At 38.7% G+C, this 72,089-nt stretch overlaps 1 protein-coding gene across 3 annotated transcripts; it reads right to left on the bottom strand.

Annotated features, from left to right (window-relative positions):
* Nucleotides 1-5,479: 5,479 nt before the first annotated feature.
* znf618 (zinc finger protein 618) lies at nucleotides 5,480-52,292 on the bottom strand. Of its 3 annotated transcripts, XM_079870677.1 has the most exons (14): nucleotides 51,890-52,292; nucleotides 49,129-49,207; nucleotides 36,822-37,095; nucleotides 35,276-35,353; nucleotides 34,708-34,755; nucleotides 34,453-34,542; nucleotides 30,181-30,252; nucleotides 25,351-25,440; nucleotides 21,577-21,669; nucleotides 18,157-18,201; nucleotides 17,782-17,859; nucleotides 16,837-16,872; nucleotides 16,279-16,404; nucleotides 5,480-10,857 (listed from the first exon to the last, which is right to left on the bottom strand). In XM_079870677.1, the coding sequence occupies exons 3-14, from the start codon at nucleotides 37,060-37,062 to the stop codon at nucleotides 9,326-9,328; spliced, it is 2,529 nt and encodes an 842-aa protein (XP_079726803.1). In that variant the 5' UTR covers nucleotides 37,063-37,095; nucleotides 49,129-49,207; nucleotides 51,890-52,292; the 3' UTR covers nucleotides 5,480-9,325. The 3 variants fall into 3 exon arrangements, with proteins under 3 accessions (XP_079726803.1, XP_079726804.1, XP_079726805.1); XM_079870678.1 differs by lacking the exon at nucleotides 16,837-16,872; XM_079870679.1 differs by lacking the exons at nucleotides 16,837-16,872; nucleotides 17,782-17,859 and having other exon boundaries at nucleotides 51,890-52,276.
* Nucleotides 52,293-72,089: the final 19,797 nt, after the last annotated feature.

A 72,089-nucleotide genomic window follows, 5' to 3' on the forward strand; every position in this document is an offset into this window, starting at 1 on the left:
TTTTAAACAGATTGGCATGCCGCCTCCTCCAGTGAGCTCAGGACAATCTCTTTACAATACGAGCTTTGCATGTGCCGGGCTACACGAACACAGGAGCAGATATTCTGTCCCGGTACGGACCGCCCCCAGGAGCTCTTCACGTCGGCAGAGAGTACCCACTGCCCAATGTTCTTTTCAAAGAAAAAGGACCATTGGCCAATAGGTAGCCCCATTTGCGCCTCTAAATCCATCACATCTGGAAAATAACAGACCAATATCCCTGCTTCCATTCATTGCTAAAACACTTGAACAAGTTGTTTTCAACCAAATCTCTGCCTTTCTTACACAGAACAACCTCTTGGACAACAACCAGTCTGATTTCAAAAGCGGACACTCAACTGATACTGCCCTGCTCTCGGTTATTGAAGCTCTGAGACCGGCAAGAGCAGCTTCCAAATCCTCAGTTCTCATCCTGCTGGATCTGTCTGCTGCGTTTGACACAGTCGACCTCCAGATCCTCCTGTCAATCCTAAAGACGAAGAACCAATCCAATGGTTCAATTCTTACCTCTCATGTAGGTCCTTTAGGGTGTTGTGGAGAGGTGAGGTGTCTAAGTCACAACATCTAGCTAGTGGGGTGCCTCAGGGCTCAGTGCTTGGACCACTTCTCTTCTCCATCTACTTTATATGTCATCACTAGGATCTGTCATTCAGAAACATGTTTTTTCATATCACTGTTATGCTGATGACACACAACTCTACCTCTCATTCAAACCAGAGGATCCGACGGCTCGTATCTCAGCCTGCCTGACAGACATTTCTTGCTGGATTAAGGACCACCACCTTCAACTCAACCTTGTGAAGAAAGAGCTGCTTGTGGTCCCGGCCAACCCAACACTAGGTTCATCATCCATAACTCCATCAAGCTCAGCCAGGGACCTTGTTGGACCAGGGAGTTGTGATTGATGATCAATTGACTGTTCGCAAAGACCCGCCCCCTTTAGTTGCTGTTGCTATGTCCAACAAGCCACGCCTCTCTCACGCCACACATGTTCTCACGCAGTGAAATATACATCGCTGAGCAGAGAGGACACTGACAACACGCTGACAGACAAGACAGACCAGCTTACTTTTGATATGAAACAGATCATATCAGATTTTGTCAGACAAAAATGGAGGATCCGATGGATTATGATTGGTCAGATCGGTCAGATAGCCTGTCAATCAAACTCCCTGCGAAGGGTCAATTGAACTTCACAGACCAAATTGCTAGATCCTGCAGATTTGCCTTATACAACATTAGGAGGATCAGGCCCTTCCTATCAGAGCAGGCTACACAACTCCTTGTCCAAGCGATTGTTCCATCCAGACTGAACTATTATAATGCTTTCTTGGCAGGCTTTCCAGCATCACTGTAAAAACTCTGCAACTGCTCCAGATACTGCATCAAGAGTGGTCTTTAACGACACGTCACACATCTCCTCACAAAATTGCACTGGTTGCCAATTGCCGCTCGCATCAAATTCAAGTCACTGATGCTTGCCTATAGAACAACCACTGGCTCTGCTCCCTTTTACCTAAAATCATTACTCCAGACTTTCGTTCCATCTAGAAGCTTGTGTTCTGCAAGTGAACGTCGCCTTGTGGTGCCATCTCAAAGAGACACAAAATCTCTTTCTCGGACCTTCACCTTGACTGTTCCCTGCTGGTGGAATGACCCGCCTAAGTCAACCCGAGCTGCTGAGACTGTAGCCATTTTCAAGAAACGGCTGAAGACGCATCTTTTTCGGCAACACTTGATCCAATAATACTAACATTTTTCTTTTCTTTTCTCTTCTATTCTTTTTTTTTTTTTTTAATGATGTATACTGCTTTAGACTAAACTGGGAAGGGTCACAGCACTTGCATATTGTTGTCCTATTGTTAGCTGAATTGCTTCTATCCTCATTTGGAAGTCGCTTTGGATAAAAGTGTCTGCTAAATGATTAAATGTAAATGTCTATTCCTTCCCTCCGGTAGCACTGCTCCCCTCTGGTGTCAGTCAAATCAGGAAGCACAGATGCTCGGTCTTACTCAGCCTTGGCACCACTCTGGCAGAACCAGCTGTAGTTCCCGGGAATGGTCCAGCTGCTGTCTGCAGCACCATGGCCAATCCCTCTGAGAAGGGACCTCCTTTCCCAAGCGAAAGGGTCAATCTGGCATCCCCAACCCGAGTTCTGGAGCCTCCACCTATGGCCTCTCGACGGTAGCCTCCAAGTCATGAACACGATCTCTACACAATGAGGCTAGGGCACCTTCTACCAGGCACCTCTATAGACATAACATGTAGACCGGGCTCCACCCTCAGTGGGTTTTCTAAAATAGCCATACCTTCAGACGGTCACCCTTTCTGGACATTCTAAGTCCTTGACTCTAGTAGCCTGCATGGGGCCCTCCACACTTTCATGGTTCAGTCTGACTAGATAGCCATTTCTGTACGACTTAAATAGGCAGTCGGCTCTGCCTATTCTGGCAGGCAAAAAAAACATTTGTCTCTGAAATTCACAGACGTGAACCAATCAGGCTTCATTATTCTAAGAAAACGGAACGTAGAGATAATCTCTGACACAATGCTTGTTCCCGTCATTTCAGGGAACCGAGGATACGCTAGTAACCAGAGTTTTTATTTGAGTCACATGCTGTGGTGGATTTTTAATAAATAAAATAGTAAACTGTATATCAAACTAATATGAACTCTAACACCTTACCTTACTTCCCTTTTTAGGCCTAACATGATAACACTTTGAAACACAATGTACTAAAACTTTCTGTCCTGTGTTTTTGAATGTTGTATGTTGTGTTGCCATACCCCTTTTACTTTGGTTGTGTGAGTGTAAAAATAACAAAGATGGGAAATGAAACTAGACAGATGACTAGGTTTGAATCTTGTGATTAACAATGAAGTAATCATTTTTACCTAGTAACAGAGGGGTTTGTCTATGAAAACCAATCAAATTGTGGGGAAATTATGTAATGCAACATGACATTTTTACCATACCTCCTTATTCTATAAAAACTGTTGTATTTGTGTTAGCTGGTGGGATTCTCAATGGAATTTGTCTGAGATCCTCCGGCCTTGCTTCTTCTTGAGAGAGATTCCCTGAGAACTGCTTGTGAGATCCTCCGGCCGTGATTTAAGCATGGATGGAGGACATTTGCTGTTTGTCGATCATTGCATGCTGCGCAGCAATAAAGCTAGTTAGGGAAGCAAGTTAGTTAGTTAGGTAGATATATATTAATACATTAATACACTATATAGTAAACGTCGATTGGAGACGTTAGGGAACGTCGATTGGAGACAACCCAGGTAGACTATATAGGGAACGACGATTGGAGACGACCCAGATAGTTAGGTTTAGGGAAAAATCTACGACAATGCTTCTTGGACATGAGCAGGTCTCACAAACACACATGGTGGTACTTTCATTTGAAGGTACAAAATGTGTTATCGACGAACGTTTATTCCTCAGTTCATCATAACAGCTGTTTTGATAACAACGTAAAATAAGGCGTGGTTAATAATAGTTAATCGAAATATTTGTTTTAAACACCCCCACTTTTAATATTAAAATCAATTTCAGAAAGAAAAAAAAAAACACTGAACCTAACAAGTTTGTTGCAGGTGTCCATTCTTGCTCTTTTTATTGTTTAAAATTATTGTTAATATATTGTAATTTTTATTTTTGGCTTTAATTTATTATTTAATTTAGTTTATTATTGAGCTTATGCAGAATCCTCTGATCCAGGATGACAAGAAAAAAATTATACACACATATAAAGTAAACAGCGGTTTAACAGCGCTCGTCAATGTCAAAATTATTGAGATGGCCAATCAAGTCATAGAAGGATAAAAGTGTCTGAACTGTTCACAGAAAGCAGCATGAATTCTAGCACAACGCTTCAGTTGAAAGAATCTGAGGTAAGATGTAAATAGTCTAACATTTAATACTGGACGACTGTTTTTTTTTGTTTTTTGTTTTTTTACGATAGGAATGCATATCCAAACTTGCAGTGTGCATCACTAGAAGCTGTGCATGACATATTGGCAAGAATCTTGTGAAACGACCCCTTTGTCATCTGCTCTCTCTCATTAAAAATGAATTGAGAACACAGGATGGGTGAGGATGCTCACGTAAATTACCTTAAAATGTAAAAAAAAAAAAATGTTAGTAGCAATTACTTGGTAGATTCTTGGGTAATTGGCACATAACATGGACATGAACCTTCATTGATCAACATAAAGTTTTTGGTTTAAAATTTATAATAGGTCAATTTTATGCACTTCCAAATAAGTGAGACTATAAAAATAAAAAAAATAAAAAAGATTGTATGCACTTCCGCGTTCGTCAATATGTCAGGTCAGAAGTCACTCTTCCGCCGGAACTCGACTCGTGTATGTCTGTTACTGGAAACCAGTGATTATAGTTTATAAAGATATAAATATGGATACTTTTCTTACAAAATCACTCCCATTATAGAGCTTGGAAGAGCCAGGATATGTTTTTAATATATCTCCGATTGCGTGAAGTGAGTGAAAGAAGAAAGTCATATGTTGGCTTGAGGGTGAGTAAATTATGGGATAATTTTCATTTTTGGGTGAAATAATGAAATATAAAGAGTGACCATCTAAAACAAAGACTAAACTTTTTTTTTTTTTTTGGCTTGTTTGAGAATATTTTATTCACACAGCACATACTACAGGAGTAGATAGATTCTGAGAACAGCGCAGTGTACTACTGACAGTTGATAAGGAGAGAAAACTCTATCAGTCATGTTTAGAAAAATAGTGTTGTTAAAAAAGTATAAATTAGACCTACAGCTGAAACAACTCAATACACCAAATCAGAAAAATGCCTGTCAAAGACAAATGTAGGCTGGACTACAATGAAAAAAAAAAAAAAACCTTCTCAGACAAACAATGAGTGATACTAATAAATGTTGTACATCCATAAATAGTTGTGATTTAAACAGTGTTTTATACTTTCAGAGATTAGTATTTGTCAACACAAACTTGACTGCTGCTCAAGAGCATTTTAACAGTTTTTATGTTTCCCCAGAAATGCACACATTCGTCCAGAAAAAAAAAAAAAAAAAAAAAAAAAACCTTCATGAAGTCTGACATATTCATAGACTGAGTTTATCAAAATAGTTGAAATGTTTGATTAGAAAACAGAGGTAAGATGTTTGGAGACTCTTTGCAAAGACAGATTTCTGAGACACTTCTGCCCTCTTGTGGTGACAGAGAAAGACGACAATATTCAAAAGCAGCTGTTTATATTTCTGGGCCAGGTTTATCAAAATAGTTTTTACATATGAACATTTCTGCACATGCTAGCCAGTATCATCATCTGTATTTTGGGTTATGTGAGATACCAAGTCTGATCAACATGCGTCCCTGCTCGGTTTTGTATGAACTAAATTCTTAAAGTCACCATGAAATTCTTTTTTTTTTTTATGGAATATTGCAGTGTTTTATATAAATTATCCACGCATGTCATCATTTTTTTTAATTCATGTGTCTCGCAACCATCGTAACTTCCCCTCCCTCTGGCAGTGACATTTCTTCTCTGACAACGTGTTTACTGGCGCGAGGGCGGGGCAACATGTCACTCACATGAGATCCACCAATAGCAAACCACAAACCATCCAATCAATTCCCCATTGACAAAATCAAGCCCTGGCCTTTTTTTTTTAAACCCCGTTCCACTCGTATAGTCACAGTAGGGAAGAAACGACTATTGCAAATTCTGTTTCATGCTAACTTTAAGCAATTCAGGCCCTACGGCTGCGTTCACACAATGGCTACGAACACATTTGAGCTAAATACGGTTGTTATTCCTTTGTTGAGTGCTTTGTGTTGGAGCCAGACTGCCAGACTCCTACTTTGAAAAATAATGAACAATGCTTAAAGTCTGACATCAGTCAACCTAGATCAATTATCTTGGTCTTATTAAAAAGATATTTCAAAGATGGCGGAGACAGACGAGCATAGCAAAACATTAAGTTTATAGCCTAATGCAATATACAAAGATTCCTTGATTTTTTGTTTCCACTTGTCGTTTTAAAGTTAACCCTAGCATTTTGTGCTGCAGTCTTCAACCTTGCTCCTGGAGACCCACTGCTCTGCAACGTTTATTGCTGTGTTTAACTCCACTTTTGGACATACACTCATGAACTTCCCTATGCACTTCCAATGCCGCCATTTTGAAGTGCGTTCAGCTTCGTCAAGTGGACGAGGGAAGTTTATTTGGACCCTTGACCCCTTGATTTTCAAAGAGGTAGTGAGTCTACTCATGTACACTTCAGGCAGATCCATATTCCATAGACCACAATGCATCACGATTGCAAGGTAAAATGACTTGCATCCGAGTGAACAAGATGGGCGGAAGTGAGTGAGGCAAGGGCATAAAAAAAGTGGACTTAAACACTGCCTATATCCAACCTGCTTCCGCTTGTGATATTCAGTGATCCTGAAGAGCTTGATTAGCTGGTTCAGGTGTGTTTGATTAGGGTTGAAGTGAAACTGCAGGACAGTGGATCCCCAGAACAGGGTTGAAGACCTCTGATTTAGTGTTAATGACTTTTTTGGCATGTGAACATATATTCATTTTGGGTCATGGCACCATCTTGTGGTGTAATGTGTCCTGTGATTCACATTGAGGTCAGAAGCAAGAAATTTCAGTTGTCACCTCTGACTTCATCTGAAACCTGGTAATAATCCACTCTACAACTGACTTGACTTCTGAAAAATCTCAGGTTTTGACAACAGCATTACCATTAAATCCAAATGGTATGCACAAAAAAAGAAACCAACAACTTGTTGTCAATGACGCAATTAAAAGCGTAACAGTCTCTACAAGAAAATAACAGGTAAAGAGGTACATGTTTTGACTCATTTGCACATTTTGACAAGTCTCTCTCTCTCTCTCTCTCTACGGCAAAATAAACCTCAAAAAGAGCATGCCATTTAAAACCAGCAGCTTCACGAGTATTAAGAAAACACCAAGCGCCTTTGTCAATGGTGGTTTAGTTAAAATTGCACAATATTATGTCTCTTTGGTCACTAATCTTTGGTCAAACATAGTGGACACCAAATAGTTTAAACTCTTGTTATACATGTTTCTTGTTCACAATCACGAGACCAAAACGAGTGTTTGCTCTGGTTATCTCAGTCAATTCCAAAATGTTGGGGTGCGTACCATCGAGTGTTTGGGATTAACAACCGTATTTGGTGTGACTTTTCAAATTGTTTTGTACCAACAACAGCAGAGAATAATGACAGGCAACCGAAGTCAGTCCCCATTTAGGCATGCAAATATCTTCAAGATTCAGTATTTACTTGAAACGATTCATATATGTGGTCAAAAACTCTTCAGTTCTGTTTTTCCCCCTTGTAGACTTTAGTCCCTCTCTGTCCCACCACACAATACCATTATGCATAACCTGAGAGGTCAACGGGTCCAAGCGCACACCTCATGCTAAACCCATTTCAGTGTGATTGACTGCTGTTTTGTTCACATAACTGAACTCTTAATTTGGTTGTGACTCCTGCAAAGCTGAGTTAATCCCTTTTGTAACAGAATACGGTTCTCACTCTTTTATAACTGATCATTGAATGAACGGAACCAGATTTAGCACTCAAAACAGGACTGACAACTGTATTCTGCTGTTGTGTGAACGTAGACTATACGTCTGTAGATCTCTGCCACTTTATTAAAGATAAAAAACTCTTATATTGTCTGCATGCATATCTGTATAATCACAAAGATGTTCAAGGCATTAACAAGACAAACTATATAATACTAAACCACACCTTTCCTTGGAAAAACTACTGCAAAATACTCTTGAAGATCGTTTATTTTATCATGGAAGTGAAAATTGTTACTTCTGTTCGTTGACTAGAACAATTTTGAAATAAACAGTTGTTCAAAGGCAGTGGAAATTTATGAGGGCGAAACAGTTATGAGGAAGCATGAGTTTTATGAGATAACTCTACAAATTTGTTTGGAAACGGCAATTATTCACAATGACAAACTACTTTTAAACCATACTTTGGTCCTAATCTAGGCAAAGTTTTCTCTAGTTAATGTTATCTCTAATCTAATTACCTGCTGAAGATAAATGAGGAAAATAATAAGAGAAATCCAGTGCATAAATAATGAAATATTTGTTTAGCTTTATCCTCTTAAAATGCATTCAAACAATAATGCAATCAGCTGCTTCTGTTCAGCGAGGTTCGTACTGAGACAGTGAGAGACAGACAGTTTCTGCATTTCATAGCCCTATTCCCACTTTTTCAGAAAAAAAGATGAAAAAAAAAAAAAAAAAGATAATCAGATCAACTGGACCAGAACTTTACACAACATCAGATCATTCCCATACACTTCCATAACCCAATATTATTGGAAATCCAATCTTGGGGTTTAAGTGGCCGTTTCAGGTATTGCAGATTGTATTGTAGAAGGAAATGATCCCAGTGAGCTGTAATGGGGAAAAAGGTTGCTACAAAGGTGCAAGGCATCGAAGTCAGCTTGAGAGTATAACTTCTGCTACGGAACATTTATTGCAACGTTATTGTGAGAACTGACAAAGAATTAAAATAAATAATTGCAAAACAGTTTACTTATGTGTGACCCAAGTATAAATTTGAGTTCTGCTTGGCTAAAACTCCTGAGTCTGAACAAGAGCTTAACACACTCAAACCGGTTAACTGAGATTATTGAATCAGGGCCTGGCTAAGACAAGACTTACACCTCTACAGCTTGACCTGCCCACTAATAAACCGCTAAAGAGAGGTATTGTTTAGCTGTCACAGCAAAGAGTGTTTGTGGTTTTCATAAAGGCGTTGTTGCAAAAAAAATGGCTTTTTCTAAGTACCCCGTTTTTTCCTTCTCTAGATGGAAAGTTGAAAGTAATTTCAATAATCCATTAACTGAATTTCAGATGGGTTCACAGAAAGAAAAGAAGGATGGATGAACCACATACTGTTAAAAACATCACAATTTTAAGTGGTAGTTCAACTGAAACATCGAAAACACAAGTTCACATCCGTGTCCACGGGCAGACTGTATTTTCATCGAGTTGCTCTGTTGTCCTTGCCAAAGTCAAGCTATGGACTGAAGGGGTGTTTGAGAATTAATTGTCAATGTACCTTTCCTTTGTAAATCTCTATCATGTGCCACATTGATAGACACTTACGGTAAATCAGGATTTTCGGAAGGGGTAAAGAGAGGTGACGGTACATCTGCTTCAAAAAGTCTCCATTTCAAACAGTCTATGGTGCCATTAGCTGAAAGCCCTGAGCCGTCTCAAGCAAAATTACTCTTGAGGAAGACCAGCTTGTTCATCTCCTCCGCAGAGACCTGCTGCTTTTTCTTCATAGCTAAGGTCTGCTCGCATATGCTCACACACTCCCCATGCACAGCTACAGCCGGTACAGCCAACAACCACAGCGCTAACCGCGACAGCCTGGGGTATCTGTCCATGACCGAACTCCAGTACTGCAGCAGGTCACCTGTGCCACTGAACAGTGGCTCGCCGAGGTACTGGAACAACTCTTTTCGTACCTGTGGCTCTTCAGCATCACACGATGGCCTCTCTAATCCACAGTCCAGACGGCCACGCTTGGGTGCTGACAGCCCTTCGCCATCCCGCTCGTCCACAGAAGTACCTGCAGAACCACCGCTTCCCGCTTCCCTCATATTAGCAGCCATGTCACACACCCTTGTGATAATATCCTCGTGCTGATACGCGGGGACTGGCCGCAGCTTCAGCTGCGGATCCAGGATCATTGCGACTTGATGGATACGTTCCACTTTGAAGTTCTCCTTCAGGGCTTCTAGGAAGTAGTGGCAAAGCTTACTGCCAGCACCCACTTCACCAGCTTTAGAGGTGAAAAGTTTTTCAAGACGGAGGTAGACGGGAAGGACGTGTTGGATTGTGGGGCAGCGTTCCACACTCAGCTCCTGCGCTGCCTGTCTTAGTGGCGCAAGCAAACATGCAAGCGTGCCAAGAAGGTGCTTATTCAGGCCTTGTAATAGTGGCACTGTGCTCTTCGAACGGCCGTACGCTTCGCAAGTGGCCTCGAAGTTCTCGTGAACCTTGAGCAAAGCCTCCGCGACTGAATCCCAACAGGGCGGAGCAGTAGACTCTTCCCCAGCTTTCCCTTCATTACTGAAGCTGGTCGTTGCAGCAATGTCACGACACGTAGCCAAAAGCTCACCTAGTTCATGGAGCCCTCGTGCTTGCAGGCTGCGACGACCGAGAACAGCCTGAACCGTGGCAGTTAGAGAGCAACCTGCGCAACGAAGGCCAACTCCGGTGCGACCGCAAAAGGCCAGAGAAGACAAGCGTGGCTCTGTCACGTAGACCGTGCGGATTTCTGACATGACAAACTCCGACAGAACATTCTGGACCCAGTGGTGTATCTGCTCAGGACTCTCCCTTAAAGAGGCCTCCTTGAGTCCCAGCACATAGCGTCGGAGTCGCACACCCTCTACTTGATACGCTGTTAGCAAATAGCAGGAGTCTGGTCCTATAGTCTGAGAATGGCAGGTCACTGCAATGCCCAAGGAAGAGTTGGAACCCAGGGCGCAGGTGACTTTCACTTTGACCTGATTGTACATACGGGGGAGCTGTTTTAATGCCAGCGAGCTCATATCTCCCAGGGCTTCACGAATGGAGTAGGCCCCGTTACGTGAACCTGTGTCCACCAGGGTCTGCGCAAGTTTTAGGAAGTCTTTGCTGCTGAGTACGCCAAGAAGGCCAAGGTCTACGCACATTACTCTCAGTAGACGTTCAGCCACTTGTTGTCTCTCCTTTTCTGGGAGTAATCTGTTCTCTGCAAAAGCAGAACAAGACAATTTAAGTGACGTTACAAAACATCCATACATAACAGCAACAGTTGCAATCCATCATATGAAAACAAAAGTACAGTAAAATATTGCTGGGGCATATACAAGAGTAACACAAGATACCTAGGAAGGATATATACCATAAAACTTCAAATAATAGCCGAGTCCCAAATAGACGCCTGTCTCTAATACACGCCTGGTGTGGCTACAGGTTTGGATAAATAAAAGCCGGTCTCAAATAGAGGCCTGGTCTGTTTTTTTAGATTCGGGTTGTATTTAATCTTCTAAACCTGTCAGATCGTCTGTTTAAGCCAGTTCTATGGAGCAGATTGCGCACGCAAGAGAGCCCTGTGCATCTGAGCGGGAGCTGTTAGCGCAAGCAAGGCAGGCAGAGTTAGCGGAGGCCGGAGAGGGAGAAGTGGAGGAGAGCGACGAGGAGGAGGAATTCGCCAATGAACTTGTAGTTGAGGATCACGGTGATGATGATAGTGATGAATAGGGTCCTTTTGTATCACATGATTGCAGTTGTTTTACAGGGTAGCCTTCATTCTTTCTTGTTGATGTGTTTTGGGCAACTAGTTCATAGGCTCGATGGATATTACCAGTAACTGGTATCGTTTTTTTATGCTGCCAATAATCTAAAGGGGGTCGCACACCGTAAGAGAAGTGCAGCGCCGCGTCACATCTATGACAACTCGAGGTATCGCACACCAGACACGCACTTTGTCAGTTTATGGCCAGCAATATTGTTATGTTTAAGGATATTATGGAATTAATATCATGTCTGTACTATGTTATGATTGTACAGTACAATTAAATACAATAGTTGCTTAGTCTGCAGTCTGAATTCACTTTACCTCAGAGCGTCCGTTAACAATGAATTGAGAATATCACCTGAAAATCCGATAACATCAGCAATTTTCATTCAAGCAGCTGATTTCTGTAAATGAGTGTAAAACTGAATGTATATTGCAGCACAGGGTGAAGTCAGTATACATTGACGACGATTTGAGACCAAGTACACTCATAGAGAATAATGTGTTCGAATTTTAAAGACGTGGCGCTGCGCTTCTCTTCTGGTGTGCGACCCCCTTTAGACATTCGGAAATATAGTAGGCTAATTCTTACATTAACTGATCTGTTAAACACAAACACAGATTTGGTAACCTCCTACTGTCATGCTTTCTGTCTATCAGCCTATGCTATTTGGATCTTTATCTCTAGGCCTACACTCAACAACATCCCTACACTAAATTAAAGGCCTGTCTCATATAGACGCCTGTCTCAAATACAAGCCGGTGCAGTTCGGCGATTTGGGAAAATAAAAGCCTGGGCTATTATTTGAAGTTTTGCGGTACGGCATTTTTGCATTTTAAAAATCTGTAGATAAATCTTGAAAAGTGCGTGTTGTGGATTAATCTGAGTCACCTCAGATTTTTAAATAAACGTAGAAAATCAATAAGGACACCTACAGTAAAGTTGCAGTAAGCAATTTCTGAGAAACGCTGTTGATATTTGATACAAACCCAAACAAACACACCCCTCCCTTCATTGCTCCGCCCCCCAAATGCAAAAAACACATAATGCAAGATTGGATGTCTCTTTATAATAGCTGAAGCAAAAAATTAAAGTATATAGTACTAGTACAAGTTTATACAAGCAAGAGTTCAGTATTAGACGCCAGCAGCTCCAGACAAACAATAGCTATGTTTCCATCCCCCTTTTTTATGCGCATTTTGAAGTATCGGATCAGAAACGAGTGATGGAAACGGCAAATTTCGGGGGGAAAAATCCCTTTATTCGCAAAAAAGTTTTTACGCTCGCTTGAGGTGGTTTTTGACTTGTGCGAAAAAGAGTTCATGTGAATAATGGGAGATGGAAATGCATTATAAATTATAAATGCAATATAAATTATAAAATGCTGAATAAATTCTGACGTAGCGCACATTAAACCCACGTGACTAATAGGTTGTTTCCTCATGATGGGAATTCTGGCTCATTTTAGGGAACCAGATCATTTGACCAGTAATAAGAGGGGGGGGGGGGGGGGGGCGTATAGGTTTGTAAAACTATCAAACACTCTTACACGTGTACTGAACATTTTATTTATATTGAACTATTCTAAATAAAACCATTCCAAGCAAATCACACTTAAAACAGAAAACATTCAGACCTATAAGGTTGTACGTTACAAATTCTACATTCTGCCTTTATGTTGTCTATTAAAATGCATCCAAATGCTACTTCATTTGCGTTTGTTACTCATCTTGTTTTCTCACCCAATATTAAGGATGATCTTTTCACCAAACTGCTCGACCACACGCACTCCATGCAGTGACTTTAGTGCAGGGAACGACAACTGGCGGCCCGCGGGCCAAGACTGGCCCGCCAGCAATATTTTCTGGCCCGCCGGATTATTTTGGAAGTTCTAAATGCTGCACAAAACTCTTCCACTACTTGAGAAAAGCCGTAGTCGCGCGGCGATTTCACCGCCGCATACTGTGTGAAACGCCCATAGGGAATCATGCGGCGCGGGATTACATTTTAAAGTATAACTGTGCGTTCACACCGGACGCGAATAGCGCGTCAAATTCGCGCCTGCCGCGTCTAGTTATAGGCTACGCTTGACCACTTTGTGTCCATTCGCGCGTTAAAAGACGGTAGCGGTCAGAACTCTGGTGTAGGCTACTTTGGACGGAGCGGGCGGTCTGACTGACAATAGCCCACTCCCGACATCTTTTGACAGCGTATCCGCACTTAATTCTGACCACCTGTACACCTATAGCTCTGAGGAGCTGTTTGGTACTGAAACCACTGTCAGTCAACAACATTCTTTTTTTGCAAGGATGTTTGAAATAGTTCGGCAGAAAATAACCTACTTCATTTGTCAGTAGGGCAATATGATTTTCGTTTATGTTGCTTAGAAATTTGAGTGATAGGCTTTGTCCTATTTAATTTATGTTAGGCTATTTATATTTCATAATTTTTTTCTGTGGTATTTTTTTTTTCTCTGCTGACAGTACAATGTTAAAATAGCCTAATATTTATATTGACACGAACACAATTTTTGTATAGCATTTATTATAGGCTACTTAATCTCATTCTTTCCGTTAGAGACATTTGAATGTGAGATTCTGGAAACGAGATCTAAATTTTGCAGAGCGGGTGAACACCGAGTGTATTTTAAGCTGAATAGAACCTTGTGGGAGCGGGACGGAAAAAAACAGTCCCGCACAGACCTCCTTAAACCTTAGGTGTGTATGTGTGTGTCCCGAATAAATAATAAATAAATAAAAAGGAATAAAGTTCAAAAGTCGGACTAGCCTAAGCGAATGAGGTATGATTGCTATTCACACCTTTATTAAAATGGCTGTAATCTGTTACCACAATAGTACTTGATCTGTTTAAAATCATTTCCTTGATATATGCCTAAGGTGTTAAATAAAAAATTAAATTAAAATTAAAATTTGTCTAATCCAGTAATTAATTTTTTCTATTTTTGATCTGAGCACAATCAGAAAATCAGAAAACCCATTGTTATTCGTTTTTTCATTTTAGTTCAGGAAATAAATAAATGGAAAAACAAGTCGTTTTTCATCTTTTAATTTTTGTTTTAATTTGAAAAAACGATTGAACGAATGATCCACGGACGGTGACGGACCCATCATATTTCGCGATTATAGGCCTATATAAGAGTATTTAATTTGTATCCATAGGCCTACTCTATGTAGCTGGCCCGCCATCTACTGGCTAAAAAAAATATTGGCCCGTGGCCAAAGTTACTTGCCGACCCCTGCTTTAGTGTGTGTTATGTTAATCTGTAGCCAACTGTATTGTGCGTGAGACGAATCGAGAGCCCGGGGAAATGTCATCACACGTGATGGCTCGCACATAGACATCAAAATAACATTCATCTAGTGACTACTTGACATATGGCTGAGCAGTGTATGAAAGGATAATCATATTATTCAGACTCTCACGTTCACTTAAAGGAGCCGGCTCATAGAGTGGAACGACACATCACTACTGTTTCCGCTGATGGGGTTTAATTTACTGTTGGTTACTAGGTTACCAATACCATCATCATCCGCTTGAACAACTTGATGGAAACAGCCTAATTCGCATTTGTTTTTTTGCGAACTTTGAAAAGATTCACTTCACGTTTGGATGGAAACCCAGCTAATGACATTTAAAACGGTCCTGTTACTATAGCTAACATTACAACAACAGCATATCTTGGTTCGGTACTCATGTACAGAGCAGATATAACGCAACCTCAGCATCTTTTTACAGGCCTTCCTGCTTAGGTCGCTCAAGCGTTGGAAAGCTTTTCTAATACATTAACGCGGTTCCTAAAGCTCTTGCCTGTTCATAAACCTTCTTTTCCAGTGATATTGATCTGACCTTTACTCTTTTGAAATGTCTCTCAACCATCTCTCTTTCTACAGTCTTTCTTCAAATCTCCCGCTTGCTCACTCTCTCTCCTCCCCCATCATGAGTGGACACACCCCCTGCCGCTGATTGGCTCACTCTCTCTCCTCCCCAATCATGCGTGGACACGCCCCCTGCCGCTGATTGGCTCACTCTCTCTCCTCCCCAATCATGCGTGGACACGCCCCCTACTGCTGATTGGCTCACTCTCTCTCCTCCCCATCATGAGTGGACACATCCCCTACTGCTGATTGGCTCACTCTCTCTCCTCCCCAATCATGCGTGGACACGCCCCCTACTGCTGATTGGCTCACTCTCTCTCCTCCCCATCATGAGTGGACATCCCCTACTGCCGATTGGCTCACTCACTCTCCTCCTCCCCAATCATGAGTGGACACGCCCCCCACTGCTGATTGGCTCACTCTCTCTCCTCCCCATCATGAGTGGACATCCCCTACTGCCGATTGGCTCACTCACTCTCCTCCTCCCCAATCATGAGTGGACACGCCCCCCACTGCTGATTGGCTCACTCTCTCTCCTCCCCATCATGAGTGGACATGCCCGTCTGCTAATTGGCTCACACTCTCTCCTCCCCCATCATGAGTGGACACACCCCCCACTGCTGATTGGCTCACTCTCTCTCCTCCCCCATCATGAGTGGACACGCCCCCCACTGCTGATTGGCTCACTCTCTCTCCTCCCCCATCATGAGTGGACATGCCCCCTACTGCTGATTGGCTCACTCTCTCTCCTCCCCCATCATGAGTGGATACGCCTCCTACTCCTGATTGGCTACAAGTGTGTTTTGGTGCTTGGTCCGATCCACTTTCCAAAGCGTTTCTCAGAAATTGCTTACTGCACCTTTAATTTACTTTAGAAAATTGTTTTTTTTTAACATCAACACTTTTTACTGAAACATTTTCCTGAATTAAATGAGGGTGAATGGATTCTGGTAGTGGTGGTAAGAAATAACTCACGAAAAGTCGGTGGTACGTGGTTCCTCTGTTGTGCCTGCTGAGGAGATTTCCACATCTGCTCCTGTGTGGCCACAGGCGCTTGGGAAGGCTTCGGAGAATCATCTTTAACATGGTTCTCATTATCAGCTAAAAGGGGAATAAAAGGAATAAAGACAACACGTTATGTACTCATTCTTGGAAAAAGTGAAGGTATTCAATGAAAAACAACAAGAGAAATACACTGGGGTGAAAACAACTTAGAAATCAGAAATTAGAATGATTAATTGATCAAAGTCCACAAAGAATAGAGTTGATTTTGACAGAAAATCTGCAAAATTGACCTGAGCATTATAAAATTAACCAACAGATTTCATAGATATATAGATTTTCCATAGATTTTTGTTTGAAACCAATTAATTTGAAAGAAACTCAATGTGCAAATAACCATCTTAAGCCCGCTAAATATTTTCGTGGTAAACCACATTTTCTTTCTTTTCACTGCAGAAATTTCCATGACTTTTCCTGGCCTGGAAACACAATTTTCACCTAGAAATGAAAATGTTGTCATCATTTACTCACCCTCATGCCGTTCCAAACTTATTCTTTTCTTTTCTTCTGTTGAACACAAAAGAAGATATTTTGAAAATTGTTTCAGCTGTTTTTGTCCATGTTATAACTCAATTTGACTGAACGTTCATCTCCCAAATCAAAATAAAGGTAGTGTGAAATTGATCCACATAGTCTTCTGAAGTGACAATCACTTTTTTAACAGATGTTTAAACAGAAATGTAAGCTTTTATTCACTCACGAATCAAATCCTTGATCAATGCATGCATACAATCAAATATGGTGACAAAAAGGTGACAAAAAACCTTGTGTGCTGTGTGATGTGCGAGAACCAGGTTTGGCATTAGCTGAGATTTGAGGTTGCCATATTTGTCTGTGTATTGTGTGTCAAACTTGTGATGATCAGTGTTTTGATTTATAAATAAAGGCATACATGTCTGTTTGGCTTGAAAGCTTGAACATTTTAGGGGTCCATTGACTTTCATAATAACAAAAACAGCTGAAACATTCTTTAATATATGATAATATATCCTCTGTGTTCCGCTGAAGAAAACATCATAGAAGTTTGGTATGACACAACAGTGTGTAAATGATGAATTTTATTTGGGTTGAAATATTTTGTGATGACAGTGTTAAACAAAATGGTAATGTCGGGAGTGTGAGCTTGAACAAATTAATGACGAGAAATAAAACTGTGTGGAGTTTTTATGGAGTTACATGCATGCATATGAATAAGTGATGAGTAAAGATGTTAAGATAGTTTACAGATGTAAAAAGCACATGATGGAAACGAACTCAATATGCGGTGCACAAACTATACAGTCTGTAAAAATGTGCCCTTTGCATTGAACCGTTACCCAAGTGGTGATGCAAAGAAATAATGTACACAAAACAGAGCGAGTCCGAATTTGGATGAGCTCACAGCTGAAAATGTTTTCATTTTCTGGGCTCACTCACCAGCATGGGACTGCATGTGCTCCAGGAGGTTGTTGTAAAACTGGAACTGAATTCCACAGGCTCCACACGTGTAGGTTTCTGGAACGAAACGTCCAGTTTCTCTCAGAACACAGAAATGTTCTCATAACAGAGCCTCACATCAGAGCACTACATACAGCTAACAAATGTAGGTCAGCATCAGGCATTCAGGAAAAAGGTTTTTACTTAAAGGTTAAGAAACCTGCAAGGTTTGAAAGCCATGCAAATGGCATAAAAATGGGCATGAGTGAGGTCAGTCATGATTTACAAAAACAAAAAACAGACTATATATGGAGCATGAAATGAGTGATATCAAGTGAAAATGAAAAAGGTAAAACTGATTTCCACAATACATACTCTGAGGGCTGGGGAGGGAAGCATAGGTCCGGCTGTTTGGAGTATCTGGAAGACAAATAATTCATGTCATTTGTTGAGTATCTCATTATGATGAGTACACTTCCATGCAAAGTGCAACACTGGGACTGGGTTCAATAATTACCTGAACACTTTAGTCGGACATTAAAGGACAAGTTCGGTATTTTACACTTAAAGCCCTGTTTTCAGATAGTTTCTGATGAAATAGAACGGTTAAGATTGAAATTTGGACACATTCTGCTGTCCCGAGAATTTTCGGTTTCTGTGGTAGCACCCCCCCACCTCCACGATGGCTGCATAGGTGCACTGGAACAATCCTTCCTAAAACGCATTAAACTTTCGTTTACAAAGACGTGAAACTCACCGAGTGGTCAGGGGTGTTTACTGATATGCTCACACAAAAATCGCTCCAAAAGATGCTTTCCAACAGGTGTTTTACCATTCGTTGTAAACAGGGCCTGAAGTTAACTTTTTTGACCACCAGCCACTGTGGCAGGTGGATTTAAAAATCCACCCGCCACAGTGACTTTTTACCAGCCAGTTTTTTTTTTTTTTTTTTGCCTCATAAACGGTGAATAGCGCATCAGGCGCGAATTTAGACGCATATTCGCGTTTGGTGCGTATGGCTGACTTCGTTTAAATGTAAAATAACAACAGTTGCAAAAAAAAAAAAACCCGCAAAGACCCAGCCGCTTTAGTTACTGTTGCTATGTCCGACAAGCTACACCGCGCTCACGCCACACCATGATCTCACGCAATGAAAAACACATCGCGCAGCAGAGACACTGACAACACGCTAACAGACAAGACAGTCCTGGTTACTTTTGATTTTAAACAAAGTATCAACGTTAAAATTTGGTCATTTTTAAATAAATTTAGACAATACCGTTTTGTGGCTCTGTAATGTGTCTTGACAGATCGCTGTGGTGCCTCAGTTAAAGCTGCTTGTGAACCGATCATCTCTTCCTTCTAATTAATTTATAGCATAAAATAAACATGAATGAACATAAGAAGGAATGAAGTTTTAACTGCGGAAAGATGTCAGTAGGTCTACTCAGTACACTCCGTTTTTTCAAGTTCAAATCATCCAACGTTGAACTCTCCTGACTGCTTTGTCGGACAAAAAAAAAAAAAAAGGCGGATTCGGCGGATTATGATTGGCCAGATCGCCGTCAATCAAACTCCCCGCGAAGGGTCGATTCTCATTGGCTGCCTGCCAATGTGGCAGGTAGATTGACAGTGTTACCCGCCAATTGCAGAATTCACCCGCATTTGGCGTGTGGTCGGGTGTTAATTTCAGGCCCTGGTGGTAAAACTGTGTACCTATTTTTCCAAACGCCTCACACCCGTACATTCTTCCGTTGAGCTTGAATAATAGACACTCCAGCCCAGTTGGTGGCGATAATGCACCTTATGCACCACATAAGACTACAGAAAGAATACAAACAACCCCATTTCCGTTTCCGGCGGCGGAGTAATACCGTACCTCACAGCACATCCAATACAAGTCAATGGAGTTGGACAAAGACTATGGTAAAACCTGTTGGAAAGCATCTTTTGCAGCGATTTTTGTGTGAGCACATCAGTGAACACCCCTGACCACTCGGTGAGTTTCACGTCTTTGTAAACGAAAGTTTAATGCGTTTTAGGAAGGATTGTTCCAGTGCACCTATGCAGCCATCGTGGGGGGGGGGGGGGGTGCTACCACAGAAACCGAAAATTCTCGGGCCAGCAGCATGTGTCCAAATTTCAATCTTAACCGTTCCATTTCATCAGAAACCATCTGAAAACAGGGCTTTAAGTGTAAAATACCGAACTTGTCCTTTAAGCCTACTGTATCATTTGATCAAATTTCTAAGGAATCTAAATTATCATCATGATCAAACATGGTTATTCCAGTAATCTACTACATGTTCTGTTGTTTGATTGATAAATCATACCTTTTAGCAAGTTAAAGTGCAGTCTAATTCTAAAAACGTCCAAATTCAGCTTGTGGTTCATGTCTTTTTGCTGTGAAATCTTCACTTATTTTTATAAAGTAAATGTAATAAGAATAACGTATTGCCAGTAATATTTCAATATGTAGTATAACTAATTGATTATCAATACATTACATTTGTTTTTAGAAAATCACGTTCAATCGTGAGTCTCAAATATGATCACCAGGCTTTAGAGGATTATTATATTATATTATATTATTAGAGGTGCATTATAAGTTTTGAAACTACAGAGCTTTGATCATAAAACAGCATTTAAATGTCACCTTACTAAGATTGTTATTGGCTGATATAGAGCGGCGAATGATATTTATATGCGTTTTATGCAAGTATCAGCTATACTATTATTAAGATCTCACTGATTTATATTGCAAACATTGGAATATCAGCAACTGCACAAAATTGCACATTTTTGCTCTGAGACTAAATAAATTCAGGGTATTTTTTCCTGCGTTTGAGTTGCATATTCTCACTATATCATGCAATACGAGTCCTAAAAGCCTGATGCATTAAACATGCACTTTTTTTGTTGTTGATTTTGTCTAAATTTTCAATAAACTCTTCCGTTTGAAAACAGGGCAGGATATTAAGCGGGAGTGGCTCTCATTGTTGTACGTTATTCTCTATGTTAGTTCACTCATGATTTCTGTGATATAATTCACTGCTGCGATGTACTGGAGGCTTTTCCAGCTTTGATCAAACCCATTTTGTTTGACACTCGTATTTAAACAGTTGAAGCTCATGTTTATATATTTTCATTTCCTAGTTTGTGGAGATGTAGCTCCAGTTGAAAATCTGCCAAATGGTGTGCCGTCTTCTGATCTTTTAGTCTGATTTTAATGGCAAAGCAGTTTGTTTTATGAATCTGCTGCAATGCAATACAGCCCTGGCAAATGAATAGTGGAGCCGCACAAATTATATTGGACAGCGCGGCAAACCCACAACTGGTGAGCAAATGATGTTACACAATTCACAAGTGAAAAAGTTTACCCAATCATAACAGGGGTCAGGGGTACACATTAATTATAGAAATAATTGAAATTTAGCATAGAAAACAGCCTGTTAAAGAGTCAGAAAACTATTGGAAAATGTACTTTGAAAATGTAATTCGACTGTTTTGAAGCAGTCAACCTTGAGAAACATGAGAAAAAGCAAAAGTGTTGAATATTATGTGCCCTTTAAGAGACATTATAGTGAATACAAGGATCAAACTAATTTTCCAGTGAAAGCATCTATACGTGCATGAAGCCGCAAAAGACATGGTTAATTTAAAGGGGAAACAATGTGATTGTGGAGAGAGACACTGCAGACCTGCAGATTATGACAGTAAAGTATCACTCTGAGCAAAGTGCAAACACTTTACGAGATTCAAATATCAAAGGTCAAAGATTTCAATGTCACTTACCACTGGAGTTCTGGGAATTGTTGATGTCCGCACGACTGGACTGGCCTGACTGGCTAGACATTTTCCCTTCCATTTTAAGGCCATAAGTTCCTTCTGCAGTGCAAAAATCAAATCAGTCAAAGTTGAGAAATAACAACTAAATGCTCATTTTGTCATCCTTAGTGCATCGCTCAAAATAAAACAGGCACTTTCCATGAATAGGGAACTAAAGCAATTTCTCTTTGATTTATGGGAATTGTAAGTTGATCAATAACTTTTTTTTTCTTTTTTTTTTTTGGCAAGCAAATTGTAAATCTCAAAAGATTTCATTATAATATACTAGATGTTTTACCAGTGCTTGATTTATGGAGGGCTCCTACAAAACCTTTTTTTCTCTCTTGTCTGTTGCCTTTCACATTTCATGATAGTCGAAGGTTTTGCAACTCTGTGTTCTTGCGCTGCCATCAGATATTAATATACATTTTCCTACAGCTCTAGAGCGATCAAGTCACATGACAATTGTTCTTCAGGTGTCTGGCTCAGAGAAACAAATGCAGATCGACATCCAGAACTGAGTACCCATAACAAAGATGCAAATGCCATTGAGATTTGCACAGATTTAATTCTAAAAATTTGTAGGGGCCGAAATGATTGCCCAAAACAGTGATGTTTAATAGGCTTTTACTAGGGGTGTAACAATATAATAAAAAATAAAAACAATAAAAAATAAGTATCATGGATAGTGACAATATATATTGTAAATAGTCCACCCAAAAGTAAAAATTACTGTGAGAGAGAGAAAAAAAACAGCTATATATAATGTTGAATATAATGTATAATAATGCAATGGGGGAATATTTTTTGGGTTCTGATAATGCCTATTGTCTGATATTACCAGTAAAAAGTGGCCTACATTATTTTAAATATATCTAGTCAGTGACAGAGCGCAAGCATATTCATCTAAAATAATTCTGTATTTTCAGCTTCAGAATCATGAATATTGTTATTCTGGTGTCTCTATTGTCCTGTGCTTTGGGGTTCAACACCAAGTCCAAGACTATTAATTTACACATCCAATGTAACACCAAATTTAGCATTTAAATCAACAGTTAACCTTTTACCATATGTCTTGGGAGTATTGCAATAATATCGCATCGTGACATGTATCGAATCGTGACATGAGGGTATCGTTACACCCCTAGCGTTTACGCAACGTGGATCAACGATTTCTTATTTTTAATCAATCCTGATATGGACTCTTAAATTCACCATGAAATTAAACGCAGTAGTAATCTTGAATCAGAATAACTTCCTCTTGCCGCATCTCTTCTCTTGTCTGATGACGAGGGCGGGGCAACCTGTCAATCACACCAGATCCACCAATAGCAAACCACAACCATCAAATCAATTCCCCATGGACAAAATCAAGCCCCGCCCACATTTGTTCACAGACACAACTCCAGTTTCATCCCGACATCAATTTTATAAAAATTTAATAATATTTTAACAGTAATAATAAAATTTTCACAGTAATAATAAATAGGCCTGTCTTTTCAAACTCATTCTGAATTATGAACTGAAGCCCAATCATACATTATTAACGTCTATACACACACACACACACATACATATACACATATATATATATATATATATATATATATATATATATATATATATATATATACAGAGAACAACCCCGATTCTCGAAATTTGCTTCCAAATGCACAGCATCTGCAAAAGTCATTTCACAAAAGGCTGACATATAAATGGATGTATAATATCTCATCAAATGATAAAGCTTTTAGGTTGGGATGTTTACAAATTAATTGTTTGTTTTTTTGGACCGATTCCCCCAAACACCCACGCCAAAACTCATTCTGCATGAATCACATAAATGACTTTTGGCTTCAAAAGTGGAGAAAATCACTAAAAGGCGAAGACAAAATATGTTTACGAGTTCATCAAGTATCAGAAATCAAATGTATGCAATTTTTCTTCTGAGGTAAATATTAGGATATCCAGATGTTTTAACTGGAAATGGGGATGATAATTGAGAATTATTTTGGCAATTTAGAGAAAAACGCTATTGTTTGACATCAGCACATGATAAAAAAATAATAATTAAAAAAAAAGTAATAGCGACTTTTTAATCTCACAAATCTGACTTGAACCCCTGGTTTCACAGACAAGGCTTAAATCTAGTCCCAGACTAAAATGCATGTTTGAGCTGTTTTTACTGAAAGCAACTTGAACTAGCATATCTTCAAATATGTCACTGGCATTGTTTTGTCTCAAGATGCACACCAGTAATGCTTTTTTTCTAAGGCACATTTATAAAATCTACTTAAATGCCCCAACTGACCTAAGGCCTAATCCTGGCTTAATCTAAGCCCTGTCTATGAAACCAGGCCTATAACTCACAATTGCAAGTTTACATCTCTCAATTCTGACTTTATATCTCACAATTCTGAGAAATAAAGTCAGATTTGTTAGACAAAAAGTTGCAATTATCATTTAAAATGTTTTATTCTGTGGCGAAAACAAGCTTCCATAGCAACTTAATCATGAGTCAAGAAATCGTCATTAAAATGCACATCCAGTACCTATATTTCTATTTAAGCTTATATAATTTTTAGGGCTGTCAAACGATTAATCGCATCCAAAATAAAAGTTTGTTTTTACATAATATATGTGTGTGTACGGTGTATAATTATTTTCTATATATAAATACACACACATGCATGTATATATTTAAGAAATATTTGCATGTATATACTGTGTATATATATTTATATTATATATAATTTATATTATATATAAATATTTTACATATAAATAACACATTTTTCTTAAATATATATGCATGTGTGTGTATTTATATATAGAAAATAATTATACTCCATACACACACATATATTATGTAAAAATAAACTTTTATTTTGGATGCGATTAATCGCGATTAATCGTTTGACAGCCCTAATAATTTTATAATAATTGCTGAACTTGGATTAAAATCAAAATGCTGATAAATGGTTTAAAATAATTCTGTTTACCTCAGCCCAAATAATGGTACCTTATTCATGGAAAGTGACACACAACAAACTCATTCCAACAAAACATATTTGAGAGTGATAAGTGGAAACTTGTATGATAAATGCTGATGGGTGAAGTAAAAGCATCACAGAAAAGTGATAAATTCCCATATTTATACATTTACTGGTAATGACTAAGCCAATAATAGAGAGTCTGAAATGTTTTCTTTGCATAAGATTAATCACCAAACATGTTTCACTGACAATAAATCACAGGCATTTATAAATTATTGATAATAAAAAGAACATGCTTTACCAAACAACAATTCGCATCTCCCTGCAAAACCATGACTCTTTCAAATTTCGAAACAAATTGAAATTTAATTCTGGTAGCATCACTACAGTCTCTCTGACCCACTTCTATATTTTCACCATACTTTAAATAGCTTTCAATGTCAAACTCAAGGCAGGACTGAGAGAAAAATGAGAGGAGAGACGAAGGACGAAGATAATAGGAGAGGCTTTGCAGTAACAATCTGAGGTTCATTGCAGACAGATTGGGCATTTTTACAACAGGAATTATGATCTTGGTTATTACGTTTCCTAGTAGTTTCGTGAACAAGCTTCCACAATCTCCATATTTAATGATTAGAGCTATAGATCATTTACAGCGAGTGTCTAATCTATAAGGTCTACACTGTTTTGTTTCATCCATTCGCAGATAAACACCACAAAACACTGAAGTGAGGTGAGGACTTACTCATCGGAGCGTGAAGAGCCACATGCTCCTGATAGGGGTTGAAGTATTTGTACTGTTTCCCACAATACTCACACGTGTAGCTTCCGGTTTCTTCAGGACACAAAATACAGTAATTAGTCAACATGCAGTGATTAGCCACAGACGCTTTACCACAAACTTTCCACTTAAACCATGATAATCTGTCATCATTTACTCACCCTCATGTCAATCCCAACATGTATCACTTACTTTCTGAAGAAGAATGTTTCAACTGTGTTTGTCCATACTATGAAAGTCAATAGGGTCCAAATCTACATTGGAACCCATTGGAGAAAAAACAAAATCGTATTCAAATAACAAATAGACCTGTATTCAGCTCTGCAATGACATGAGGGTGAGAATATAATGACAGAAATATTATTTTTTTGGTGCACTGTTCCTTTAAGCCAGTGGTTCTCAACCAGGCGGACCTCAACATAACGTAATGATTTAAAAAAAGGCATTAAAAACAAAGCTTTAAAACAAACATTAAAATAAGCTAAAACAACAAAAACAAATGTATTTGAAGAACCAGGGTTGTCTTGGAAAACCTGGATGTGCGCGGTAGCCGGATTATGTTGGTTTTACAAAGCTAACATACTGATCTACTATTTAAACTTCTTCTTCTGAGCCAAAATTTAAACAGTATCTTATCTTTATCATCAACAACATGCTAATTCATGCTAGAAATATGCTAATTCATGGTAGCAATGTGTTAAATCATGCTAGCAACATGCCAATTCATGCTTGCAATGTGTTAAATCCTGCTAACAACATGCTAAATCATGCTATCAATGTTAAAAAATACTAGCAATGTTAAAACATGCTAGCAATGTGCTAAATCACACTAACAATATGGCTAGCAACTTTCTAGCAACATGCTAATCATGTTAACTATACATGCTGATCATAACAGCATGATAAAACATGTTATCAACGTGTTTAAACATGTAAGCTAATAATGGTAACATGTTCAAATGTGCTAACAATGTGATTAAAAATGCTAGCAAAGTGTTAAATCATGTTAACAAAATTCTAATCATGCTAGCAACATGCTAATTCATGTTAACAACATGTTAAATCACGCTAGCAATGTTTTAAATAATGCTAGCAAACATTCTAGCAAAATGCTAATCATGTTAACGACCTGTTAATCATGTTAGCAACAAAAATTTAATCATGTTAACAACATGCTGATCATGTTATCAACATGTTAGGACACAATGTGTTAAATCATGCTAGCAACATGCTAATCATGCTTTTTTTTTTACTTTCTCTGAGTAAAACCTTTAAACTTCAAGCTGTTCAAAGTTCTTTTAAACTTTCAGACCTGGTTTAGTCAAGCCAACATCAAAGTTTGTCATCAAACTTTACTCATCTAGTTTTAAGAGTGTGTGTTTTTTTTTTTTTTTTTTTTTAATGACCTGGAAAATACATGCATTTAATAATATTCATGCTAGCAATGTGCTAAATCATGCTAGCAACTTTACTTGCCTGATTCATTCTAACAACATGCAAATTCTAATCTAACATGCTAATCATGTTAGCAATGCATTTAATCATGTTATCAACATGTTAGGACATGCTAACAATGTGTTAAATCATGCTAGCAACATGCTAATCATGTTAACAACATGCTATTTTTTTTTTCTTTCTCTGAGTAAAACCTTTAAACTTCAAGCTGTTCAAAGTTCTTTTAAACTTTCAGACCTGGTTTAGTCAAGCCAACATCAAAGTTTGTCATCAAACTTTACTCATCTAGTTTTAAGAGTGTGTGTTTTTTTTATTTTTTTTAAATGACCTGGAAAAGACATGCATTTAATAATATTCATGCTAGCAATCTGCTAAATCATGCTAGCAACTTTACTTGCCTGATTCATTCTAACAACATGCAAATTCTAATCTAACATGCTAATCATGTTAGCAATGCATTTAATCATGTTAGCAACATGCTAATTCATTCTAGCAATGTGTTAAATCATGCTGTCAACATGTTCAAACTGGTTAACAACATGCTAGTAATGAGCTAAATCATGTTAGCAACATGTTAATCATATTAACAATCATGCTAACAACATGTTACAACATGCTAATAACATTTTTTTTTTTTACTTTCTCTGAGTAAAACCATCAAACTTCAAGCTGTTCAAAGTTATTTTAAACTTTCAGACCTGGTTTTGTCAAGCCAACATCAAAGTGTGTTACCAAACTTTACTCATCTAATTATAAAAGTGTGATTTCTAGTAGACCTGGAAAAGACATGCAATTAATAAAATCTTAAAACTTTATGGGCATTTTTATATTGAATATACAGTTTTTTATTCATGCCAAGCTCTAAAATACTTTATCAGGTATAGAAATTGTGAGTACAATATATTTTTTGAAAATCATTATCCATAAATCGCATACGAATAGTGTGTGAACCTTGAACGAGAGTGTGAACCTTGAAAAGCATTCAGCTCTTAATACGTCTGCAATCATGGAATTAAATTCACAGAAAGTAGCCGTGTCGGGCCTTCAAATATTTTTGTGGACGATGTGGGGCCTTGGAGTCAAAAAGGTTGAGAGCCACTGCTTTAAGCTACAATTTCACAACCATAATTACACAACCTACATACATTTTCTTGATTGCAGCATATTATATCACTTCGGAAACAAATCAATCTTATAAGTCACAATTAGAAGGTCTGGGTTTTAAATATAACCCGGTTCCCTGTATGTGGGAACTGATGCGGTGGAAACTCCGCCCAGGAGTGATGACTTCTGTCGACCTGAATAGAAGCACAGCAATTTAATGGCTGATTGTGCTTAAGCTCCGCCCATATGTGCATATAACTGAGGGATCAGTGTCATGTTCATCAGATTTTCAGATGAAGGAGCAACTCGAATCATTCTACAGCATATCATTACTTCTTTCAGGGAACTGGGGTTAAACCACTTCAACGCAGCATCATTCAGCAGCTTATCCATTAAAGTCCCCATGAAATCATAATTGACAATTCTTATTTTTATGGAATATTGCAGTATTTATTATAAATGATTTATCCGTGCACATCATTATTTTTCATGTGCCTCGCAATCTTGAATCAGAATAACTTCCCCTCCCTCTTAAGGTCCTTGCACACTGAATCCGAAATTTTCGCATGAGTTTTTTCGTATCCGTCATTCTGTGGCTCTAAACTGTCAAAACACCATTCAAATGCTTGTTACGGATGCGAAAAACGCAGAAAATCGAACCCGATCCGATTTTTTTTTTGACGGACGAAAGTTTTGCAGGCAGTGTGCAAGTGTGATTGACATAACGTGAGGCTGTATTTATTTTTTTAACGTGCGAAAATTTCTGACGCGAATTTCGCACTCAGTGTGCAAGGGCCTTTAGCCTGGTTAAAACCAGACCATTCTCAGTAGTAACTGAGTTATGGTCTGGCAAAGCTCCTTTAATAACTCATTTCCAAAGGGGCGTCACCAACGGACGTCGCTCAAATGCCTCTGGGCGCAATTGGATAGACCTAAAACTCCTAAAACCAATCAGAGCGATCAGCATCGTGTAAAGCCATATGCGGTGTCCTAAAGTTACACTATGCCATAAACGTATGTACTCCTTTTGTGAAGAAAATGTATTTACTTTTGAATGTGTAGCAAAAAAGTAGGCAAGCTTTGGGACACACTACTTCGTCATCTTTATCGGACGGATCTGTCGCGTGCATCCTGTCACGTAAACTGCCCTGTCAATCATCTTGTCACAGTTAAAATCCTCTATTACATCTAATTTAATTTCCTACTGTTTCGGAGAGAAATGTAGTAGCACGTTCATCTGCCAGTGGGTCTTTCATGGAGACTGTCCTCATGTGTTTGCAATTTGAATATAATAATGCATTTAAAAGTTGCTGCGCTTCACCAACGGAGTGGACGTCGCTCAAATACCGCAATTGGATAGGCTAGACCTAAAACCAATCAGAGCGATCGTCATCTTGTAAAGCCCGCCTCAACGTTTCTGATTGGTGCCGCGATTTCGACGGCTTGGAAATGGGCTTGAATGAGCTCTTTGCCAGACTACTTGCAGAGCAAATCTAAATTTGCCGGAAGTTGTCTGGGTTTTCCCAGGCTACCTCCCTCTTGCAGCATCTCTTCTCTTCTCTGATGATGTGGGCGGGGCAACCTGTCAATCACATGAGATCCACCAATAGCAAACCACAACCAGCCAATCAATTCCCCACAGACAAAATTAAGCCCTGCCCTTCGTTTGTTCTTGTTCCAGAAGCCGTTTCACTCAGAATCCTGATGTTTCCATGGTCGTGATGTAACATTTGGCTACTAACTAATAATTTATTTTGCAAACAAACTTTCATACGTCACTTGTGTACTTAATACCCACGTAAAAAAACAACAACATTGATATGCACGAAAAGGTGTTTTGACCGCAGTGGAGCAGTTATCCTGCAGATGGCCCAATCCTGGTTATATGGACACTGGGGCTTAAACGGTGTATGAAAATTAATTTGCATGATTCTACACTGTAAAAAAAATCCATCAAATAAACTGCAATTTAAAGGTTAATCATTTAAATTAACTCAAAATTAAGGAAACCAGGTTAACCAAGTTAAACCAACTATTATTTTTTGCAGTGTATAAACTGAAACAACAATTTTTCCATAAGCTGAGCAAACTTTGAAGCTGCATCATGTTTTCAACTTTTCAGATTTTTGCAGTGTATTGGGTCATCCGAAGTCATCACTCCTGGCTACTGACGCGGCATCAAACTGACCGACATGTAAGGGAACCACGGGTCACAGAGATTTAGAGCACTCTTACTTGGTCCCATTTTCTGGTATGATTCAGTCTCCTCTTTTAGGTCTTCTACAGGTATCACATGGTCATATGGATCTGAACAACAACAAAAAGAGGATGCAAAGTTAGTGTAGGTAAGCCTTTTCACCTTTTAGCAGACTCATACGTGTGTGTGTGTGTGTGTATAGGATAGCTAAGGTTGACATAAAAGTACTCCTTCACCCAATGAGGGTCTTATCAATAATTTCACGCCATTGGTGTTACCAATGTTAAAAACTAGTATTTTGACATCACAAATAGTGAAACAGTGTTTACAGAGAACAAGAGCAGAGGAAGATGAGACTTTAATGAAGAGGATAATGCATCAATAGCATCTCAAACACCATCTTAGAAAATTGTGACCCGTGCTGGCAAAAGGAGTCAGAATGAGCTGATTTTCACAAATGAATTCTAGTTATTTTCACATTTTCCGTTAAAAAAACCCCATCAACATTATGTATATTTGTTGGAATCTGACAAAAAATGAATGAGCTACACCTGTTTGAAATCGATAGAGTCAGCAAAGTCAATTTTGAGAAAAATCTAGTTAAGGTTTTCTGAAGGTACCAAAACAAAAATCACCTAGCAAACATACCTTAAAAAAAAACACTGGTAATAACACCAAATTGAAAATAATATGAAAATAATTATGTGAAGAATATTTAACATTGTTATGCAAACAATCAGATTGAGAAGCGTGTCACTGGTTAAGGGCTACCCGTGAAGAAAAATTAAATTATGCAACAAAATATCAATAATAACAATAAATAACAATCTGCCCATCTCATGTTAACAAGTTTATAAAAAATAAAATAAAAAAAAGAGTAAATTCTGTGAAATTAGATTTTTTTTTTTCCTGCATGGATGTTTGGCCAGATTAATAGTGATCATCAAAATAGCTAGCAAAGTCCTTTTTAATACAGTCATGAGAGTTTCATATTGTGTCCATGCCCAACCACTGTTCAAGATTTGCTTCATTAACGTCCACAATCATCTTGTTTTGGTGGTGGCACATTATCACTGAAGTAGTCATTAATAAGGTCAACAAGATTCGCAGACCGACTGAGCACTCTCACTACCATATCCATTACAAAACAGCCATATATCAATGAAATATTGAATTAAAAGCTTGAAAATTAGAAATTTCTGTCGTGTTTACTTTGTGTTTTCAGAGGATGGACGCTTCCAAGATATCACAAGGTCACCGTGATTTGGCCAAGTGCAACATATTTTATTGATCCTGGAACAACATTCCTGTCTGTAAATTTAGTCCTAACCCTACACATGAATAACATGAATGAATAACACTGATGTAAAAGCACCAAACCCTGATTGTAAGCCTAAACTTGACATAAACTGTAAACTTGTCCCTCAAATCTGATTGGTTGATTGGAATGTTGTTCCAAGATCATTGATCCAGGATAATGTTTCACTTGTTGAAATCAGGTTCACCGATATGACAATGCACCACCGGGTGTTTCGATGAATCACCGAAGGCGTTATTGTGACTGGTTAATAACAAGCTGGTTTTGTTTACATCAGCTTGTGTTTGAAAATGACATTTCACTGGTTCAGACTCATGCCATCCAGAATTCACTGAGAAGATTCACAAAGTTGGAATTACAATGATACCAAACTTGTGCACCAGCTGTCGAGAAGCAAGCAGAGAAAAACATATTTTCATGGATTATTAAAACAAAGGAAAGGTACTCCCCTCAGAAACTGTTCAAAAAAAGATAATTTTAGATGTTTAAATGCCATTTGGAGTATTGGGATCGCTAGACGAGGGCTTAATGCTCTCATATTTGTACAAAAAAAAAAAAAAGCTCAAATTCGACCAAAATGGACAAATATCACTTGTTTTGCCTCTATCTTGACATTATCCCGTGTGCTTTCCTACTCATTTTGCCAGTACGGGTCACAATTCATCTTTCATGAAAATGTCAGCGGTTTTATTGCCACTGGAGTTACAGCCCCCGCTTCATTAGTGAAAGAAAATAATAAAAGACAAAGAATTTATGATCAGCAATTAATGTCAAGATGTTTATACACATTTACCATCAGCTTTTATGGGGGAAAAAATGTTTTGTAGGATCAAGATCAACAAAGTTTGGTTCTGTTAATTAGGAATGGTTTAGGTAAAAGTTCTATCGACAGCTTAAAAAGAAAAGGAAAAAAAAGACAGCTTTCTTCATATTTTCCCCTTTAAATTGAGACATTTTCCACAAATATAGTCCAAAAGAGGACCCAAAACACTTGGGAAATGATCAGTACTCAACCTTCACAAAATGTTGCCCGTCAACCAAAATGTAATATGTTGGAGATGAAACTAAATGCATTGAGCCGTTTTATTGTGTCTGCATTTTATATGAGGTAAGTACGGAGCCCCTGAAGGGACCTTTGCAAAAATAAAAAATATACAGACTTTCGAGTGCTCACGAGAAACTTTCGCATGCTCACGCGTTATAATTTCCGGTTTGCGTTATAGTGTCAAATGTGGGAATAGGGATGAAATAGGTTAATAAAGAAAAATATCCATATTTAAAACTTTATCGACTAAAATAACTAGCTTCCGGCAGACGGCCGTACGCATCGCCTTACGCCAAAAGAGAAACACCTAAACTTGACACACAACGTAATGACGAACGCGGTTGCCCAGCCCCGTGTGTTTGAACCGTGCGAGACGTCAGTGGCCGTCATTTCGTTGTGTGTCAAGTTCAGGTGTTTCTCTTTTGGCGTAAGTCGATGCGTACGGCCGTCTTCCAAAGTTGGACTTCCAAAGTTATCCAGCCATTCACTGCCGCTTGGAAGAGCCAGGAACTTTTTTTTTTATATAACTCCGATTGTATTCGTCTGAAAGAAGAATGTCATATACAGTACCAGTCAAAAGTTTGGAAACATTACTATTTTTAATGTTTTTGAAAGAAGTCTCTTATGCTCATCAAGCCTGCAGTTAAAAAAAAAAAAAAAAAATTATGAAATATTATTACATTTTAAAATAATGGTTCTCTTTTTTAATATACTTTAAAATGTAATTTATTTTTGTGATGCAAAGCTGAATTTTCATCAGCAAGTACTCCAGTCTTTGGTGTCTTATGATCCTTCAGAAATCATTCTAATATGATGATTTATGATCAATTATTATCAATGATGGAAACAGTTGTGCTGTTTAATATATTTTTTTGGAATACTTTTTTCAGGATTCATTGATGAGTAAAACGTTAACAGCATTTGTTCATAAAAACAGCATTTATTCAAAATAAAAACATTTCTAACAATATAAATCGTTACCATCACCTTTTATCAATTTAACGCATCCTTGTTGAATTAAAGTACTAATTTCTTAAAAAAAAAATAGTTATTGTTCCCAAACTTTTGAACGGTAGTGTATATTGTTACAAAAGATTTCTATTCTAAATAAATACAGTTCTTTTTAACTTTTTATTCATCAAATAATCCTGAAAAAAGTATCTCAGGTTATAAAAAAAATATTAAGCAGCACAACTGTTTCCAACATTGATCATAAATCAGCATATTAGAATGATTTCTGAAGGATCATGTGACACTGAAAACCAGAAAAATGCTGCTGAAAATTCAGCTCTGCATCACAAAAATAAATGATATTATTAAAATAGATAACCATTATTTTAAATTGCAATACTATTTCACAATATAACATGTTTTTCTGTATTTATAATCAAATAAATGCAGGCTTGATGAAAATAAGAGACTTCTTTTAAAAACGTTAAAAATAGTAATGTTTCCAAACTTTTGACTAGTACTGTACACCTAGGATGATATATCATGGGCTAATTTTCATTTTTGGGTCAACTATCCCTTTAAAGAAAAGCAGCAACGGGGTAATATTTTGTCTATATTTTGGGGTATATTTTATATAATAGTTAAACCAATAAAAAACATGGGATTTGTGATTACAAAATAAGTAATCGTTATCATATTTGTGGAAAGTACCTTGAAAGACTAATTCATTCATCAGTTCATTAAAGCGCCTGAACTGAAAGGTTTGAAGATGAAGTGTCAGAGGGTCTAGTTTTGTTCTAGGTCTACAACTCTGCCCTTTCTAACAGATATTTCTCATAGGTTTTACAATGTAAAAACCAAATTACCCGCACATGGATCAACTGAATACTGAGAGATTTCAAACAGCTGTGACAGCAACCATGTGCTTACTGACATACTATAGTAAACCAAGAACTATATATTATTATAAATGAAAAGAGGGAATACACATCTCACCATCAACAGCATGGAGGTCTCGGTGCTCCTGAAAACAGCTGTAGTACTTGTATTTTTTCCCACATACGTCACATGTATAACGGAAAGAACCTGGATTAGGGAAAAAAAACCAGACTTCTATGAATAGAAACTTTAGATATCATTGTGTGACAAGATGTTGGGACAGAACTCTCTCTGTCACAAAGTTTTATCCACTTAAATTCCAGGACAATTCCCCAAATATCTGTCCCACGAATAAGAAAATGTGCAACTCACTATTGATTCCCAGAGATGCTCCTTCTCCTGAAGCCGTACCCTCGGCCTCTAAATAAAACCACACACAATACAGACAGATTTATAAACTGGTTATATAAGGAATTTTATGATTCTGGAAATAGGATATTTCACCCAAAATTGAAAAATCTCTCATCATTTACTAACCCTCATGACATCCCTAATGTATATGACTTTCTGTCTTCAGATAAACACAAACGGATATTTTTAGGAAAATAATGCATCTCTTTGAGCCCATATAATGCCATTGAATGGCTGCCGCTCAGTTGACGCTTTAAAAAAAGCGATTGTGACGGTGATCCATACGACCCCAGCGGATGAATCAATGTCTTCCGAAGCAAAACAATGTGTGTGTGGAAAAAAAATACTCTATATATTTTATTAACGAGCTCAAAAGAGTCATTTGTTTGTGAGTCAGATGTTTGCTGTGGTGAGGAACCATCAATATGATAGAAAGACGTGTTGTCTGTTTATTGTAAACTTCATTTGCAGTTCTGAGAACTTACAACTATCCTAAATCAAATTCAGTAGGTCAAGAATGGGACGGCACCTGTGTGAGCTCGGACATGCGTCTGAAAGCAGTTGTAGTATTTGTACTTCTTGCCACATACTCCACAGATGTAAGAGCCTGCAAGAGAGAGAACAGAAAGATCAGACAAATGTGTTTCAAGTGTTAGTAAGGTGTGATTACGCCATCGGGCTGGTCACACGGCTTACACTTTAACACAAGCTGTGAAACTACAAGGTGTTCCCTTGGAGAGAGAAATAAACAGATTTCATTCAGATATTTCTGCAAATATCCACTTCTCAGTTCTGATTTGCTCACTATATAAAATCACGGTAACTAGTGGTCAATCAATATTTATTGCCATGGCCGATATTTGGCATTTATTAATGGATCACATCAGCCGATAAGTGTTCCTGTTTTGCAAGTGCCTTATTTTGACGCCACTGAAAATATGTTAATATCTAATAATGTAGTGCTTCATGACACTTTAATAAAAAAAAAGTGTAAAGTCCCCCTGTAGTCAATAATTGTATCCCTTAAAACTCATCTTTGATCACCAAAATTACATATTTAAAAGTTTTTTCTTCCTGTCTTAAAATAACTTGAATGTAACTCGACACCCTTGCCTCATTTAGTATATGTGGTTCTATGAATATGCAAATAAGCCCCGCCTCCACTCACTCACTCAGCTCAGAGATCCACTGGTTGACGATCACACGTTGATCTGATTGGTTACAAGGTAGTTTGTGACGTCAGAAACACCAGCGATTTCAAAGCGTGTTTTTGAGACTGTCTTTGGTTCACTGCAGTTTTAAGGAGGAAATACTCAGCAATGGTTTCGACTTATGAATTTACACATGGATTGAATGAATGAGGCATTTATATAGCGCTTTCACATGTACTTCTGTACACCCAAAGCACTTTGCAATCATGTTGGGGTCTCTCCTCAACCACCACCAGTTTGCAGCATCCACAGCACAGCGGCGCCAGTGCGCTCACCACACACCAGATATAGGTGGAGAGGAGAGAGAGTGATGGAGCAAATTTAATGGATGGGGAATGTAAAGGCCAATGGAGGGAATTTGGTCAGGACACCCGGGTTACACCCCAACTCTTTATGAGAAGTGCCATGGGATTTTTAATGACCACAGAGAGTCAGGACCTCGGTTTAAAGTCTCATCCGAAGCATATTAAAAACACCACATAGACATATAAAAAAACATTAAAAGCTTGATTTTCACCACAGGGTTTTCACCACAAACAAATCTGTCAATCATCAATCATGACATCATTCCTGACAAACGTAAAACAGAATATAAAGTAATAAAGAAGGTGGAGACTTCAAGTTTGCATAACCTTTTCACTAATAAAGTCACATTTACACCTACTCTACTGGTCAAAAGTTTGAAATAATCAAAAAAGAATTAAGGTTTTTGCTCATCAAGGTTGCATGTACTGATAAAAATACAGCTTTGTAAAATATCATTACAACTTAATTCCAAGCTTTTGACAAGTAGAGTGTGTATATATGAGGGATACACATGGCACCCATTTGTAGAATGTCTCATGACTAAAAACTATTTCATACCTTGTGTTTGCGAGTTGCGAGAGCTCCCCAAAACCACACAGATCTCAGCCGGTATGTTCCCGTCGCTCGCTTTGCCGTTACTGGCCACAGACTCGGCGGTGGACGCCACCTCGGTCTTTACGGTGACTGAGGGGAGCTTCGGGGAGGTTGTCGGGACCGCTTGCGTGGCTCCTGCCTCAGTCGGGACCACAGCTGTGTCCTTCGGCTCCTGGCTGGGGTTAGGAACCTCCTGACAACTCATGACTCCACGACTGCTCAGCAAGAGCAAAGGAAACTGTACAAAACAAAAACAGGAGGCGGCATTTAAAAGGGGACCTAATATGCTCATTTTTAAAGTAGTTTTTTTTTTGAGGGGGGGGGGGGGGGGCTCTACTGCATAAGGGTTTTCATGCTTGAATGCTCACTAAGCATTTTTGTAAACGTTTTTCCCCATATTCTCCATTGTTGCGGCTCCTCTCTTCCCAGTCTGTCAGTAACGCTCTGTTTAGTTCCTGTCTCTATGAAGCCCCTCCTTCTGAAAAGCACACTGTGCTCTGATTGGTCGGCTGGAGCAGTGTGTTGTGATTGGTCGAGCGCTTCGAGTGTGTTTGGAAAATGTCCCGCCCCTTACCAACCGCCAGTTTAACACACTACTAACTAACTCAACCAGGCCCCGCCCCTTTATTCTGCGCATTAATTATTTTAATGAGGAATATTGTGACGTGTTCGTTCCCGGAATAAACTCAAGACTACAATGGAGGCGTTTCAGGGAGTTCAGAAACACTGACACTGATATAGAGAAGAACTGGAACTTTGCAGAGTCTTTTCATGTTCATACAGCAACATTACACACTAAAGAAAGATGAACATGTTAAAAAGCATAATATGTCCTCTTTAAGTGCCCAAATGTGAATTTGGGGCAATCCATGTCTTGTAAACTATTAAAATACAATAAGAACAAGATTAGAGAAGAACTAGAAGCAATCAAATTCAGAAACTCTATACAGTAGCATTATCTAATTTAACATTGAATTTTGTAATGCAGAGGAACTGTTTTGAAGCATACAATATTTCCCTTCTGTGTGGGAGACATTCATAACAGTTCAGAATAGTGGAGATTTATGTTTTAGAGAAGTACAACTGTATATGCATTACCCAGAACTCTCTGCACAGAAATACAATAAACTTGATACATGTGTCTGCAATCTACAGCGCTATCTATATCTACCAAAATTTTCTTTGAGGAGGAAAGAGAAAATATAAGGCAAAAAATAAAAAATAAAATGCTAAATATCACAAAACATGAAATTGAGTTAACTTAAGCATAAAATCACTATTTTTGGCTCATTAACATCATCACGTAACGGATATTAGAATATGAATTATTTTACAACCAGCTTTCTTTTCCAGGTCTACAACCATGGCTGTGTCTGAAACCGAGTGCTTCCCTACTACAGTGCATAGTGTGCAAGAATCAGCACAGCAAAAAAAGTAGCATGTCTGAACACATAATATTCAAAAAGCAGTAGTGAAAAGTCCTCGTATGACCCCTGAGACTCCGCAGTGAGCAATCGATGGACACTTTACTATCCCATGAGGCCACGGGAGAGGATATATGAATGACAGTGAAGCGACACAACTGACGCTGGCAGATCATGTGACAGCAACAACATGACGGATGTAGTACGTCCAGATTTCATTTATACTTTATAGAACATGCTTTTTTAACGGTGGCGACGTGATGCTATATAGTTCAAATATAACATTCAAATATAACTATAACATTCATATGTAGTGCCTATTCAGACAATGTGATTTCGGACGCACAGAACCGTATCGCCCCCTCGAGTAACGAAGCATCACTGGGTCCTGATATGCCTACTTCCCTACCATAAAGCTGCAAAAAACAAGTACTTAAAATGAGTAGATAAAAAAAAAAAAAACTATTTTAACCACCGATTCCTTAAAGCTACACTGTGTAACTTTTTTAGTTGATTCTTAGCAAAAAACACTTAGTTCTTTCAAAAATATATGTGCTCATTAATGTATATTTACTTCTTTCAAGTAATAAAGTATTCTCTTAAGTTTATAATCTGCCATTGAAAGTACATACGGGTGAGGGGTTCGAATGCCGGTCGCCATGTTGCCCCTCCATCTTGAAACTACATTAGCCAAAGAGGGACATACCAGTAAATTCAAGCTTCGCCTTTTGCGTTTTTTACTCAGTGACGAATGCGAGGGGGAGATTACTCGCGAGCGCCGGCAGATTTGAAAGTGTGTGTGTGTGTGTGTGCGTGCGTGCGTGCGTACTCACATTTGAAAGAGAGAATTAAAACGTCAACGCGACAGACAAATCAGCAAGACCATAGTCAATATTGGAGTAACTTTTCCCATATGGAAAGAGCTCATGAGGAGCAAAGATTTTAAAACGGACGCCGAGGTTGCCTGCTTTCTTCTCGACAGGTAATTCAGCCTGTTGTAATTCATTTGTGTAAATGCGAAGTTTTATAGTTGCTTGTCTAACCATAGCATGGTTGTGCATAACGCCAGATCGACCTCTAGTATAACTTCATCCTCGCGTCAATGGTGAACGTGACGTTTACCTCCTGACATCTGTCCTGTAGTTTTATTCATTTTAGACGCATTGTTTATTATTGTCATGGACGAAGTCGATAACTGGAAGCCATGTTAATCTTGGAATAATACGGCCACCGTAGGAGTTAAAACGCCCTCGGAATTGAGAGGAACAGAAACTAATATTCACTGGGTAGTCATATACAATTTCACCCCTAGATGGGGGTAAAAATCACACAGTGTAGCTTTAATTCCTCTGCCTTTGGAATCCACGTAATGATGTTTTTCCGACATCTGACTTTTTTTTACCAGTTTAAACAATGAAAACTTGGATTCAAAAAACTGCATCTTATAAGAGCATTGTGGATATGCAAAACTGGATTTAACAGTAATATTATTAGTGGTCAATATAAGTTTTTTTGATGGCCAATATATATATATATAATATATATGTTTTGTGTGTGTGTGTGTGTGTGTGTGTGTATGATATAGGTGTTTAATTTAAAGACTGTAAATAATAAGCATAACAATACTGCAATTAAATTTATTTGACATAATATCTACAAAAATGAATGGATGCTCCAGGATGCCTGCATTTAGGCACTAGGCGTTATCTGCGCTGCACATTTAGGCGTTATCTGCGCTGTCAAAATAAAAGTCCTATATATATATATATATATATATATATATATATATATATATATATATATATATATATATATATATATATAATGTTGATATAGTTGATGAACGACGGCCAACACAGTCTTTAAAATATATTATTTTATAGTTTATATTATAGTTTAATTTAAAGACTGTAAATAACACAAGCATAACAATTTCTGCAATTAAATTTATATTATACATAATATTTATTAAAATAAATGTGCCTGCATTTAGTAGCTGTGTTCTCAGCACTGTCAAAATAAAAGTCCCACTTACAACGCTTATTGGCCAAACAGAAAACGTTTTGGCTGATGCCAGTAATCGAAGAAAAAAAAAACTCCACTAATTACAACATTAATAATAATAAAAACACTGGAAAACAAATCATGCTAGTAGCTGTGTTATGGATCATATTAGCTGGTTTCTATAAACAAACCAGCCACTAGCTAACGTCTTTCTTGGTTTATGAAACGTGGCTCCAGCCTAAGCTGAATTCTCAGTCGCGTGCTACAGACCTTTTATTAATAGAAAGAGCAATCTAAATATACAATAAAAGGTAAATAAATAAATAAAACACCAAATGAACATGCCTTGACTCAAATGTTACTGTCATGACTAAAATGCTAAAATTTAAAACAAATACAAAAGCAATAATTTTTTTTATTTACTTTTCTTCAACAAAAAAACAATACAAAAAAAAAAAAAAGCCAACACACACTATGGAACAGTGCAGATAGCACCTCTTAATTACATGTCCTTCACAAAAAGAGCCAGGAGGCATTATTAGTGCGCACAGGTGCGCTCTTTCACCAATTCATTTTCAAAACCAACTCCAAACTGTGGTAAGAGAATTTCAACACTGTCACCTAATGAGAATTTATTACTCTCAGGCTATTTCAGGAGATGACTGGAAGAGATTAGACCGACAGCCCTAGTTTCCTTGAACCAGAATACACTGACACGTTCCCATCATGAAAAACCCTGGCACGCCTGTACCACTTTCATAAAAATGGATAATGTGACAAAAATGAATAATTTCCTTTTTTGTTTATTTGTTTTTTTTTTTCTTTTTACTATTTTACATTTAAATGGAAGTGGTGAAAAAAGAAATATTGCCTCTTAAATTTCATCTGAAAGAGTGGGCACCTAAAAAAAAAAAAAAAGCCTTTTCAATTTATATGCTAATGATCTCCGAATTAAAATTTAATAACTGGGAGATATTGAAAAGCGCTCTTGAATTATACAAAAAATAAATCCTGAAAGAATAGACTAAAATTAGAAATTCAGGGCAGCACACAGGCCAGCGCTGAGCCCTGATTAAATTTTTGATGGAAATCAAAATTGCAAAACAAGCAGGAGATGAAAAGACTGAACCTGGTCTGGGATGGAGGGATATGCATGCATATATATATATATATATATATATAAATATAAAATATATATATATATATATATATATAAAGGACACACACCAATACATTTATATAAAATCATTACATTCCTTCAATTTTGTGTGTTGTGTTTTTATTACTTATATTATAATGATAAGCAACCCTAATATGAATTAAAAAATCTACATGAAGTATACATTTTAAAAATGACTGTATTCAAAATTACATTCTCCACCTTTTCGTTTTATTGGATGTTTTATTATTTTTCCCCTCAGAGATTTAATCGTCCGAGTCTTTCTCAGAGATCAGAGGAAGAAGAGCACGTTTGCGGTTGGGTGTTATTATTATAACCTGCACAGTTATTATTTTACCCGATGAAGACTGAGACAAGCCATACACTACATATATGGGTTACATGATCTATTCTTTTGCGTCATCAACATGTTACACGATTGGAAATAACAATATTGTTGCATAATACTTTCATGTTTAATGCTTATTTAACATTTTTCTAGTGATAAAGTGCGTTTATGAATGGTTTAAATCATAAAACTAAAACAAAATGAATAAAACTAAACCAAGAAACTGATCCCATGAAGGAAACCCCTAAAAGTTTCTATATATGAAGCGCCTAAAAGAACCAGTCAAGGTTCTCCATAGAACCTGTTCTTCTAGGAGTAAGAGCCATCAGCTAAATTACTTATTTAATGAAAACAAAGATAAAAAATTTTTTCCCATGTCAAGTAAAGTCACCTTCATTTATATAGCCCTTTTAACAATATGAATTTGTTAAAAGCAAATGACTAAGACGAGACACCAATGCCATTAAAGAATAACTGTGACTATATCAATGCAATATCGTAAAAAAGACGAGAATAAAATGTAGTTACAAACAGAGACTAGAGGAGACAAAATATTACAGACTGTTTTTACAAGCCTCTTCGAGCTTTCATTATGTCAAGAGTTCAAATCCCCCAATCAGAGATTTTCTCTTAAATGGATACATTTTCTGACCGGTGTTTTACTTTGTCTTTGCAATCTGGCAACCCTGCACACACACACTCTCTATACCAGGGATGGGCAACTTCGGTCCTGGAGGGCCACTGTCCTACAGAGTTTAGCTTCAACCCTAATCAAACACACCTGAACAAGCTAATCAAGGTCCTCAGGATTACTAGAAAATTACAGGCAGGTGATTTTTTCAGGGTTGGAGCTAAACTCTGTAGGACAGTGGCCCTCCAGGACCGAAGTTGCCCATCCCTGCTCTATACGGATGATCTGAAAACACTGACAAACATGTACGCTGGAGTTCAGCGATCTCCATCTAGATATTCTGGTTAAATAAAAGTGTCTTTCATCCAGTCTGGAGACGATTCACGAGACGATTGCGATTGTCGATTGTTTGTTTGCGGCTAAATCTGCCATCTAAGCTTCTCGGTGATGAACTGGAATAAATCCAAACATGAATCTTGACTTTTTGCGATCGTCGTTGCACTTACTCATTTTGTCTTAACTCTTTTTTGCTGCTGTTTTAACAGAAAAAAACATTAAAGTAATTTGGAATTACTATTAGGAATTTCACTGTTTTATATTTTGAGAAAAGCTTTACCTGATTTCATAATATAGAGTTAATTTGATGGCCTATATTAAACCAGGGAACTAGGTGAGGAAAATAAACCATGCTTTCGATTGACATTCTCTTGATTTGTGCTTATAGGTGAAAGTGCAAAAATGAATGAAATGTAAAAATAAATTCTCAGATGACAATAATCGTTGCTATTATAAATTTCAGCCATGAAATCGTGATTATGCAGCATGACGAAAATGTTTTTATCATTGACTAAAACTAGACTTAAATGCCGTTGACAAAACCATACAAACCCAACCTGGTTTCGATCTGGTTCAGCGGGCTCACAACGCTCGCTATCCACCTTTTTCCTAACAATCCTACTGCGTGTTCCACTCAAACAGACAAGCAAATCATTTTAAAAACATAAGGTTGCACTACAAACAATGCACATATCTGTGATATCAGTCACTTTGCTCACAACTGATCGGCACAGTTTAGGTTAGCAATCTCTAAGGCAGAATAAACCTGCTCCAGAACCGTGTTACGCAAGCTGTCATGGTGATAAACATGAAAAAACAGGTAGCAACTGAAACCGGCTTCATGCAACAAAAGCAGTTTAAGCTTCACTAATTATGATAAAAACTACATTTGACAGCACTACGACTAAGACTAAATTTATAAAAACATGCAAGTGGCGCTTCATGCAAAATTTTAATCCAAAATTCTAGGGCGTTTGGAGCGTAAATGCATGGGATTTAGCAAGCGCCACTAATGATAAAAAGGTGAGGAAATGTAGCACAATTATTAGAAATCTGCCCAGAACTGGCAACCCTCCAAAGTATCCGAGCAAAAAGACCCGTACCAAAAGAGGCCATCAAGAAGCCGACGGCAACTCACAGTCCACCATGACATAACATGTACACGACTAATTACTACATGAAAAATGTGGTTGCACTTCATTTTACAGTGTACTCACCTAAGAGAGTACTGGTTAATATAAGGTAACTACATGGGTCAAGGTTAGGTTCAGGGTTAGTACTATAGGTATTGCCCAGTTACTGTAATGGCGAGAATAAGTACATATATGTACATGGGGATAGTGTCAGATAAAGTGATACCAAAAATGTAAAGGACAAAAACATATTCCACAGAGCAGACGCAGATGTAGATGTTCTGCTATTAGCAACAACACTAGCCGACAACGTGTAAAAAGTAATGCTGATAACCAATATATTTGAGACTATGACCAACCGATGCCGATCCAATCACCAATGCTATGTTCATTTTCAAGCTAAAAATGCAACACACTGCAAAATGACATTTTATATTTAGTGAAATATTATACATTATGTATTTTTAGAGCTTGAAAGTCCTGCAACCTATTGATTTTCATTGAATGGGGAACAAAATAGCTGAAAAAAATATCTTCTTTTGTATTCCACAGAACATTTAATGCCGTGAATGAGTGAATTTTCATGTTTGGATGAACTATTGCTTTTAGATTCTAGAGTAAGTCTCTAACCAAATGCAAGCACATTTGCGACACTGGCCATGTTTGTGCAAAAGGTCAGATTTTCTTGCTTCCACTCAAGCACATTAGGTGCTCTTTGGAAATTTCACAAATCATGCTGGGATAACATGGATCAGCAGTTGTGAACAATCGCAAGTCAGTTTGAGTGAGATCTGCCATTCAAAGCAAAGCCAGGACATGCCAAATAATGAGAAAATATGCATATTATGCACAATACAATATAACTTGTTAATGACTTGTATGAACAACAAATTGGCCTTTTCAACTTAAAGAAAAAACTTATAAAATAACATTTTAATAGTAAGAGGCAAAAGTTATAAAGACAATATTCAAATTTTAAAGTAGTATTTGAATTTTAAAACAATATAGATTACTGGTTGCAAGACACTTTATTGCTTAGTAATCTCATCCTAAATGATGTATTATTCGAAAGATTAAACGCTTAAATTAATCCTGTGAAATCCATTCCTGAAAGTGGCCGTTGTGTTACCGTGGAAATGTTTCTTTAAGCTCATTTTTTCGTGATATCAACTTCACATTTTTGAACACAACTTGGTTAGACACATGGCTTTCATTTTCTAGCGATTCGAGTCCAAATTATTTAGTAAAATATACATTTTATATAAAATAAATGTTTAGTTCAGTACATTTGCTTTACGGTAAACCTTGTAGAACTGCTTTCACGTCAGCAATAAGAGTGTCTTCAGAAAGAGCTCAACCGTAGCTCTGTGATCCAATGCATTCATCTTAAATTCAGATGTTCAAAACAGGGGGTGGCCGTTAAAAGGTTAAATATAAAAAAATAAATCTGTCAAATAATCACCATGGCTTAAAGGGATTGTTAACTCAAAACTGAAATTCCTGTCATTTTCTCAGTGGCTCCGACCCTGTCTGCATTTCTGTCTTCTGTGTAACACAAAATATGATTTTCATGGAAAATGGCTAAATGGTTTTTTTTTTTTTTTTGATTGTTTGTTTTTGGTCTATACAATAAAAGGCTGGTTTTGGACTCCAAGGACTTTGATAGTATTTGTGTTATGTTCCACAGAAGAAAGGATGTCACAAGTTTCTACCAACATAAAAGAATAATAATTAAATGAATTAATGTTTATTAGGTGGCAGTTTGTCCTGAGGCAAGGTTGGGCAGATGAGACATTTCCCACGTTGCAGAAGGGCTTGGACTGTTTCTGTACTGAGAACAACATCATGAAAGTGATCTTTCAGACTCTGGGTTTAAGCAGGAGGTGTCAGACTGGCGTGAGATAGCTTAGCTTTACGCATGTCCAGACATTTAGTGCGTGTGAGGAGTCTGTTGTATTACAAATGTATTAAATGTTTAATTTAGGCTCCAATACAATAGTATATAAACTGAGAAAGTTTAGTAGACTGAATTTAGCATTTGAGGCATAGATGATGATATTCAAAGACGATTAAGTCAAGCAATCCAGGTGTCTGACATTAACCGTTTGTCTTTTGTCTTTATGCACCTCCTGAACAGTGGCATTGTCCCAAGTTAAGCTATGATAATGTGAAGGAATGGGTGATACTGTCAGGCTGATTGGATCATTTGAATGACACTGTTATGCTGATGAGATCAGGAAATCTCTGTAAATGAGCTGACTCATGTAGGCTACTTCATTTACATGCCCCCTTTATGTAAATCCCTCCCCCTAAATGTATATAAATTGCAAGGCAACGTTCCTTAGACTTGATGACTACAGCAACGCACAGCGAGTTCTCAATAAAGAGTAACTTCTGTTGAAAGATATCTCAACGTCTCCTGGTCTCTGCTTTGACAAAGGAAAAGTTTCCAACAAGTCACTGGAGCAAAGTTACCTTGTGCAGCTCAACGAATAAAACAAAACAAAACCATAACTCCAGACTAATGACAGACACATTCTTTTGTTTTTAAAACCAAGAAAGACGTAAGCTAGTGGCTGGTTTGTTTTTATTATAAATGTTGTAATTAGTGTTTATATATATATATTGGCATCAGCCAATCCGTTTTCTGTTTGGCCAATAAGTGTTGTAAGAGGGACTTTTATTTTGACAGTTCTGAGAACACAGCTACTAAATGCAGGCATACCGGAACACACATTTATTTGTATAAATATTATGTAAAATATATATTGAATTGCAGCAATTTTTATGCTTGTGTCATTTACAGTCTTTAAATTAAACGGTGTAATATCATTTATTGAATGTGTTGGCCGTCAGTCGTCAAACTATATCAACATTATTATTGTTATTATTGGTGGTGATATATATATATATATATAATTTTATTATGTAATAAAGTTGCTGTTGTTTAATTTAAGCAATGTTTTTATGGTTTTAGTTTTAGTTAATAATAAAAACTGTATATTGAAGAAAAAAAAGACATTACTTCAACTTTTCGGGGCTAAATATTTCAGCAATAGAAATTATATAAATGTATACAGAAATAAAACTCATTCAACTAATTTTTGCCATTTAATTTCCAAATCAATACAGGCCTAAAAAAAATAATAATAAATTAATCCCTTCACACATCCATAATTTGGTCCTAATTTCCTCTCGGAGACCTCTGAACTGTGGCGGTTTAGCAGCGAGAGCGGAAGAGTTTGCTATGAGCAACAAACAGTATATGGAGTCAATGTAGCATATTATGAAATCTACGTTCCCAGAGTGATGTAACGTTAATAATTACCAGAATAAAAAATAAGGCACACATTTACATAAAGGCAGTTGGGCTTAGCATTATCCTACAGAGCCGCAATATCAGAGAGTCATTCTGTATTCATTGCTTTTGGGAAAAAGCAGGACATTAATGGAGTTTCTAAGGGATTTAAAGGAAAACACAGCATGCATCATCTGAGTTAATTTATAGCTTAGTTGCTTCATTTTATGAAGAATTTCAAGGAATAGTTCACCAAAAATATATACTGTCGTCATTCACTCAGTGTCACGTTGAACACTTCTAATTCATTATTTTCAAAGACATTTTAAAATATATTTTAAGGTAAAACATTTATTTTTAACCGTTATACATGAATTATTAAAGTCACGCCACATTTTACAACCTGAATTAAATTTGAAATGGTTATCAAATCATCATATTATAATTTTAAGAGTCTTAACTGACCTTAACACACAGTTGTACATGTCTACAGTGATCCTCAATATACATTTACAACATTCTGAAGTGAACAGACTTTCCTTGAAAGGGACTTTGGTAACACCCTTGTTAGCAAAAATGTATCAAATTTCAAAATGGTCCTAGCAAAATTGGTATTGGTGGATTCTGCATGACCCAAGAAACCCGTAGACACCAAGATCAAGATTTAACCCGTAGACAAGATTTTCTGATCAACATTTCAAAGGTTATGAGCAAAAATGTTCAAATCTCATGGCCTGTAGGTGGCGCTGTTCCCAACTTTGGAACATACCCTCAGATCAAGGTGCTGATGAAGTACACCAAATTTCATTTCAATAGATCAAAGTTTTGCCAAGATATGGCATATAATCCAATTTGGGTCGACACGGTTAGCTTCACATCATCATAACTTTTGAACAAAAATGAATATTAACATTTTGTTCAGTCATTTCAGTGTGACTTGGCCCAGGGATCATCTGAGTCAATTTGGGTAAGAATCTGACAAAATGTTAAATAGTAGTGGTGGGGAAAAAAATGGATTACAGTACATTTCAAAACAGGGACTACTGTAAAGGGGCGGAGTCTATACGAAAGGCATTCATTGTTCTCAGCATGAAAGGCATAAAAGGCATTCAAAAGTTATATCAATAAGAATTTTCGAACTGGTGGTGGAGCTATAGAGTTATTTAGGACCACCTCTAAAAGGGTGCATCATTTTCCTATTCACGGATCATAGGGACGCCATAGACTCCCATTCGGGATAAAAGAAAAACAATTGCAAATGCTACCGCATCTTCGCTGATTATGCAAAACTAAAAGATTTTCTTTCATTTAATGAGGCTATTCTTCATTATGATATGAGAACTTGCATCTTTTATTTTCTGGGGTGTGGAGGGGCCTATTAAAATTCATTTTAATTCAGAAATAAAATAAAAATAAAAAAACATCAAAGAGCAGCATTAAATTCATTATGTTAATGAATTGCATTTTTATGCACTTTTGAATAAATTGAACCAAAAAAAAAAAAAAAAAAAACCGTTTCCCATATTCCAAATCCTTTGAAACCAAACAATAGCTTTGTATGAAGAACAGAAAAAAAGTTTTGATCAAAAAAATGTATTCGCTGATGACCTTCCATCAAAGCTGTGAAATCACTGAGAAATGACTTGCACTGAGAACAAAAAATTGCAGCAGTTCAAATGGGGAATGATATTTGAAAACAGCAGGAAAGGAAATATGACTTTAATTTGGGTCTGTTTTTCAAACAAAGATAATCGCACGGCTTCAGAGCGCTCCACACAAGAGGTACAGACTACTTTACGACACTTCTACGGTGGTCCTTTAGCAGCTTCAAAGCTCAAGTCATCATAAAACACTGCGAGTAAAACGGAAAGACCACCGTCAACTACCTCACATGGCTTGAAACGGGGATGGAAACGTCCTGAGTAAAGGCAGTTTACCTTGAGGTGCAGAGCTCGAGGAGCCGACCGCTCTCTTCTATTGCCCTCTCTCCTGAAATCAGCCAAACAAGAGGAAGATCTGAAAACAAAAGGGTTAAAAATTAGCCACTTGTTCCAAGTTACATCAACTGACATTGAAATGCAGTGGAAAATTACAGAGCTCGGACGCCTTGCATGGAAAATCCCTAAATTTATTACACAAAAGGGGGAAAGGCATGCTTCTGAAAATTTCCATGAAAATTCTATTCTTAGATTAGTAACAGTTGGAGGGCAGAGTGTGGGTTTGGTGTTTGAGCAGAAAACCCTGACCTAAACAGGCCTGATCCACCAATGTAGAGCTCAATACTACATCCGACCAAACCATTTACAGCTAAAATTAAACCGCAGCATAAAAAGCATTAAAAAATCATGCTTTGACATTTATGTTGCGATGTTGTTTTCCTTAGGGAAGCAGAGGAGGGAAAAAAACAAATGGAATTTATGTGGTTCCAAAGTGCTATGGACACATTGAAACCTGGGATTTTATTTCAGTTGTAAACTTAACAATAAAGTTTTAGGATTCTTAAAATGTCAAAACATTTGGTCACATTTGTGACATGAGCCTTGAAAACATGATGATGCATGCACAAAATCATGATGCTTTGTACAAAAGGTCAGCATGTTCCTACTGAAACACAGAGGTTGCTCAAAATCATTCTGAAACGATACGCAACATGGTTTTGCAAAAACTAGCAGAGTTCATAATGTCATTAAAGAAAAGGGCGAAACAACAAATGCTAAAAAAATTCACAAATTAATTTACATATTCCAATTCAACCTCTCTAAAATTGTTATGCTGATAATAACATTTGTAAATGAACTTGCCTGAATTTGAAATTAATGTTGCATGAAACTATAAAAATGCAAAAGAGACGCATTTTCACGAGTGCTCTCAGACTTTGAGCCCACTAAAGATGAATTACAATTTTTTTTTTTTTTTTTTTTGACATTTTGTTCATTTGCATCAAAGGAATAGTTCACCTAAAAATAACAAATTCAGTCATTTACTCAACCTCATGTTGTTCCAAACCCGCATGACTAACTTTCTTTTGTAATGTATTTGTCCATACAGTGAATGTCAATGGGGTCCAAAGCCGTTTTGCACCCCAGCATTTTTCAGAGCATGTTTCGAGTCGCACAGAAGTCATCCAGCCATACAGGAACGACATGAGGATGAGTAAATGACAGAATTTTTCATTTTTTAACTATCCCTTTAAAGCCTCTTACATGCTGGGCCCCTTTTTCTAAAATGAGATGATGATGAAAACAGCAGGTCATAAAGCATTCTGCATTTGTCTCATGTGTATTCAGTACAAGTAAGGGAAACTATATTTCCACATATGAAAATGCTGTCCATCTAAATAGCAAGTCTGTCAATGATTACAGCGACTGTTAAATTATTATCAGTGGCGCATTTATACATTTTGTTTTCGGGCACAAGTATTGAAAATGTACACTGACATCTTTGTTTGGATTTTTTTTCCCTCCAGACAGATGAAATTAAAAACAGGACCTGTCATCAAATTTCAGCCGCTGACAGAAAATTACAGAAAATAAAAGACTGCTGCCCAGAACAGGAAATTGCTATTTAATGCAAACAGCGAACAAAAAATAACAGAAAGAAGAAAAAAAAAAGATGACTTTTTTTCTCCTTCAATTTTCACAATATAGGCTACTTGAAAAAATGAAATATGTCTTTTAACTGTTACATGCAGTGCTGCTTTTCAGTGCATTTAAAAGGAAGTTAAAAATATTCTCACTTCCCTCGTGTAACTATCAAAAAATCATTCCGACACCAACATGTGTGAACATTACATCTGACTGCTTTCTGTTCATGACACAGGAACAAAATCCCGTCCATTCTGCACCCTCTCAGCTCTCACTGATCATTACTATATTTGCAGTTGGGCTGTGCAAAAAGAAATCAGAAAAATCAATATGTGTGTGAAAGAAAAATGCCAGCTGGAGAGAGTGGCTTGTCATTTGAAGACGTTTTGTTTTCTTAACACACTGAGAAAATTTGCTGCGTTACAAAAAAAATAAATATATATATATAAAAATAAAAAAAAATGAATACAAAACAGCATGAAGAAGTTTCTCTGGAACAACAAGAAACGAATCGGTCTAATTCACAAAGATAATAGGAAGTGTCGAATATGTAGAAAAAATAAATATGCCTGCAAGCAAAATTAATTGCAATTTCTTAATTTCTCGAAATATCTCCCGACAGAGGGCGCTAATTTCGCTGCAAAAACGAAAACGACATTTACACTCTGCTTTCATCGAAAATAAACCTGTCTTTCAGTAATCACACTTCCATCACTTTCACCTGCATCAAAGTTCAGCGCGTGAAGTTGTTTAGTGCGCGAGCGAGCGGCTCGAGACCAGCTCTCCTTCCCGTCGCCAGAGAAGAGTAGGGCTCCAAAAATTCACAGGAAAATTCAGCAAACATGGCTGCTGCGTGTGCTTTTTGTGTTTTCAGATTCTACCCTACCCCGTCTGATTTCAACTCCACAAATCTGCTGCAAAAGCCTCGGCTCGATACGAGCACACACACTGCAGGACACATGCAACAATTCACTGCAACACTAACTCACTGCAAAACTTTATTTCGAAAGCAGATCCGCAAAAAGAGAAAAAAAAAAAAAAAAAAATCACCAGATCCATGCAGTGCACGACACATTCAGATCACATCTGAGAGAGAATTGGGATTCGATCTTACCGCGCGCACAAACACGAGCTCCGGATGATTGCGATCAAAGCGCCCGTTACATTGTATCATTTGTGAATGAGGAAAGACGCGCGCGCCACTTTGTTTCCTCCCAAAATGATGCGGGTCATGCGGAGAAATTTTCTGGGAATGAAGAAATCCTCCCCTTCGGGTCTCAAAATGACGAAACGAGCGGGTCTTTCCGGGGCATTTTTTTCTCTCTCTCTCTCTTTCTCCCCCTCTCTCTCTCTCTCTCTCTCTCTCTCTCTCTCTCTCTCTCTTCGAGAAACAGAGCTCCAGAAATTGTTTTCAGTGAATTTGCTTCTTCTCTTCCTGATGTCTCGATGCTATAGAAATGTTGCGGTCTGCCCCACGGACACACTCATCCGCCATCATGCTAGGGCAGGTTCTTCTCAGTTTGCAAATGCATTAATTTCACACAATGCCTTTATGAAGCTGATATCACGTCAGCTGGCCCGGCATTTGGGTTAGAAAAGCAAAATCAATTACCTGTGGGTTTCAATGCAATAGTAAATTTGTCCATGCAAAGCAATTTTTTTTTCTTTTTTTTTTTTTTACATTTATGACCAAACTTCTTTTTCTTCTGTCTGAATGAAAAAACAAACAAAAAAAAACTCTTCTGTTAGACCCACAAGTTACTTGTTTCACAGTTTTTTGCCTGAATTTTAACTAGAGATACATTTTTGTCATAGTGCTTTACAGAGATGCACAAAAATGTAGTGAGGGAAATATTAATGCCTTGATTTTTAGAAAATAGAAATGATAAAATGAAGTAGCACGTTTTTGTAGCAGAAACCATGGAAATAGCAAAGCTCGAATGAAAGGACTTTTATGTGTTCTGTGCTGTTTCCTTGTTTCCCCTCTTCACTCCTCGCCCCGCAGCGCCTCTAGCGGCCAGTCTGAGCATGGACAGAAACAAATGCAATTCCTGAAATTTGTCATGCAAATTCTAATTTTCAAAAAAACAAAGAAAAACGTGTTTCTGTGAATTTTCATATTGTGAAGCTTGCCAGTACAACCTCACACATCTCATATCCTGTAGTAGTTTATACAAAAATGAAAACAAAACATGAATTTGCTCTTTACCCTCCAACCCAGATTGTCTTTTGTCTGTTTTTATTTTAGACCCATGATGATCTATTGGTAACACTTTACAATAAGCTCTTACAATGAGTGATATATTTTTGCAACCTTTGTTAATGTTAGTTTATTAAAATGTTAATGTCAGTTCACAGTGCATTAAGAAATATTATTATACAACGTTTTATCTTAAAAGTGTATTAGTTCATGTCTGTTGATATTATAAGATTAATAAATTGCTGTAGAAGTATGATTCATCTTTAGTTAATGTGTAACATTTTTTTTTTTTTTTTTTTTAAAAAGGATATCTTTTTTAAATGAAAAATACATGAATGTGAGAGTTTCCTAGTATTTGGGATGTTCATGTTTTGTGTTAATGATGGTAGCTATATGCACTCAAGCTGGCATGGACTAGTTAAATCCAGTTCATTTATATATATTAAAAAAAAAAACATTATCCTGAGAACACATTTTTTTAGTTAAAACCAGTTTGAACTAGATACCAACAAGCCAGAGAAAACCAGCATTCATGCTTAAAACCGTACAGTTACTGACTGCAACATTGACAAGATTGTCGCATTGTAACCCAAATGATAATGTAAATAATCCATTGAGACCCAAATGGCCCATACAGCCAAACACAGGGAAAAAACCATGCTATTAGAATTTCAAAGGGATTATTTACAGCAGGGGTCTCCAACACGTCGCTCGCGAGCTACCAGTCCCAGTTTTATAAAGTTTTTTTGTAAAAACTTTATTTGAACTTGTACATGTTAGTAGATGACATGTTGCAAGACACTCTTTTAAAAACTGCCCATCATTTTTAATGTTATTATTTTAAAGGGGTGGTTGATTATGATTTGACTTTTCTAACTTTAGTTAGTGTGTAATGTTGCTGTTTGAGCATAAACAACATCTGCAAAGTTACGACGCTCAAAGTTCAAAGCAAAGGGAGATATTTGCTTTTAAAGAAATTGCTTTTTAAGGATAACAACAAATGGCTGGTAGAGACTACACAACATTCCTCCAATTCTAAAATTTACATAATCCCCGCCCCCTGAACATGATTTATTGATTATCAAGACAGAATATGCTAGTCAAGGACTAAGATAACTACACATCATCTAACATAAATTCATCAACTAACCATTCAGAAATGTCATGTCGCTTCTACATGTTGTCACTTCTTCTCGAGTCTCTCCATCATTGTCTGACTCCGGTTTGAACATAAAAGGATAAAAGGTTTTTGAAATAATCAGTGCATGTGTGTATGAGGTAAAAGGGCACAAGCTGTTGTAGCTCCGCCCCCTGTGCCGGGAGCAGCAGCTCATTTGCATTTAAAGGAACAGACACAAAATAGTGTTTTTGCTCACCCTCAAAAATTTACAACTTTAACATGCTATATAAACATATCTGTGGGGTATTTTGAGCTACAACTTCACATACACACTCTGGGGACATCAGAGACTTATTTTACATATTGTGAAAAGGGCATTATACCACCCCTTTAATGTTTATGTAAACAAAAAGTGCATATTGATGCTAATTTTATTTGTTATTTGCTGGTTTTCGACATAAAACTTGGTGAACTGATTTTATTGTGAATGTGTAGTAGGCCTATTAGTACTTTTTGAACAGGATTCTGTGATAACCATGATCTTTTTTTTTTCACTATTATCATGAAATGAAATGTTCATGCCATTTCATCTATAGTTATGATCAACTATGATCAACTAAAATCAACTATAATTATGTGTTTAAAGTACAATTTTCAAAAAGTACAAAAGTACAATTTTCTATTAAAAAAATAATCTCTGATTCTGTTCTTTTCTCTGACATTTAAGGGTGACATATATAGGCCTACAAAACACTTTTAGGTCTAAAACAGTTTGGATAGGTGTTAATATGAGAGTTATGAGACATTATTTAAGAGATTTAAGTATTGTATTACATGAGTAGCTCTTCGGCCACTTTCATTTTTAAAAAGTAGCTCTCGAATGAAAAAAGGTTGGAGATCCCTGATTTACAGGGTCTCCAGTGGGACGTCCTAATCTCTTTAGATCTGTCCCACAGACAGTGCTTTGGGTTAAATTGATAGTTCACCCAAAAATTAAAATGCTGTCATTAATTACCTGCCCTCATCTCAAGACTTTCGTTCATCTTCTGAACACAAATGAAGATCTTTTTGATAAATCTGAGAGATTTCTGCCCCTCCATCGACAGCTACGCAACTACCACTTTGACGCTTCAAAAAGTTCATGAAGAGATCGTAAAACTAATCCATTGAGTGGTTTAGTCCAAATGTTCTCGCACGTCAAGCAGGTTCGGTTGAGTTTCTGTTTATGTTCGCTGAACAATATCTGAATAAAAGCCTGAATTCAATCTGTTCATCGTATAAAGCGATCAAGTCTCTTCAGAAAATGTGGACAAAACCGCTCAATTCATATGGATTAGTTTTACAATCTCTTTATGAACTTTTTGAAGCGTCAAAGTGGTAGTTGCGTAGCTGTCAATGGAGGGACAGAAAGCTCTCATATTTCATCAAAAAGATCTTCATTTGTGTTCAGAAGATGAACGAAAGTCTTGAGATGAGGGCGAGTAATTAATGACAGAATTTTCAAGCCATCTTATTTAATGTGATAAAATACCAAATACATACAGCAAGATTGAATGCACGTGACAACTAGCCCCGATCTCCCTTTGATTCGAAATAATAATTAAAAAATATAATTGAATGCAGTTAACATAGAGTTTATATTTACTGTAGGAAGACTTTCACACATAGACTAGAATATTTTCTGCAAATTTGCTCAAGATGTTTTGAGCTGGATGGAGACTATTTTTAAACTGTAGTGTGAAATATCTGTACAGTAATTGATTCAACAGACTCTCAGCAGGACTGGCCAAGGTTTTCAACAAACATACATTTTGTAATCTGTTTCCAAATTGATAAGTCTCTTATGTCATGTAGGCCGGACTTATGTTTGTCAGAAAGCACATTTATGACTCCTGCTGGTGTGCTTTATTGCGCCTCTTCAGTCCGGTTTACAGGAATTGTGGAGCATGTTGTCATAATACAGTATATGAGCTTAATTAACATGATGGGAACCAGTGTTTATTGACAATACGAAAAAAACATCCGCAAATTCAGAAAACATCTTCATCAGTGTCACAACACATGTGTGCTCCAAATACTCACAACACAACCAAATACAGAAACGCGCTGCAATGTGTTCTTACTGTGTGGGTGTTTTTCTATTTGCATGTGTTTTCTTCAGTTCCTGCTGTAATGGATTTTTTCTAAACCTGACTATCTAGCGTCTGGAAATCGACACTTAATAGATAAATCTGTCGCATCTACTGATCGACACCGAGCGTCTGCAAATCGACACTTAATAACCTTTATACTCTAGCTCTCTGCGTCTTCCATCGACAACTGGCCGAGTCTCTTACCCTAAATTGTTTGCTGCGCAGCATAAATAACAAAAGAGACAGACTTCAGTAAATGTCCCTCAGATGGTTTATTCAAACAGCCGGGAGTTCTCGAGCAATACTCAGAGAACCTCGACCCAACAGAAGAATACAACAGGCTTTATGGGATAAAGCCAGATACATCAAAATAGAATCATCATGACTAACAATGTGATTGGTTTAATTGTTTAAAGCAACCCCCCCCCCCCCCCCTTCATTACCCTTTGTTAGTGACATCAGCAAAATATCAAAAACATTGTAAGGGGTTAATATTCCAGTCAATCATTTCACAATACAGTCAAAGAACAGAACATTGAGTCCATTTTCAAAGTTCCATTTGACCAAGGTTACATTGAGTCCAAAGTTTGTTAGAAGGTTAGATCATATCAAAAGTTCGTCTGATGGCTACATAAAAAAAAGGAAGTAAGAATTCTTTTGTTTTATTGTTAGATCTGGAATGGAAAGTTGCACCATCAGACATGAAAATGGGAAGTGTGATAAAAGTTTATCATAAGTTTAAAATCTAAAGTCAGATTTCCATGGTTAGTAACATAATTAATCTTATCTATAAAAAATCCACCGCACTGCGCATTGAGTTCTCTCGGCCACCGTACCAATAATATGAGAATAATAATATATATATATATATATATATATATATATATATATATATATATATATATATATATATATATATATATATATATATAAAAAATACTATTCAAACATAAACAACAACATTTTCCACTATATTTGTATCATGGGCTACTTTGTGACATTTGTTCAGCAAAATCTAAAAAGGCAAAATAATCATAAACATAAAACAGTTAATTTAACAGAAACAATTGAAAAGGTAACATTAAAGCAACACTATGTAACATTTTTTACCTTAAAATAATGTTTCCAAAATGGTTTCAGTGGTTCATCAAGTCGTAACAGGGTGAAAGGCACTTATGCCTCCGCTTTGCGGCCCTATATCTGCTATAACCACACTATGCAAGTTTGCCAGATCGGGTCGCGTTTCTGTAGTTCGAATGAGACTACAAAACTACAAATTTGACTTGCTTTACGGCAAGCGTTACTATAGTCATTATTTCGTTTTTCTTCGTTTCTTATGTCACAATACATCATACTTTCATAAAATCATGCATCATACTCTACCTTGTCTGTGGACATCGTTCATTCCAAAGCCGGTGCTGGATAAACATCGAGCGAGCGCGCGACGGAAGGCTGAATTATTTACGACAGCGGTAATTGACAATTCCGCTTCCAACCTGTAGAGGGACCGAAGAGGAAAAGTTCCATATGTTGCTTTAAAACAATTGTTTTGGCCAACAGGCATTGTTATAAATAACTTCAATGAGCTCATTGTTTCTGCTTTAAATTAAATTGTTTAAATTAATACATTTTTATCTAACTGTGATTTTGTATATGTATTTTTAAAATACATAAATACAATATCAATGAGAACAAACATATGTTTACGTTGCTAAGAGTGGTTGCTAGCGGTGTTGTGTAGTGATACATAGAACCGTTGTGTGAAGCCGTCATAGCCATGTTTTATCATGAATAAAACACAGCTATTGACCAATCAGAGTCAAGGACTGGATCTAACCGTTTACCAGAACAAAAACTGGAACAGGTTTCTCTATCCACCTTTTCCCCACTGCGTTTATGAGGCACACTTCTGGTTTGGGGAAATTCTGCTCAAAAACACTGAAACAAATCATTCAAATCATAAAGCCGTGCTACAAATAATCCTTATCCGTCAGTTTGACTGAATGGGTAAAACTTTGTTCGTGCTCTTATATTCAGACTTAAAGAGAATAACTTAATGCTTGGTATTTTAATGTGATGTGGTATAACAAAAATATCTAGAGCAAGGGCTTCTTTCAGTCGCGTTCTTTTCCGACTGATTCTTCTTTTTTCTTAGTGTACTACTATGGAGCCCCTGAGGGGACCTTTGCAAAAAAAAATATATATACAGACTTTCGCGTGCCCACGAGAAAACTATCGCGTGCTCACGAGAAAATGATCGCGTGCTCACGCGTAACAATTTCCGGTTTGCGTTATACTGTCATTACTACCAAGGGGGTAATCTTTCAGAAAAAAATGAATTTTCCCCGGGCGCCGCCATTGATTAGCAGACCCCCACCTGCTGTTAGCATGCCATTGACTCCCATTCATTTTGGCGTCACTTTGACAGCGAATAACTTCACATGTGAGGCGTTTAAAGACTCCATTTGTCCATTATTTATTTCTAAACAAACACGAAAATGTATAAAATGTCATGATCCTGCCTCTTTCTCTGTCTCCCTCTGCTGGTCACACACACACAGTACACCACTACGCTCTCTTTCATTACTGACAGCTGTTTTCAATTTTCATCACGCTCATTCCTCTCCACCTGTTCCTCATCTTCTCTCCTTATCTCGGCTTCTTCTACCCTCTCTTTCCTTGTCTAGTTGTCAGATTGTTTGCAGTCTCAGATGCACATCGACCTGAGTAATATTGCTGTCCTGTCCTGTCCTGTCCTGTCCTGTCCTTTCCTGTCCTGTCCTGTCCTGTCCTGTCCGTTCTACGGAATTACTGTTTCTGCTGGAATTACTCTGTTCCCGTCATTGTACACCCACAGAGAACTGAAGTTAGTTACCTGATCGGTGCTCGCCGCCAGAATCCTGTTCTACCTGTTTCTCCGCGATTCACGAGATCTGCTACTTCACCTGCCTTCAGTTCATCCCTGCCACAGAGGAAGATTGTGTTCACGTAATTTACCAGTTTATGCTGGCTTCTTCAGTTTGCTGTTTTGAACTTTCTGTTTGACATTACCTGTGGTCAGACTACTGCTTCTATTAAAGAACTGTGATTGTCACTTTCGCTTTTGAGTCCTCTCTTGCCACCCCACAGAACAATCTGACCAGAACATGGACTCAGCGAGTGGCAGTTCGTTCCAGTCGGTGGTCGAGCACCAGGGTGCCCTTTTGGGCAAACATGAGGAGGACATTTCCACCGCTAGACACGCTGTCGAAACGCTAGCCGCCCAGATGTCTGAGCTCTCCTGCCAGGTCCACAATATGCGCCTCCAGCCCTCCGCCTCTCCTGATCCTCACGACTCGCCGGAGCCCCGGATTAATAATCCTCCTGTCTATTCGGGTGAGCCAACACAATGTCGCTCTTTCTTGACCCAGTGTGAGGTGGTGTTCTCCCTACAGCCCGTGACGTAAGGAGAGAACCAAGGTCGCTTACGTTATCTCCCTTCTCGCTGGTCGGGCTCGTGAATGGGGAGCGGCAAACTGGGAGGCGGGGACGGATTGCATCTTCAGTTTCTCACTTTTCAAAGACGAGATGATCCGGGTCTTCGACCGATCAGCCTACGTTGAGGAGGCTTCTCGACTGCTTTCTACCCTCCGGGAGGGAAGGCGCTCCGTGCCTGATTTTTCTATTGAATTCCGGACCCGTGGAATCAACCCGCGTTGGCTGCTCGTTTTATGGAGGGCCTCAATCCTGAATTGAAGGACGAGATTCTCGTCCGGGAGGTGCCTGCTCGGCTCGACGATCTCATCGACCTGGCAATTCGAGTCGAGAAGCGGTTCGATCTACGGCGCAGAGCCCGCCGCATGGAGGTCGCTCTCTTTTCCACGCCGCCTGTCAATTCCATTCCTCCAACCACCAGCACTGATCCCGAGCCGATGCAGCTCGGAGGTCTTCGCATCTCTCCTAAAGAACGCGAGAGGAGGATTTCTAATCGTCTCTGCATGTATTGCGCAGCCCCCAATCATTTCGTCTCTTCATGTCCGGTAAAAGCCAGCGCTCCTCAGTAGGTGGAGGGTTACTGGCGAGCGCCATCACCATGGTTACCCCTTCACGTTCTTGTACTACACTTCCGGTGCTTCTTCATTGGTCCGATTCGTCAGTCGCCTGCTCCGCCTTGATCGACTCTGGGGCAGAGGGAAATTTTGTAGATGAAGAATGGGCACTTCAGCAAGGTATTCCCATCACACACTTAAGAGACTCCACCCCCCTTTACGCCCTAGATGGTAGTTCCCTCCCTAGAGTACAGAAAGAGACTGTTCCATTGACTCTTACCGTTTCTGGTAATCACAGAGAGACAATTTCTTTTTTAATTTTTCGATCTCCATATACTCCTGTTGTTTTGGGCCATCCTTGGCTTAAACTCCACAACCCTCACATTGATTGGTCTAAGGGATCCATTTTTTCGTGGAAGTTGTCATGTCATGTTGAGTATTTAGTTTCTGCTGTTCCCCCTGTCTCTTCTATTTCTGTTTTTCAGGAGGAGGCGGGGGATTTGTCTGGAGTACCGGAGGAGTATCACGATTTGCGGGAGGTTTTCAGTCGTTCCCGGGCCACTTCTCTCCCCCCTCACCGTCCGTACGACTGCAGTATTGATCTTCTCCCAGGAACCACGCCCCCTCGGGGAAGACTCTACTCCCTTTCTGCTCCTGAATGGGAGGCGTTAGAGAATTATCTGTCCGAATCTCTTAATGCCGGCACCATAGTTCCGTCCTCGTCTCCTGTCGGCGCTGGTTTTTTCTTTGTTAAGAAAAAAGATGGGTCTTTGCGGCCCTGCATAGATTATCGGGGGCTGAATGACATCACTGTCAAGAATCGCTATCCCTTGCCACTGATGTCATCAGCCTTCGAGATCTTGCAGGGAGCAAAGATCTTTACCAAGCTCGATCTCCGTAACGCCTATCATCTGGTACGAATTAGAGAAGGGGACGAGTGGAAGACTGCCTTTAACACACCCCTCGGGCACTTTGAATATAAGGTACTTCCGTTCGGATTGGTCAACGCTCCCGCCGTCTTTCAGGCTCTTGTCAATGACGTCCTTCGGGATATGCTTAACATATTCGTGTTCGTCTATCTTGACGACATATTAATTTTCTCACCCTCTTTTCAAGTCCATGTTCAACACGTTTGTCGTGTCCTCCAACGCTTACTCGAGAACCGACTCTTTGTCAAGGCTGAAAAATGCACGTCCTCTGTAACGTTCCTGGGCTCTGTCATCTCTGCAGAGGGGATCAGTATGGATACAGCTAAGGTCCAGGCTGTTGCCAACTGGCCCGTTCCTGATTCTCGTGTCTCGTTATAACGCTTTCTCGGTTTTTCTCATTTTTATCGTCGTTTTATACGCAATTTTAGCCAAGTGGCCGCGCCGCTTACCGCCTTAAGTCCGTTAAGTCCAGTTTTAGATGGTCAAAGTCTGCTCAAGAGGCTTTTGACCGTCTAAAGAAGCTTTTTACCTCTGCACCCATTCTTCTCACTCCGGATGTCACAAGACAGTTTATTGTCGAGGTCGACGCTTCTGAGCTGGGGGTAGGAGCCGTTCTTTCTCAACGATCAGCCTCTGATGGCAAGATACACCCGTGCGCATACTTTTCTCATCGACTCTCTCCCGCAGAACGTAATTACGATGTCGGTAATCGCGAACTGCTTGCCATCCGCCTGGCTTTAGGTGAATGGCGACAGTGGCTGGAGGGCTCCACCGTCCCTTTTATCGTCTGGACTGACCATCGTAATTTGGAATATATCCGTTCCGCCAAGAGATTGAATGCGCGTCAAGCTCGGTGAGCGCTATTTTTTACGCGTTTCGACTTCTCCATCTCTTACCGCCCAGGCTCTAAGAACGTCAAACCTGACGTGGTGTCTCGTCTCTTTGATTCTTCGACCACCGTCACCTCCCGGGAGGAGATTATTCCTCCCGGTCGTGTGGTGGGTACAACGGTTTGGGGAATCGAGAGACAGGTTAAGCGTTCTCTTTCTCATGTCGCCACCCCACGTAACTGCCCTAGGGGCTATCTTTTTGTCCCGGTGCCTACACACTTAGCTGTCCTTCAGTGGGGTCATTCATCCAAATTAACTGCCCATCTCGGCGTCCGGGGTACGATCGCATTTATCCGTCAACGTTTCTGGTGGCCCACTTTAGATCGTGATGCGCGTCGTTTTATCGCGTCCTGTTCTGTCTGTGCCCAGACCAAGGCTAGTAATTCTCCTCCGGCTGGTTTGCTGCGTCCGCTACCGGTTCCTACTCGTCCGTGGTACCATATTGCTCTCGACTTTATTACTGGCCTCCCTCCATCGGCCGGTAATACCGTCATCCTGACTGTGGTCGATCGTTTTTTTAAATCCGCTCACTTTATCCCACTCGCCAAACTCCCCTCTGCCAAGGAGACAGCCCAGATTATGATTAATCATGTGTTCAAGTTACATGGGTTACCCACCGACGTCGTTTCCGATAGGGGACCGCAATTCGCCTCGCAGTTTTGGAGAGAATTCTGTCGCCTCATTGGAGCTACTGCCAGCCTTTCTTCGGGCTTTCACCCCCAGACTAATGGTCAGGCCTAACGGGCCAATCAGATTGTCGTCCACACTCTTCGCAGTCTAGCCTAACGTAATCCTGCGTCCTGGGCCGAGCAGCTCCCCTGGGCAGAATATGCCCATAACTCTCTTCCATCTTCTGCCACGGGTCTCTCTCCCTTTCATTGTTGTCTCGGCTATCAGCCCCCTTTATTCCCGTCACAAGAGACTAATTCTAACTGCCCGTCCGTTCAAGCTTTCATCAGTCGCTGCAAGCGTACTTGGAGGAGAGTGAGATCGGCAATTTGTCATTCGAGAAGACGCATGAGTGTCACAGCTAACCGGTCTCGTGTCAAGAGTCCTCGCTATATGACTGGTCAGAGAGTGTGGCTTTCCACGGCAAATTTACCTCTCCAGTCCGAGTCTCGTAAACTAGCACCCCGTTTCATCGGACCATTCCGCATAATCAAGATCATTAACCCTGTCGCCGTCAAACTTTGTCTGCCGTCTAATCTTCGTCGTGTTCACCCAGTATTTCACGTTTCTTGTCTTAAACCTGTAAATCGCTCGCCCTCTCGTTCCACGTTCTCCGACGTTCGTATTGAGGGTTCTCCTGTCTACACTGTCCGCAGAATCATGGACATGCGCCGTCGTGGTCGTGGGCACCAATATTTGGTCGATTGGGAGGGGTATGGTCCTGAGGAGAGAAGCTGGGTTTCCCCCCGGGACATCCTGGATCCCTCGCTCATTGATGATTTCCTCCGGTCTCGCCAGTGCTCCCCCTCGGGAGTGCCAGGGGGCGCTCATTGAGGGGGGGGGTACTGTCATGATCCTGCCTCTTTCTCTGTCTCCCTCTGCTGGTCACACACATACAGTTCACCACTACGCTCTCTTTCATTACTGACAGCTGTTTTCACTTTTCATCATGCTCATTCCTCTCCACCTGTTCCTCATCTTCTCTCATTATCTCGGCTTCTTCTACCCTCTCTTTCCTTGTCTAGTTGTCAGATTGTTTGCAGTCTCAGATGCACATCGACCTGAGGAATATTGCTATCCTGTCCTGTCCTGTCCTGTCCGTTCTACGGAATTACTGTTTCTGCTGGAATTACTCTGTTCCCGTCATTGTACACCCACAGAGAACTGAAGTTAGTTACCTGATCGGTGCTCGCCGCCAGAATCCTGTTCTACCTGTTTCTCCGCGATTCACGAGATCTGCTACTTCACCTGCCTTCAGTTCATCCCTGCCACAGAGGAAGATTGTGTTCACGTAATTTACCAGTTTATGCTGGCTTCTTCAGTTTGCTGTTTTGAACTTTCTGTTTGACATTACCTGTGGTCAGACTACTGCTTCTATTAAAGAACTGTGATTGTCACTTTCGCTTTTGAGTCCTCTCTTGCCACACCACATAAAAGGCTCCATTATCTTGTATCTTACGTTATGGCCCCGTAGAAACAGTTTTTGTGAAAATAGGCTAACGATTGCGTCATAACCAGGCGACTCTCTGTCGCACAGTAGAGAGATTACCGTATGGACGGGAGGAGAAGCTTGCGGGCAATCGGGGGGACGTGGAGGCAAAATGTCAAAATAATTAATCAGAATACTTAGCAAAAGTTGCTCCTGCTCCTACCTCATGGACAGCTCCTACTCACACTCTCCGTCTCTGCAAGATTCGGAAGGGAATGATTCAGATTTCTCTCGGCACAGCTACTATAAGACAGACGGGTTGCTCACGTCACATCTACGTCGTCAAGCTCAGTTTGAGTCTGCGCAGTACGCTCAGCCATCAGGAAGTGAGTGCTTCTAATTGACTTCACTTTTCTCCGTTGAATCCAATGGGGTCGCTGTGTCCATTTCTTTTACTGTCTATGGTTACTGCACGCGAAAGTTTCTCATGAGCACGCGAAAGTCTGTATATATATTTGTTTTTGCAAAGGTACCGACAGGGGCTCTGTAGTATTCCACTGTAACAGTATGAACGAGGACAGCATATACTGCGCATTATTGGTCTGCTCTCCTGGTTTAATTTGTGATGTATCCCATTAATAAATCACTGGAATCTCTCGTTCATCTCGTTGTTTTCACACGGATGCTTTAACATTTGTCTCCCCTTTTCACTTTTAATACTATAAGCAGTGTTTACTTGAATGCTTCTAAAGCAGGTATATATAATATTTATTGTCAGTCAAAATTATAGAAATCACTTTGAATTATTATCACTCAATGTTCCACTTAATTACATTTACATTTAATCATTAAGCAGATGCTATTATCCAAAGCGATTTTCAAATGAGGAGAATAATAGAAGCAATCAAACCAACAATATGCAAGTGAAGGGTCTAGACCCAGTTAGTCTAGTGCATGTAGCTGTAACGTGTAGACTCACACGCACAATATAAAGATTAATAAAGTTTTTAATAATGTGAACACATAGGAGCAGGACTTGACATTCACTTTTTTGCTCACTGGCCACTGTGGCTTGTGGTTTTCCAAAGTTACAAGATACTCAGCATTTTCACTGGCCACAATTTTGACCATACCATACCATGGAGAAAAACCATATAGATATTTTTTTAATATCTCATAATTTGGCAGCAGGTATATTATCCATTATACTGTTACACATGCGTTTTCTGTCTCAACTGTTTACATTCACTTAAAACATAACTGACTGTGTTTACGTGAATACTCACCAAGACCGCCATTTTGACATTATTTTGTGTGGATTTGATTGTTTAAGTGCAATTAGCAGTGAAAATGAACTCAAAGCGGTTTTATGTGAGGAGAGGCGGTTTGCGTGTAACTCGCTGTCGGAGAGAGAGAGAGAGAGAGAGAGAGAGAGAGAGAGAGAGAGAGAGAGAGAGAGAGAGAGAGAGAGAGAGAGAGAGAGAGAGAGAGAGAGAGAGAGAGAGAGAGAGAGAGAGAGAGAGAGAGAGAGAGAGAGAGAGAGAGAGAGTAGCTGGTATTGTGTGTCTATTCTGTGGAAAATGAGTATTGGAAATGTTTCAGAGATTTCAGTATTTTGAAAACACTACATTGCACTTAGTTTTTGTTTTCTTTTTCAGATGCCTTTTTAAAAGACTACAATTGCAAAATGTATATTATATATAAAATTCAACCCGCCAAAGTGGCTAGTAGGAGTGAGTGCGCTACACGCTGCTGAAATACACACACATTTGGCAGGTGTTAATGTCAAGCCCTGCGTAGGAGAAATCAGAATAGCAACACTTAATATAAACCATATCAGAGTGAGAACTGAGGAAACACAGGGCTTATAAACATGAGGAATCAGGATGAAACAGAACAGATGTGTGGGACTAATTTACAAACGAGGAAACTAATAGGAAATCAGGCAAACAGGAACAGATCAAACAGAATTAAAAATGGAACTATAACAGGACATCAGAACAGAAGTAAGCTTTTTTACATAAATAATAGAGTAGTAAGTGTTCATATTAATGGATCAAGTGTTGATGAAAAATGTGCGTCTTCAGCCGTTTCTTGAAAATGGTTAGAGACTCATCAGCTCAGGCTGAGTTCGGCGGGTCACTCCACCAGCAGGAACAGTCCAGATAAAGGTTCGTGAAAGTGATTTTGTGCCTCTTTGGGATGATGGCACCACAAGACACCGTTCGCTAGCAGAACTCAAGCTTCTGGAGACACATCGGTCTGAATCATAGACTGTAAAAAAAAATGGACGACGCCCCTTCGCTCTCTTCCATTGGTGAGAACTGAAGCCGCCAGTGTCCCGATATGGCGCTGACATCTTGGAACTTGAGTCTGCACAGTGGCGATCTCGGGACCAGACCTGCGCAGTCGTGAGCAAGAAGTAAAGCCACGAAATCAAGGCCCCGCCCTCACTCTCGCAGAATGCACTCTCCCTGCACTTTTTTAAGTGGCTTATGTCTGCTCCGTTCTGCTCCAATTTTGATGTCTGTCGATTGCAGTATGACAAGAGACTTGTTAAAATAAAGTAAATACAATCTCCTCAGTCCTCCGAAGATCCCGAAAAAAAGTCTGTTGGTGCTTCAGTGACTACTTCGCTCAGAGAACCTGTCAATCACAGCTGTCAATCATGACGTTACACCACCGTTTTTATAGCATCGCGTAACTAACTAAAAACTTATTTTAAAAACAGACACTTGAACTTGCATCAGCGTGATGAAAACTACAGTAAATGACAGAAACCACCTTTGGAAAAAAGATATTTGAAGTGTAATTTAAATGTTTAGTTGGTCTCAAGTCCCGTTGAATAACACGGGGAGGCGGGGCTTATGACCTATACTAGGACCAGTCACCGGGGGGCGATCGAGATGTTTTGGCTTCACTTTTCAGGGCTTGTGCGGCACGCTTGGTCTGAAGTAGTGAGTTTAGGTGTGGAGGAGCAGAGCCAGTGGTTGTTCTATAAACATCAGCGCATTGAATTTGATGCCATTTGGCAACCAGTGCAGGTTTATGAGGAGAGATGTGAGACGTGTGTCTCTTCGACTCGTTAAAGACAGATGCAGCATCTGGATCAGTTGCAGAGGTTTGACAGTGATGCTGGAAGGATCCCATTATAATAGTCCAGTCTGGATAGAACAAGAACTTGGACAAGGAGTTGTGTAGCTCCAATAGGAAGAGCCTGATCCTCCTAATGTTGTATAATGCCTCGGTACACATTGTATGTTTTTGGGCTGTCCCAGACGAAAGATGAGCAATCGTAGCGATTTCTGTGGCCGTGGCTCCTGAACATCGTACAGTGAGAGAGGTTCACAGACGGCCGTTGTCATGGTCTTTTAACCACAGAAAGCCTGTGATCATTTTCTGACAGTTTCATAAATTTAGCATGAACATTTTACAGTGTGTTTGCTGCTACGACATACGTCTACTGACTAGCCAATAAAAATGCAACATGAAATAGCGTATTAATCAACTCCATTTGCAAAATTGGCATGCCAAGTGTAGTGATAAATTGTGAGTACTGAAACTAACCACTAGGTGTCAGTAGTATAACACTCACAGTGCCTGTAGAGTGTAGAGATTAAAAAGCCAGTGTAATAGATGTTCAGTTACTGATATGGACCTGAAAGGACTATAAAAACAAGATTGTTATAAAACTGTTTCTTCACTGGATGACGAAACATTACATGGTACCAGGAGAGGGGGTGATCACCAACTCGTGTTTGAACAGGCCAGGGACAAAGGCAAATACGACATGGTAATGGAGAAGTTTGATTCACACAGCACACCGGAAAAAAACAAGACTTTTGAAAGGCATGTTTTTTGTTCTCATCTACAACTACAGGGAGAGACTTTTGACAGTTTCTCAATTGATTTAAAGTTGAAAGCAAGGACATGCAATTTCGGACTGTTGCAAAATTCGATGATCCGAGACCAAATTGTGTTCGGCATCACTGATAAAAAAAGGTGAGGGAGAGGCTCTTGGGAGAGACAGAGCTAACCTTGAATGAAGCAGTGAGGATATGTCACGCCAGCTCTTCTGCATGCTAAAACCTTTGGTGACACACACAAAGATGAGTGGAAGTGACAATACAGCTGTGGCTGCAGTAACAGAGAGAATGCAGAAATGCAGAATGAATAAACAGAAACCGCAAAAAGAGAAAGAACAGTTTGCTAGAGGATCCCCCCCCCCCCCCCCTCCACCACCAATATCATATACTGTACAAAAGATGAGCATGGAGGCCCACATATAACAGAAGATGGTGATGTTGTTGTAAAACCTTTATTTTAAAAGTTAAATGTGTATATAAAAATTACAACTAATAAAAACTAACAAAAAGCAAGAAATTGTTAAATAATAATAACACCAATTTTAAAAAAGTAACAGCACAATAATGTTTTTTTTTTCTTTCCCATCAGTCTGTTATAATTCATAAATCAAAAAGTAAACAACAAATTTTAAAAAATAAAATAATTTATTGTCTAATTTTTTAATAAAGATAATATGGAACTGGTAATATTATTAAATAATGCTAATAAATGTATTCATCCAAGTGCAGTGTGTATTCGTGTTTTCTTGATGTAGCCTAATGAATAGATCATCAGCCGGCAGGTCCGGTGCATAATGCAATGCGTCGTGACTTGTGTCATTTTTTTAACTCTATTTACAATAGTGTAAAAAAACAGGAATTTTGCCCACGTAATCATTCGGTCGACTGTGGTGCGCACCGATAATGAAGAGTGACAGAACCCGGCAGGCTGGAGACGGTAGTTTTCTTATTCCCAGCGAAATAACAATACAACCTGTCTTTAAGAACTTATTGATCGACTCTCCTGGCCTCCCTCTCCTTCTTTTCATGGCGTTTCTGGTTCCCTGATTTATGTTTTCTTTTCCCCGACATTTTGTCAGTCAGTCAGTCAGTCAGTCAGTCTCCTGCTCTTCCACCAAGTTCATCGTTAACTTCAGGCTCTGCCGCCTCAACTCTGACTGGTTCTGTTCACGAGTTGGGGTGGGACTTACAATTTTATTGGGTCCTTCTGATGTTTGTCACTGACTGAATAAATAAATACTTTAGATCGGACTAAACCATTTTTAGGGAGGTAAGAGAAGCAGATATTTGGAAAACATATTTAACCAAATTACATGTTGTTGTGGTTTTCATTTAAATCTCAGGCATACAACTAACATAAATATTAGAATTATTCATACAACAGGGGCCTAGTATAACTGTTGGATTGTGACGCCACTAGCGACGGCCCTGCCTGTAAGAGATGTGGCAAAAGCAACCAGCCTATGGCAAAGTCAGTGCCAAATGTAAAGGGCAGAATCATTTTGCCAGGCAATGCTTTTCAAGGGGTGGACCGTCTCAAAGGGAGCGTGTTCATGCGGTGGAAGAAACAGCCCTCAGTGACACGTTCTCCGTAGGAATGGTGCAGCAAGCCGGTTCCAGTCAAGAAAAAACAGAACAGATTGATGTGAATAGTGTTGCACGGGATAGGTGGATGACTACTCTGGAAATAAATATTGTAACAGTAGCTGCGTTTCCATTACCCTTCAAATTGCACAAATTGAAATTGCGAATTGAAAATACGCCCAATGGAAACACGTCAATTTCGCAAAAACTCCCATTTATCGCAAAAAAGTTTTTACGCTCGCATGAGGAGGTATTTCAGGCAATTCGAAAAAGAAATATTTCGCAAAACTGCACTGGAAACAGTTTTTGCGCATTTACAGGTCACCTGACGTAGATGACGCGGTGTGTTTGGACAGAATATGAGACAGAGTTCTTTAATAAATTCATATAAGACAAAAGAATTACAGGAATAATGGATTCTAAACCTCAAATGCCACAATCAAGACCTCGAAGCAGATATGAGGGAGAAACACCCAGAAACACCTCATATGTGCCGCTCACAAGTATAATAAGGGTCGTTCCTTACCATTAATGCTTGGAAAACACACATACGTCTCCTTCGATTAATAATAATGGCCAGTGCAGTGGCTGGGATATAGTACAGAAACCTACCAACGTCCATTGCCATGGTTTTTGGAATGATTTTACTTATCGCGAGCGGAAAAAATGAAGTTTTAGTCGCATAACATCAGTTAATGGAAACGCCGTCATTTCGCAATAGTTTTTTGTCAACATTTAGAAAAAATTGCAAAAGTTTTGCGCAAATCTGTAATGGAAACGCGCCTAGTGTCACTCAAGCTTGACACAGGAGCAAAAGTCAATCTGATTTCGGAGCATGATGTCAGAGCAATGAAAATCAAGCCACGTATAAGTCAGAAAACGGTGCAACTCAAAGCCTATAATGGACAGAACATTCCAACGAAAGGCACATGCAGACTGAAAGCAAAAGTGAAAAACAGAAACATCACCTCGTGTTCGTGGTTGTACCAGACGGCCATGATTCTGTGTTGGGAGACAAGGCATGTGAAGACCTAGGCCTAGTAAGAAGAATATATACCATAAATAATGGAGAAACACAGAACAGTGTGGAAAATATAGTGAAACAGTTTCCTGACATCTTTTAAGGGTGTTACGTCCCTTTTAGATTTGGATAGGGGTAAGGGAGTATAACATTTAAATAAAGATGTGGGTGTAACTCAATATGAAGGAAAAGGCAATAAAAGGAAAAAGATCAACTCAAAAACTCCGCTCAAAAGTATTTATTTTTACAGTGCCAAAAGTGAAAGTAATATTTACAGTATTTACACAGACAATGAGGAAAACAACAAGACAAATAACAATACCAAACAAGATCTCATGATGGGTAAAAGCAAAGAGCTGTCTCAAGACCTTCGCAAATTGTTCCAACACATAATGATGGCATTGGTTATAGGCACCATTCTAAGCTTCTGAATGGTCCAGTGAGCACTTTTGGGGCCATAATACAGAAGTATTATTACCATAATACGCAATAATTTCACCATAAATTTGCCTCGACCAGGTGCTCCTCGCAAGATTTCTGACAGAGGAGTGAAACGAATAATCAGAAGAGTTGTCCAAAAGCCAAGGATCACTTGTGGAGAGCTTCAAAAAGACCTGCAGATAGCAGGTACTGTTGTCTCAAAGAAAACAGTAAGTAATGCACTCCACCGCCATGGCCTGTATGCACGCTCACCACGCAAGACTCCATTACTGAAGAAAAAAAGCATGTTGAAGCTTGTTTAAAGTTTGCTGCACAACATTTGGAAAAGCCAGGGAAATACTGGGAGAATATTCTACAGAAATTAGTGTGGTCTACGGTGGCCGAGAGGTGCAAAACAAATCACAATTACAAAAACAAAATAACAATTTAGAAAACAAAATAACAATTCAGAAAACACAACGACAATTTAGAAAACAAAATAACAATTCAGAAAACACAACGACATTTCAGAAAACACAACAACATTTCAGAAAACACAACGACAATTCAGAAAAAACGGAAAAGGTAGGTATATTTTGAGAATGACGTACTTATCACTGATTGGACGAGATACCTGTCAATCAAGAAATTTGTGATCAACTTTGTTTTGCTATGCGAAAATAGAGCACATTAAACTTTACTTTGAAGAAGGACATTCATGTGCCGTGATTGTGGACATGCTGGCGACATACCACATAATATTTACTATATTAATAGTGTGTCATGAGTTTAGTATGCCTGAGCACATGGTTAGCATGAGTGTTTCGCGATTAGCGCGATAGCCCGCTATTCATTATAACTGGTCATTATGTCGATGTTATTTGAGTGTATGAGAGTACATGATGTTGTTTCAGTCTTATTTTGTTTGTAAAAAGCATGAGATTAGAGTGTTACTACCAGCTGTAAATGCCACACGTCATTTTGGGGCTAGCTAGAGCATGAGAACTGCACAGAGAGAGTGTTAAA

This window comes from Squalius cephalus (genome assembly GCF_949319135.1).
Source record: "Squalius cephalus genome assembly, chromosome: 5".
Classification (NCBI taxonomy): Eukaryota; Metazoa; Chordata; class Actinopteri; order Cypriniformes; family Leuciscidae; genus Squalius; species Squalius cephalus.

Coding starts and splice junctions, on each gene's coding strand:
- znf618 (XM_079870677.1), bottom strand. CDS start 37,062: ATGAGTTGTCAGGAGGTTCCTAACCCCAGCCAGGAGCCGAAGGACACA. Junction 25,441..30,180: donor ATACCAGAAAATGGGACCAA/GTAAGAGTGCTC, acceptor TGTGTCCTGAAG/AAACCGGAAGCTACACGTGT. Junction 16,873..17,781: donor GCACATGCAGTCCCATGCTG/GTGAGTGAGCCC, acceptor TGTGTTCAACAG/AAGAAAAGAAAAGAATAAGT.